The sequence below is a fragment of the Saccopteryx bilineata genome, chromosome 2 (assembly GCF_036850765.1).
Source record: "Saccopteryx bilineata isolate mSacBil1 chromosome 2, mSacBil1_pri_phased_curated, whole genome shotgun sequence".
NCBI lineage: Eukaryota > Metazoa > Chordata > Mammalia > Chiroptera > Emballonuridae > Saccopteryx > Saccopteryx bilineata.
In genome coordinates, this window is record NC_089491.1 from 371732832 (window position 1) to 371803358 (window position 70527).

Sequence of the window (70527 nt, forward strand, 5' to 3'; positions counted from 1 at the left end):
CCCCGACCAGGTCTTTGGCTAGAACTGAAATAAGTCCTGCCCTCAGATCATCAGATCCCTTGGGGCTTTTGTTTCTTAATACCCTGTGTTTGCTCTCAGGATAAGAGGAAAGACAGCTGAGAGGAACTGTGGTTCAGAGGTTCAAGCTGCGGCCTCTGCTGCAATCAATAGAAAGTGGGTCACAGAACTGCTCTGCAGAGCACAGACCCTTGAGGAAAAGCCTGGATTCCGTGCCAGCTTACATTTATTGAATGCCTACTGTGTATTAGTTGTCGTCACAAAGTTTTAATTCATTTAATTGTGGCCTCCAATGGCTGTTCGGGAGAACGTGGACGATTGGGAACTGTAAACCCCAACAGCTGACTGGCCTCAGCTAAGTCACCGCCCCTCTCTGAGTGTTCGTTTTCAATCCCTGTATTATAGAGACAATAGAGCCACTTCGCCACGTTATGGAAATGAAATGAGCGTGGAAGAGGAGCGCTTCATAAATGCTAGTTATTATTGTTCCTCTGGGCACACAAGTCCTACCGCCTCCCCCTCAGGGCGCGCACACAGACATGTTCACACTCCTACGTACATGCAGATGCACAGAGACGCGTGCAGACTCCAGCCTGAGGAGCTCGCTGAGCCTCAGACCTAGGCCACTGCTGAGCCTCGCCGAGAAGCCATCGAGTCCTCACTTCCCTCCTTTTCTCTCAGCTCTTTCTGAATGAACTCCGGCCGCGAGTTTATTTTTTTATGAATGAGAGCCCAAGCGCTGAATGAAGCCAAGAAGGAGCCTCTGCGTTCTGATTGGTCCCCTCGTCTGGGAAACTCCGCCCCCTGGCTTGGCCAAGCGAGTCTCCGGATTGGCGGGTGTGCACGGCCCTGGGGTTTCATTCACAAAAGTCAATGAAACAAAGGGAACAGGGTGGAGGGGAGGGGGAGAAAGCCTGGGCCGAAGCAAAGAAAATGCACCAATCAGCTGCTCCCCCGGGCTCACAACTGTCCAAGGCGCCCGGAAAACGAGCTGGTGCGCTGGGGACCCAGGTCCCGGGCCGCAACGATCCGGCCTAGCCCCGCGGCCCTCGCTGTGGCCCGAGGGCATGCTCGGAACCCCACCGCGGCTCCAGCACAGAAGCCCCGGCCTCAGGTGAAGCTGAGGGAGGGGACGGGCGGGGGAGAGTGTCGGTGATTCTCTGCCTCACCTCCAAGATACCCCACACTCTCTCACTGCCACCTCCGCAGATTCCAGGGCAGGGGGTGGGAGGCGCTGGGATTCAGGGTTGGAGGGGCGCGGGAGTTGTGGGCGTGCGAATGGTGCGCGCCTCGCCCGCTCCTCCGCGCGCGAGCACACACACACACACACACACACACACACACACACACGTCTTATGTAACCGAGCCTGGGCAGAGCAGGGCTGCAGAAAGCAGCCGAAACGGCGAGCCCGGCTCCCAGGAGCAGGTGGGATCTCCTTTGGCGGGAGGGGAGTGGTGGCGGCGCTCAGTTCAGCAAGCGGAAGCCCCCCCATCGCCTGAGTGAGTCGGAGAAGTTTTGCCGTCGGACCCAGAGCCTGGAGACGGTCCCCTCCCGGTCGCCCTTACCCACCCCGCTGCCTTCCCAGAACGGTGTGCGAACACAGCTCCCTCCACCTCCCAGGTCTCTGCCCCCGCGCGGGGCCTGGGCCTTGCGGCCGGAGGGAGCGGCCGGATGGAGCGGAGGATGAAAGGCGGATACTTGGACCAGCAAGTGCCCTACACCTTCTGCAGCGTGAGCGCGGCTCCTGCCTCCACGCCCGCCCCCGCCCTGCACCCCGCCCCAAAGCCCCTTCCCCGCGGCCCTAGTGGGGTTCAGGGTTGCCTGGCTTCTGAGTCACCGCGGGAACCCAGTCCCACTCCCGACCAACCAGCCTCAGGGTGACTCCGGAGCATTCTTCCCTTACCCACAGAAATCGCCCGGAAATGGGACCTTGCGCGAAGCGCTAATGGTCCCACAAGGGAAGCTCATGGACCCAGGCTCCCTGCCGCCCCCCGACTCTGAAGGTAAGGAGCCGGAGAGAGAAACTGCGACCCTCTCCACCACATACGCCCAGAGAACCGACCCTGGAGCCCCCCGCCCTTTTGCCAAAAAGACTAGCCCTTCTAGGGACTCTGATCGTTCCTGGCCCCTACTACCCCAAGACGGGTCATAGGGCTCGCCCTCTCTCTCATCATCACCTCCACCTCACCTTTTCCAATTCCATTATTCACCCCTCAGATCTCTTCCAGGACCTAAGTCACTTCCAGGAGACGTGGCTTGCTGAAGGTGAGTAGTTTTGTGACCTTTTCTATTACTGGGGTGAGGGGTGTTCTCCACCCTGATATTCCATCCTAGCTCACTTCTCTTCTCCCTGTCCTCAAGAAGCTCTCCAAGGCCCCCTCCCCAAATCCCCTGCCTTTCTGCTATCCCCAGCGCCCAGTGTGGACACTCATATTGATATTTATTTTCTCTACCCTGAGCCAGGCTTGTGTAACTAGGCCTGGGGATGAATCAGACCATTGTGTGGGGTATTTGCTTATTTGAATGGAACTTGGCCCTGGGCCCGTTTTCCTGGTTGAAATTTTCATTTGCAAAGTTTGTTTGGCAGCAGCCACCGGACTGAGGTGTGTGTTGGGGTGTTGGAGGGGAGGGGCACGAGGAACAGGAGGATGAGGAGAAAGAGCAATTAATTTGTTACCTACCTTCAGTAGTTGCCAGAACATTGATTTTTTTTTATTTATTTATTACCTAAACCCTTGGTTTCTTTTCTTCCCAACTCCCAGTGCCAAACAATTTTCTGTCTGAGCCAAAAGAACAACAAAAGTTTAAATAATTCTTTTTTACAGTACTTTGTTAAAGAGGACTTAGAGGTCCTCCTCCCCCCAGTAGCCTTGATTGTAATTCTGATGGCAACCGATAGTCCCTCTTTTCCTCATGAATTCCTCTACTCCAGGCAAATTTCCCCTCTTGTCTGCCAGAGAGTTAGCTAGCTGCAAGCTGGCTGAGGTGGGGTCAGTAGCTGGGCCTCGGCTCAGTGGGGAAGTGTGTTCTGGAGGTCTCCTGGTTGGAGTCATTGGTGTGATTTGGTGGAACCTGAGGGTGTCGCTGGTTGGACTGCAGGTAGGGGGCAGATGGTGTTTAGATAGTCTCTGAGAAGGAAGGGTTAACGCCCCCATCTTAGGGTTCTTTTATTTTAACACTCTGAAAACCAAGAAACCACCACCTTTTCAAAGGCTTTTCTCTTCCTTAGGATCTCCCCAGCCCTCCACCTGAGTGATTTCATTTTTTTTTTTTTTCACCTGAGTGATTTCTTAAAGCTCCAACCCAGCTCCGCCAGAACCCTCTATAAAAGCTTGGGGTAGAAGGGGAAGACCCCTGATTAGATCCTTGGAGTGAGAGTAGATGAGTAGATCTGACTTAACCACTGTGGTAGCTCCCAAAATATATATGTTAACAAAATGACTGTTTGGCACAGAGCAGGTGCTCAAGACATTTTGTGGAATTCATGGCTTACCAACTACTTTGGTTCTGGAGGGTTCTGGGCCTCTAGGGGTATTGTGCACATCTTCCTGACTCTGCAAGCCCTGGTGCCCAGCTCCAAGTTATAGGCAGAGCTATGCCCAGTCTGCCCATCCTCCTCCCGAGGTTCCGGAGCTGGGCTAGAGCTGAAGAACGCAGAGGTGTCAGTTTCCACAGTCACTCAAAGACTTCCTTTCCCAACGCCTGATTTCTGTCTGGCTTGCCAGGCACCTTGTCTGTCAGCTGAGGGTCCCTGCACTCCCCACAGTGGGCAGCTCCCAGGGCTGTGATCTAGGGGTAGGCTCAGAGGTTGGCATTTTGGCAGCAGCTGGTCCATTTGTGCCTGGGTTTGAGATGAGAAGGGGAGGAAAATGTTCTCATCTGCTCTCAACCTTGGAAGCCCCACCCCTTGTTGGTGGGGGTCTAGAGACTGTACGTGTGTCTATCTGCATGTGTCAGTGTGACAGCGAGTGTGTGTGTTTCATGCTGCTGTCCTGGGAGTCTCTGTACATTTAAATCCAGTGGGTGGGGAAGTGGGGGTGGGGATCGCAAGACGAGGGGGGGACGCTGGGATCTCCTTGGTTCCCTCTCCTTCCTTCTGAGGGAGCAGCTCAGGTTCCCAGCTGGCGATGGATGGCCAGGCCTGAGGGGGGGATGCTGAGGCCGCTCGCTCCTTCTCACTCTCTCTGCGGAGACAGATGCAGCTGCCGGGGCCCTGTCCCCCTGCACCATCCCAGCACCACCCCAGCCTCCTCTCCTGCCTCTTCCCACCAGGTCAGTGACCTCTGCAGCACAGGGGAAGCTTTGGGGTGGCAGGGAGGGGCTAGCTCCTTTGGAAACTTGCCAGTAATGGGGTGCGTCAGTAGAAATAGGGACCTGGGGGCTGGAGTCTAACCGCCCTCCCTCAGCTTGATTTTTCCTAAAGCCCCAATGTGGAGAGAAGCAGCAGGTCCTTTTTGTATATGTGTGTGGAGGGAGGGGTGGGGGGATTGTGAAAAATTCTGGGGATGCCCAGATTGGATCTGGGCCGATGTAGTTATGGATTTAGAGTCCGATGTCCGGGCATCATTGGGGGTGAGTGTGAGTGGGGCTCTGAAGGGGCAGGTGGTTCAGATATCTTTGGGGTTGAGAGTTTTCTAGACAGAGTGGAGGAGGATGAAGTGAGTCTAGGAGGGGGAGGGCATGTCTGGTTTCGGGGTGCCTGGGATCTGTTGAGTTGCTGGAGAAAGGATTGGGCTGCCGTGGGGCAACGCAGGCTCGGGCAGGCTGAACCCAAGCTGTGCCTGGTGGTGGTAAAAGGTGTGCTGCTTCTGGTCCAGGCTTGTGGGGAATCTTTCCCGGCTTGTGGGGAACGCTCAGGGACAATGACTTTGGTCTATTTGGTAGTAAGGAATGTTGACTTGGGGCTACGTATGTCTTTGTGTGAGGCTGGGGTCTGTGGAGTCCCAGAGCTCTGCAGATAGGTTGCAGAGGTCCTTGAGCTCTCGGACATTGTGAAATTGTTGGAGTGCACCATACACAAAGAAACGTGAATTTTCTAGGAAAGGATTGATCCATAGCTTTTATAACATTCTCAAAAGGATGGGTCTCTACTCCCCTTTTCATAAGAATCACTGCTCCCCAATCCTCCTCTGAGGTTTCCCTTGCCCTTTGGTTTCCCCTATTGTCTTTGTAAGTTCAAAGGAGACCCTATGTGTGAAGGGTGTGCATGGGGGATGTGTTTCGTGTGCTGCTGTGAAGTGAAAGGAATTAGGGTGTGTGTGAATCCGTGTGTAGCATGCCAGTGCCTCAGCATGTCCTGTGGGGAAAGATGAGGCTAATCCCCTCCCCCAGTCTTTCTTAGCTACACTACCTCCTTCTGCATATTTCTGTCTCCTTCCCTTCTAGAAGGCTCTTGGGGACAGATGTCTCTCCATAGATAGAGAACTGGTTCCTTCCAGTACAAAGGCTGCCAGGGTGGGGGTGGGGTACAGGTGATAGCCGAGGCTAGTGGTGACACAATGGAGCAGAAGCTCTGGGGAAAGGCTCCCTGCTTCTCCACTAGGACTCCCTTAGAGGCCCCTTCATCCTGCGATCGATCGGACCCTAGGAAGGGGACAAAGGGATGGGGCCTTGTGGAGTAAGTGCGTGGCTAACCTGGGGTGGGCCTAACTGCTTGGCTGGTTTAACCTTCCAGTTCTAGAGCCCGCTTGGGAGGTCACCAAGCCCCTCCTCTTCTACTGACACCCCTCCCCGCTAGGATGTTCCCTAAAATTCTCTCTCTTTGGGCAGTATGCTGGCTTGGCACTTTTCCCATTCTTTATCACCTGCCATGTCCTCAGGCAGATAAACTCGACCTTAGGGCCAGGATGGAGCTGGGGGAAGGCTGGCATACTGGCTTGGCAGCCAGAACTCAGCCAAGTCAACAAATAAATAAAGAGGATGGTGTACACTCAAACATGGTCATTAGAAATTCTCCTGCTCTCCAGGAACGTGAAGCAGAATGTCACTGTTCCTGTTTCTATCTTTGTTAATAGTTTCTCAGCAACTTGAGTCCTGCCCCTTTGGGAGAAGCCGGTGTTCTAGGGAAGGGCCAACCAGGGCCTGGGGTTCAGGCCACAGCTTATTTTTGCCTCTGCTGATTTCTCCTGGCCTGGAAAGAAGATGGCACCGCTCCTTCTAGGGTGTGGTCTGTGTGCTGGGGTGGCCTCCTCTGGGATTCTTTTTTTTTAATTTATTTTTTTAATTTTTATTTTTTTTTTATATATTCATTTAGAGAGGAGAGAGAGAGGGAGAGAGAGACAGAGACGGGGGGAGGAGCTGGAAGCATCAACTCCCGTATGTGCCTTGACCAGGCAAGCCCAGGGTTTCGAACCGGCGACCTTAGCGTTTCCAGGTCGACGCTTTATCCACTGCGCCACCACAGGTCAGGCTCCTCTGGGATTCTGATCAAACTTTCAGGCCTGAGGTGGGAGGGAAGGCAAGATGACCCCTAGGGCTCTCTAGCGTCATGTGAACTGGCCTGTGACGCCAGCAAGAGATGCCCCCAGCCCATTACCTCAGCAGAATGCAGCAGTTAATGAAGCCCCAGAGGGAGCCCAAGTTCATCAGCCTCCCTCGGGTCTATACCCCCACCCTACTGATGCTCCTTGCCTCAGTAGCAGGGACAGAAATGTTGCTCATCCTGCTCCCATTACCCTCATCCAGCCACCTGTGATTGGGCCAGAGGACACAGCATGGATGAAGGTGGGCCTTGCGCCCTGAGGAGTGTTTTCCCAAATCTGCCTCTTCTTAAGGACACTTGTTAAAAAAAATACAGATGCCTGGACCACCCCCAGGCCTATGAGACTTGGGGGTGACTGGGGATCCATGTTTTAACAATGTCCCCAGATTCTCGAGTCTGGCCACTTTGGGAGTGGCTGCCTTTGTGCCCACGTGGCACTCCTGAGAACATGTGTGCTGCCTGTGTGTTTTTGTTTGTTTTTGCAAAGGGAGTCCATGTCTTACTGATTTATTTGATCACTTTAGAATTGTTTCATGCTGATGTTTCATAAGTTCTTAAGCTGCTGGTGACTCGATTCACAAACGCTCTCCCCCAATCCCTCTGTCAAGAAATCAACTATCTATAAACATATATCTCTCTGTATATGGTTTTTAAGATTTTATTTATTGATTTTTAGAGAGAAGAGAGAGAGAGAGAGAGAGAGAGAAAGGGTGGGGGGAGCAGGAAGCATCAACTCGTAGTTGCTTCTCCTATGTGCCTTGACCAGGCTAGCCCAGGGTTTCGAACCAGCAACCTCAGCATTCCAGGTCAATGCTCTATCCACTGCGCCACCACAGGTCAGGCTATAAACATGTATCTTAAGAACACTTGGTACCTTTAAGGCAAGTTGGTGACAAATTTTCTTGCCACAGCCTAAAGTATCCCATGTGAGATAGGCTTTTCCCAGAGGACTGCCTGCACTGTTAGCTGGTGGTGAAGAGGGGAATCCCAGGGTGACGGAAGGGCTGGCTGGTTGGGATCTCTCCAGTCCTGTCTTCCGCCACACTGGCTCCCACCAGCCTGAGGACAGAGGTCACTGTATGTTTATTCAACAGAGTCAACAGATATTACATTGAGTGTTTACTCTGAACCAGACCCTGTTCCTGGGGTCCTGGGGAATCAGAGGAACAAGACAGATAAAGCCACTGCCCTCAGCAAGCTTAACTTTCTGGTAGAGGAGACAGACAATAAACATGTAAACATAAGTTAATAGGTTTAGGCAGCTGTATGTGCTGGGGAAAAATTAAATGGATGCAAGAAAGAGCTGGGAGGGACCACTTAGGTCTGGGTGCTCAGAGACTGGCCTCTGAAGAGGTGACAAAGTGAGCTAAGACTTCAATGGCCAGAAAAAAAGAGGCAGGCAAATATCTGGGGGAGAGGGATCAAGCTGATCAGCTTTGAGGACCCAAACAGAGAACAGAGCTCTAGAGAGTAAAGCCTGAAGAGGCAGATCAAAGAGGAAACAGCATCAGACCATGTGGGGCCTTGCAGGCTGAGGGGAGGGGAAGAGTTTGAGATTCATGCTTTAAGCAAGGGAGAGATGTGATTTGACTTCTGTTGTAAAAAAAGATCACTCTGACAGCTACACAGAGAACAACTGACTATAGGAGGTGAGAGTGGGAGTAGGGAGTTTTCATCAGAGGCTGTGGCTGAAATCTAAGGAAGAAACTGGAGCCTTTGCCCAGGAGCAAAGCAGTAGAGTCTGAGGTGTGTATCTGTGTAGGCTAGGATAAATGGGGGTGTTCTCCATCCGTTTCCTTAGACCCTCACCCTTACCAGCCATTTGGTCATTTTATCCATCAGCTTCCACATTGTCCAATCTGAGAGCAGTTCCCTTGGGTTTTGTCACCTCACTTTCTTTTTTTTTTTTTCTTTTTCTTTTTGAAGCTGGAAACGGGGAGAGACAGTCAGACAGACTCCCTCATGCGCCCCACCGGGATCCACCCAGCACGCCCACCAGGGGCGACGCTCTGCCCACCAGGGGGCGATGCTCTGCCCCTCCGGGGCATCGCTCTGCCGCGACCAGAGCCACTCTAGCGCCTGGGGCAGAGGCCGAGGAGCCATCCCCAGCGCCCGGGCCATCTTTGCTCCAATGGAGCCTTGGCTGCGGGAGGGGAAGAGAGAGACAGAGAGGAAGGAGGGGGAGGGGGTGGAGAAGCAAATGGGCACTTCCCCTATGTGCCCTGGCCGGGAATCGAACCCAGGTCCCCCGCACGCCAGGCCGACGCTCTACCGCTGAGCCAACCGGCCAGGGCTTATCACCTCACTTTCAAGCTATTCTCATTTGGACTATCAGCAAGTTCTTCTTGGTATCTACCCTTCCCCTTCCTGCTATAATCTAATTCTTATTTTTTAATTGATTTTTGAGAGAGAGAGAGAAACATTGATCTGTTGTTCCACTTATTTATGCATTCATTGGTTGATTCTTGTATGTGCTCTGACCAGAGATTAAACCCACTACCTTCATGTGTCAGGATGATGCTTGAACCAACTGAGTTACCCGGCCAGGGCTTTGTAATCTATTCTTTTTTTTTAAAAGGGGATCCTTATGGCTCCAGGTTTCCTTTTAATTTTCTTTTTTTAATTCTTTTTTTTTTTTTTTTTTTTTGCATTTTTCTGAAGCTGGAAACAGGGAGAGACAGTCAGACAGACTCCCGCATGCGCCCGACCAGGATCCATGCGGCACGCCCACCAGGGGCGACGCTCTGCCCACCAGAGGGCTACGCTCTGCCCACCAGGGGGCGATGCTCTGCCCATCCTGGGCGTCGCCATGTTGCGACCAGAGCCACTCTAGCACCTGAGGCAGAGGCCACAGAGCCATCCCCAGCACCCGGGCCATCTTTGCTCCAATGGAGCCTTGGCTGCAGGAGGGGAAGAGAGAGACAGAGAGGAAGGCATGGCGGAGGGATGGAGAAGCAAATGGGCGCTTCTCCTATGTGCCCTAGCCCGGAATCGAACCCGGGTCCTCCGCACGCTAGGCCGACGCTCTACCGCTGAGCCAACAGGCCAGGGCTTTTAATTCATTTTAGAGAGAGAAAGGGTAGGGGTGGGGAGCAAGAAGCATCAACTCCCATATGTGCCTTGACCAGGCAAGCCCAGGGTTTCAAACCGGCAACCTCAGCATTCCAGGTTGATGCTCTATATTCACTGCGCCACCACTGGCAGGCTGTAATCTATTCTTGAGAGAGTGGCAAAATGGGCAAAACCTCCAGGGTCAAGGGAGGTATATCCACCTGAAGGAGTTGGTGAGGCCAGGATAAGAACTCAAAATCAACTGGATATCCAGGTTGGAGGTCATGGATGAGCCGCTGTTCTATTTTAGTTTTGCTGCGTAATCCCCAAACCCAGCGCCACCCACACTGGCACCCTGAGAATGCTCTTCAGACTTCCCAGCTCGGGGAGCCCTCCTCTCTTCTAGCTGCACATTAAAGGGATGAGGCACCTGACCTCCCAGTGTCCCAAGTCTCTCAGCCTCGTCCTCTCCCATTCTCATCTCCCTCCATTTTTTTTTTAACTTTTCTTTCTTTTTTTACTGAGAGGAGAGGAGGCAGAGAGACAGACTCCTGCATGTGCCCCAACCAAGATCCACCCAGCAACCCCTGGCTAGGGCTGATGCTCTGCCCATCTGGGGCTGCTGCAGTGAGCTATTTTAGTGTCGAGGCAAGGTCATGGTGTGTAAAGCCAGTAGCCACGGCCACTATCACAGCAGCCTGGCCCATGCAGGTTCGCATTGGATTCGGACAGTCGGTAAAGAAACAATGGAGCCAAAAACTGGTGGGCCATTTTCTTTAATTCTAGCTTGCACCCGGCGGGCAAGTAAAAACACACACTGGGCTCCAAAACCCACTCACATTCAGTGCTCACAAAGCCACTGACTTATCCGAGTTTCCTAGAATCAAAGGTTTCTAGCTCACCAGCCTTATTCTCCTCAGTTCCCCATCTCCTCCCTTATCCCAGATACAAACTCTGCACAAACTGGCATCTCACTCAGCACTCCGCCATCTTGGCTGCTTCTCCTGGCCACATGGCCTCTTTCTGCTCTCTGCTCTGCTCCCTCTGCTCTCTCATGCTAATCATTCTAGGAACCAAGAGAGCAAGCTCTCGTTCTGCCCCCATTTTATAGTGTAGATTCCAAACCTTTAATCCAATATACAAAATAGGGAAGTCTCTAATACAAAGACACTTCTCTGAGGCATGATTGGATTGTACTGCCCCACATCAAAACGGGTGGGAAAGGCTTAATCCCAAAACCAAGCCCCAGGCTACAAGGATTCTACCTGCCCACAGAGACACACATTAATATCACCTGGGCGATGGCCTCCTCATGGGCAGCGCCGTCTTTAACGAAGTGAGCATAATACATTTTATCTGCCCAACATGGTGCCATCCTCAGTGCCCAGGCCAACTTGCTCAAACCATTCAAGCCATGGCTGAGGGAAGAGAAGAGAGAGAGAGAGAAGGGGGAGGGGTGGAGAAGCAGATGGTCGCTTCTCCTGTGTGCCCTGACCGAGAATTGAACACGGGATTTCCACACCGGGGCCAATGCTTTATCTCTGAGCCAACCGGCCAGGGCCTTTTTGAAACCTTTCTTGAACCACCCTCTTTTCTCTATTCCATCTCCTTTCCTAGGATCTAGATTTCTAGATTTCACCCTGGAGGTTGTATAAAATGCAGATTCCTGGGTCCAACCCAGTTCAGAATCTCCCCATGTGAATCAAAGTCCATAGGATCTCATTCCTTGTAATGTCTGCCCATCCCAAATGTGACTCTGCTGTCTCTTTGAGATCTCTGTAAACTCTAAGGGGCAGGGCTTCACTTCAGAAAGCTGGAAAGAATAAAGACAAAGCATCTAGGAAAAGACTGGAATCTGCTCCAACAGGTTCTGGGAATTTGCAGCCTCCCCTCCAGGGTCTTAATGGAGCCCAGAGATGGAGGGCACTAAGACCTGGTGTAGAGTTGCCTTTATTCTGATCAAGTCTGTTTTCTTTTTTGGGTGGGTGCTAGTCAGCAGGGCTGCCTTAATGGTATCTCCCAGGGGCTGCCATCCAGGGCCCCCTACCCCAGACTCACCTTTAACATCTCTCCGCAGCTCAGGTACCAGATAGTGATGAACAGTTTGTTCCTGACTTCCATTCAGAGAACTGTGAGTAGAGGGCTCTGGGTAGAGGGAATGGGGAGTGGGGGAGGGCGGGAAATGAGTCATGGGGACAGAAATTCACAAAAGATCAACTTGTTCTCTCCTAAAGAAAGGGCTGAAGGGCAAGGCTCCCCATTCTTGGGTTTGGACTCAAAGATCAACGCAGTAACTGGGTGATGAAGACCCTGGTTCAGATCGGGGCTTTCTCCATCTTAGCTATGTGACCATGGAGCAGACACTTCATCTCTCTGATCCTCCATGTCCTTATTTCTGAAATGAGGGGCTTGGACCAGTTCAACAGGATCCAGTTCTACCATTCTGTTACTTTCATGCAACTTGGGGGCTATGTTGCGCCCCCCCCCCTCCGATCCCCTGAGAGAGATGTGACAATGTCTGTAGACATTTTTGGTTGCCACTACTGGAGGTAGATGCTACTGGCATCTAGGGGGTAGTGGCCGGGGATGCTGCTAAACACCCTACAATGCTCAGAATAGCTCCCCTACAATGAAAATTAGCTGGCCCAAATGTCAGTAGTGCTGCTGTTGAGAAACCCTGCTTTAATGTCAGATACTTGGCTCTCAACTGTCTTCACCAATGCAATGAAACGGCACACAATCGAAAACAGCAGGTAACAGAACAGTTGATACAGGCGTTTGACCCAGCTGCAGTAAGACAGAATCTCACAGTTTGCCCACTTGGAACCAACTGTTCGATGCTTTGCCTGGTGCCTGGAGTTTGTGGACCCAGCAGGGGCCACAGGAAAGGCCAATGTTCTTCACAGATAATTAGAAGCATGTGTATAATTTTAGTCAGCTGACATGCAAGTGGGCTAATATCCAACGTTAACCAGATAAAGAAAGATTCTTTATAGCCCCCAAACATTTCTCTCCCTTGGAATTTTCCAGGGCACTCAGGAAAACCACAGGCCCTAGGTTGATGGTGCTCACCCCTACAAAGGTGGTTGGGGGGGGGGGGGTTTGCATTAAATGTTGAACTCTAGACTGTTTCTTTGGTTAATACTGGACATTCATTTGCCTGATGTATAAAACTAGATATAATGTAAATAGCCAAACTTCTTAAAAGTGTCTGACTACGAATCTCTGTAAACTGAAACCCAGAGAGGGGATAAGGCTGTACCCATCACCCAGCTGGTCCTCAGAGAGCAGAAGGTGAAGGTGTCGCAAGCTCTTACTGCCTCTTCTGTGACACTCTCTGGCCCTGCTCTGCCTTTCCCAACCCCTGCAGTAGCTTTCCACAGCCCTACCACCAGGATCAAGAAGGAGCCCCAGAGTCCCCGTGCAGACCCGGCCCTGTCCTGCAGCAGGAAGCCGCCACTCCCCTACCACCATGGCGAGCAGTGCCTTTATTCCAGGTGAGCCAGGCTGGCCCTGGTGAAGAGGGAGGGGCGGGGGAGGAGGGAAGGAGACACTCATGAGAAGAGGCAGCAGAAAGGATTCCTGGCTCCTGGCAGGGAGCAGTACAGCTCAGGATTTCCTCTGCATGGTTAGGATGAAAAACGCAGCAGGGGGCTCAGGGGATATGCGTGTTAAGGCCGGGCTGAGTTTGTTTCCACTGAAGAAGGCACTGTCCCACCCAACCCAGTGGCTCTGGGCTGGGGAGTGGTATTCTCAAGACTAAACCTAGTCTCAGCATTTATGAAATGAGAAAAAAGGAGTTCATTTGGGGCTGAATCTGGCCCATGCCATTCCTTTCCCGGCATCCTCTCCTCTTTCTTCTGTAAGTCCTGTGCCCTCACTTCCCTGGGGATGGATGAAGGGTTTAGTGATGCTCGCCCGGCTTCTCTGCGCCTTCACCCCTGTCTCCCCCTCGACACTAGTGTCTATGACCCCCCTAGACAAATCGCCATCAAGTCCCCCGCCCCTGGTGCCCCTGGACAGTCCCCCCTGCAGCCCTTTCCCCGGGCAGAACAACGGAGTTTCCTGAGAACCTCTGGCACCTCCCAGCCCCACCCTGGCCATGGGTACCTTGGGGAGCATAGGTAAGGAGACAAAGAGATCACCAGAATTGGGCCCAGAGCTCAGCAGTTTTTCTTCAATTCCCGAGTGTTCTCTACCTACTCTTAAAAGACCTCATGTTGGGGGAGGTGGGGAGGAAGGGGTATTGGTCCACAACCCCACACTGGAACCCCCTCTGCAAACTGGGAGTAGCAGGCATGAGGAGAGCTTAATCTGATATTTTCTTCCTTCTCCATCCAACCATATCCAGCTCCGTCTTCCAGCAGCCCTTGGATATTTGCCACTCCTTTACATCTTCTCAGGGAGGGGGCCGGGAACCCCTCCCAGCCCCCTACCAACACCAACTGTCCGAGCCCTGCCCACCCTACCCCCAGCAGAGCTTCAAGCAAGAATACCTTGACCCCCTATATGAACAGCTGGCCATGGGCCAGGGTGGAGTCAATGGGCACAGGTACCCAGGGGCGGGGGTGGTGATCAAACAAGAGCAGACGGACTTCGCCTACGACTCTGGTAAGAAACATTTCAGGTGGGAGGGGTTGGGGTGAGATTGCTGGGTGGGGTGGCATCTGATAACCACCAGAATGTTTTTCCATAAGGTTTTTACCTTTCTATCCTTATACTAGTTCATAAACTCAACCCATTCACTTTTTTCATAGATTCAAAAGAATTGCCATTTTCCTGTTATTTAAAAAATTTTTAAAGTTTTTATTTATTGATTTGAGAGAGATTTTGTTGTTTCACTTATTTATGCGTTCATTGGTTGATTCTTATGTGCCCTGACTGAGTATCATATCTGCAACCTTGGCATATCATTTTTCTTTTTTTGAGTGTTTGTGTAATTTTCCGAAGTGAAAAGCAGGGGTGGGGGGGCTGGGGAAGTAGGCAGACAGACCTACTACCACAGGCGCCCCACCGGGATCCATCTGGCATGCCCACCAGAGGGCGATGCTCAGCCCCTCTGGGGTGTTGCTCCGCTGCAATCAGAGCCATTCTAGCACCTGAGGCGGGGGCCAAGGAGCCATCCTCAGTGCCCTGGCCAACTTTGCTCCAGTAGAGTCTTGGCTGAGGGAGGAGAAGAGAGAGATAGAAAAAAGAGGGGGAAAGGTGGAGAAGCAGATGGGCGCTTCTCCTTTGTGACCTGACTGGGAATCGAACTGGGACTTCCACACACCGGGCCAACGCTCTACAGTTGAGCCAACGAGCCAGGGCAAGAATCGTCATTTTTCAATCAGTAAACTTATATTCAGATCAAAGAAAAATTGGACATAGGTCCTTGCCCTCAAGGCTGCATGTGACATAATAGGAAAGTTAAGGCACTTTTTCTATGTCTATTTAGCAGGTGTTTGGGGTTTTAATTACAGAGACTAAAGCACTGTTTGAGAAACATGAGTGTGTGGAATTGGAGGATACAAAGATGAATAAGATGAATAGGTTGTTCTCTGTCCCCACAGACTTAAAAATAAAAGGGATTTGAATGAAGGGAAAGATGAACTTGAAACTAGCCAGGCTCATAGTTCCCACGAGGGATTCAGGGTTAATATGTGGTTTCCACAACCTGTTCAAGCCTAAAGGTTGATGGATGACCCACAATCCTGGCCAGAGCTGAGTACTAGAAGTAAGAACTGCTGTAAATTCTAGTTCCACCTAGTGTTGACCTGAGTAAGGTGCACTCAGCCATATTCATAAATAGCTGGGATTTGAAGCCCCAGGCAGTGGAAGTGCAGTTCTCAGAAGGGCCCAGAGAAAACCTTGGCTTGTTACATTGTTACCATACCCACATTTGAGTTTCTATGCAAATTTGCATGAGAAAAATAAATTCAGTGATTAGAGTAGACTCAGCTGGCCAGAGCTTTAGAATTTCCCTTTTTCTGATGCCCAGTCTTTTAGGGGCAGGGGAATGAACCACAAACCCCCAGGCTGCCCAAGTGAGACAGAAGGGTGCGCCTCTCCTCAACCCTGGGGCAAAAGCCAGAGCCATGCCTGGCAGGGAGATACAGGAAAGAGGAGGGAGACGCTCTTGCCGCTGACCTTCAAAGGATGTAGACCGGAGGAGATCATGTTACACGCCCTTGAACTCCTGCCCCTCCCCCGTCAGTTTCCTCTGAATGGAGTCAGGAATTCCATTCACAAAATGGATGCATGAATGAGCCCACCCTCCCGCCTCCTCCCGGAGGTGTCAGGTTTCACCATCTCATTCATCGGTGGGAGTGGAGGGAGTAAAACAGAAGGGGCTGGAACTTGAACGGGTGGCTTCACACAACCAACTGCCTCCAGGTGGAGTTGGGAAGGTTTCAATCCTACGGAATGGAATGAAATGGAGTGGAATGTGCTCTGCTGTCAGACCTGGAAAAAAAGAGAGGGCCCAGTGCCCACTGCCTCTTCCCCAGATATAAATACATGCAGTCTCTCCCCCCCCCCACCCTCTTTCCTCCATTCATTCCTCCCTCTGTCTCACATGCACACTGGGCAGGGAATCTGACCTGCTGACAGGAGGTTAGTCCATTCCAAGGGAGTCTTAGACATGGACACTGTACCCTTTCCCCGGAGGTACATCTCAATCCCTCCCTCCACCCCCTGAACTCACAGGAAACAGCTGCTCTCTGGAATCCTGGGCCTTGTGGAACAGCTTTACCCAGCCCCAGCTGCTGCCATCCCTGCCCTCTGGCCCAGCCCTCAAGCTGAGGGATTCCAGCCTCACACCCCCTCTGGGTGAACTTCCCCCGGGGCTGGTGGTAGGCAGGCAGCTGGGAATAGAACCAACCGGAAAGCAGGCTGGCTGGAAGTTCTTAAATGTGTGTAGGCCTGCCGCCCCCACCTGCACCCCAGCCGCCTATAATGTCACCTTTCTTTCTCTACCCCCAGATGTCCCTGGGTGTGCATCAATGTACCTTCACACAGAGGGTTTCCCCGGACCCTCTCCAGGTGATGGGACCATGGGTAAGGCAGCCCCCTTCTCCCTGCCAAGCCCTCCAGGTTGGAAGAGGGAGTCTTGCTGAGGGAAGGGTCTCTTACCCAGGAGTCCCTTTGAACATTTCTGGGGTCTCATCAGTGATTCCCCAAATCTGAGTGACCCCCAACTTCCTCCTCAAGGCTATGGCTATGAGAAACCTGTGCGACCGTTCCCAGATGATGTCGGTGTCGTCCCTGAGAAATTTGAAGGTCAGAGAAGTGATTGTTAATGAGAGGATCAGGGTCTTATCCATGCCCTCTGACTGTGTCACCCTGGAATCACATGACATTTCACAAGAAAGGGCCTGGAATGACCTCTGGGAGAGAAGGTTGCTGGGAGGACCAGAAGGCACAAACCCTACAATCCTGTTTCCTGTGTTCCCCAGGAGACATCAAGCAGGAAGGGGTTGGAGCATTCCGAGAGGGACCTCCCTACCAGCGCCGGGGTGCCTTGCAGCTGTGGCAGTTTCTGGTGGCCCTGCTAGATGACCCAACGAATGCTCACTTCATTGCCTGGACAGGCCGGGGGATGGAGTTCAAACTAATTGAGCCTGAGGAGGTGGGCTTCTCAGCTGTCCCCACCTCTCCTCCACCAGCTTTGGGGACTGGAGATGAGAGGACCTGAGAACAGGTGGCATGTGTCTTCACCTAAATTCTTACCAAAGCTAGGTCTGGGGGCCGGTGCTTAGTCGCAGGACCAGCTTCACAGTTTGCACTAAGACTCTCAAGTGTACTTTCTGACCTACCCCCCACTTTTCCCCTGCTGAGCTAGCATCGCCATCCTAAACCTGTCTCCTCTTCCCCCAGGTCGCCAGGCTCTGGGGCATCCAGAAGAACCGGCCAGCCATGAATTATGACAAACTGAGCCGCTCTCTCCGATACTATTACGAGAAAGGCATCATGCAGAAGGTCAGGGATGAAGGGTCCAGGGACAAGAGGAAAGGGGCAGGGGACAGAAGAGCATTCTCAGCGAGTTTGTAGGAGCAGATAATGAACCAGTCAGAAGGGTTGAAAAATTGTGGACAATTCCAAGATTTTCCTCTCCCAAAAAAGTGCTAAACAGTAACTGAGAAGCCCAAAGCATGAAGAGATTGAGATTAGAGGTGAATAAGGGAGTTGGCTGCTTAGAGGACCAGTATGGGAGAGAGATGCACCCCACACATCTGCCTGGACCCATTCCTCATCCCTACATTGACCTGAGGAGAGAGTTAGACTGACCCAGCCCCTCTCTTCCCACAGGTGGCTGGCGAGCGTTATGTGTACAAGTTTGTGTGCGAGCCTGAGGCCCTCTTCTCTCTGGCCTTCCCGGACAATCAGCGTCCAGCTCTCAAGGCCGAGTTTGACAGGCCAGTCAGTGAGGAGGACACAGTCCCTTTGTCCCACTTGGACGAGAGCCCTGCCTACCTCCCAGAGCTGGCTGGCCCTACACAGCCCTTTGGCCCCAAGGGTGGCTACTCCTACTAGCCCCTAGCAGCTGCTCCCATGGCACCCAGGTGCTGCCCTGTGTACATATAGATGAATTTGGTGTTGGGGAAACCCTCACTTCGAAACCCACAGATGTCTTCGGAGCAGATCCCCACTGGCCTGTCAGTCGCCCTGGCCCAGACTCGGAGCTGCTCACCAGAGTCCACGGGAAGTAAGAGAGGAGACACTGCAAGTGCAAAGGCGGAGTCTTGGACTCCTGGGGGTCTCATCTCTGGCCTCTTCCTAGGTCCAGCTTCGAGGCCTGAGCCCTCTTCCTCTCCCCCATCACAGAGAACAAGTTTGTTCTGTTCTGGGGGACAAAGAAGGAGTGTCCCTCCTTTCTCCTGGTGGAGAGGGATGCATTGAGCTCCCCAGATCTCCCACTGTGGGAGGCAAAAGCCTGGATCCTGCACTCCACTCCAAGCTATGGCCCTGGAGGGTCCTGCTTGTCAATTCTTGGTGCTCTGTTCCCAGAAGCAGGGGGAAGCTGGTAGAAGGAACCCAGGATGGGGGCAGGGTCTCTGGTGGAGGCAGGGAGGGCTGGGTTCCTGCTCTGCGGGCCCTTTGCTCTGCATATTCCTAGGCCCAGGTCTAGGATATCACCTCCACCTCCACTACATCTTCCAGACCCTAATAAAAGCCCCTGCTTCTCCTGTTCTCCTTTGTCCTCTTTGCTGCCATGAGAGAAGTACCTGGGGTTGGAAAGAGCTGTACGTTGGGGCAGATGACCTGAGTTTGGGGCCTGACGCTGACACTTAACGTTACTAAGTGGGTTCTTAGGAAAAGACAGTTCACCTTGCTCAAGGATACCTGCTCTTATCCCCTCCCAGGATTATTGTGTAAGGGTCCTGAAGTAATGTCCATATGGTACTTTAATCTAGCCCTGTGCTGCTTTGCCACCTGCAACCTGGTTCCTACGGCTGTCTCCCTGTGTGGGTGAGGGTAGGGGTGGGGCCCATAGGGCTACTGAGCTTTGAGGCCTCCTGGGGCTTGCTCAGGCAGGGTTTGACTTATGGTTTCTGTGATCACAGTTGCTCCCATGAGCCATACTACTCACATGCACCGTGTGTGTGTCCCCACTCTCATGCCATGGCTCCAGGTTGCTGTGTCTGCTGATGTTGGGAACAAGTTTGGAGAGAATCTGGAGAATGGGAACAGGCACTCAGGCAAGAGGGTGAAGGGAGAGGCTAGAACAAGCCCTCCCTGGGTTCTGGCTGGTTTAGGAAAAGGACACTAGATCCTTGGAGGGAAGAGGAATGGGAAACAGCACAGATCACCCTTGCCCAAATCTGGGGGAGACCAGAACTCTGGGGTGAGTGTTCTGGAGGTAGGTGGGAAAGGCAAGGCTGAAAAGGTGTTGACGCATAGAAAAGGGAGTGTGACTGAGTAATTATGACGGGTAGAGTGCAGTTAGGACAGTTGTAGACCCAGTCCCAGTGCAAAAAGCTTCCCAGGAGCCGGGTGACTGGTTAATCAGAACCGTAACCACGCTGAGCCTGGGCGGCCCTACCCTTATAAATGCCTGCCCCACTTCCACCTGTATGTAGACCCTGCCCAGTATTAATGCTAAGTCCCAACAGCCCTCACAGGAGGGGATGCCTCTCAATCACTACCCACAAATAAAAAGCAACATTTTTCTCCCCTAGAAACGAAACTTTTTTTTTTTTTTTTTACAATTTGGAGCAAGGAAAAATTTAAATACAAGTTGTAACACACACACACACACACACATTATATATATGGGCCCTGGCCAGTGGATAGAGCATCAGCCCAGTGTACGGATGTCGTGGGTTTGATTCCTGGTCAGGGCACACAGGAAAAGCAATCATCTGCTTCTCCCTCTTCTGCAGCCAGGGGCTCAATTGGTTCAAACATTGATCCTGAGTGCTGAGGATAGCTCTGTTGGAGCTCATCAGCCTCAGGTGCTAAAAATAGCTCAGTACATGAACATTGGCCCTAGATGGGATTGCCAGGTAGATCCTGGTCAGGGTGCATGAAGGAGTCTGCTTCACTATCTCCCCTCCTCTCACTTATGTATTATAATATATATTAATACTATACACACATATATGTGCTTTAATTCCATATTAAAGCCAGGCTGTCATGGTGAAGTGTAAACTTTGAGTGGAAACAGATCCTGAGTACGCACACATGAAGGACAGATTTATATGAGAAACAGCATCATGGAAAAGGTCTCTACAGGCTGAGACATGCGACCTCTGCCCTCTGAAATGTTCATTAACAAGCTACTCCTCACAACTCTTTTTTTCAAAGTCTTAAACTTGGAGGGGCGCTGCTCAGAGGAGACAGTTCCAACAGCCACCAGAGGAAATTCTTCGGGCTGAAGGAGAGACAGCCCGAATCAAACCGTGCCCCGGATTGGATGAAGGTGAACTCAGGACCAAGAAGCCTGACCCAGCAGTAGAGCTTACATGTGTCCCCTGAGAACGGTCCCCCACATACACAAACAAGCACAGACTCAGCACATGTGCAGGGGCAGGAAACTCCTGAGCTAGGCTCCCGCAGGGGTGCAGTGAACAGTAGACTTTAATGGCCAAGAAGATTCCAGCTCCCTGCATGAGACCCACATCCTCTCCTGGGCTGTCACTCAACCTCGGGTAATACTGGTTCAGAGAAGAGAAACAAAGGCTCCATTGTGTGGAAGCAGCAGGCTGGTCATCCTTTCGAATCTGGCTGGAAGCCTCCTCCTGAGCAGGCTGGGCAACACGCCTGTATGCCGCTTCCCGGTGGACAGTGAGGTCAGACCCCACCTTGTTGTGATAGCAGAGAACCAACCCCAGTTCCTAGGGGAGATGTTCAAGGAACATCCACAGAACGAGGGTCCTTCTTTTTGAACACCAAACCAGAAAGATGACTGGCCCTGGCTTTCACCTTGGCCTGTTAAACATCCCCTTCTCAGCCTGAGCTTAAATCCCAAAACTCCATCTTCAGGAATTATGACCTCAGAGGTGCCAATGCCATCAGTGCTGGTCACTGAGCTGGGACAGATGGGCCACAAAGCCAAGTTTGTTCCGAACTGGAAAGACCTAGGCTGGAATAAAGATTGGGGAGCTGGATACCCAGCCCCCGCTGCCCTTTCGGATTCCTTTGTCAGCCCCCACACTGTCTTCTCCCCCTAAGGCCTTAACTGTTAGCACACATACATCCCCCTGCCTTTAATTGCAGGCCTGGGCTTCCTGAGGAGCAAACTCACACGGAGCCAGAGGCGCACAATCAGCTCAAAAAGGGGCAGGAACCTCAGTCAGCAGACTCCCTGGCCTGTATTCCTCTCCACTGCATTTTGTGAATTGTGTCTTCAGGGGGATTTGCCTGCCACCCAACGACAGCCTACATTCCTTCATTTCCTAGAATGTCGTACAGTCTCTTTTAGTGGCTGGTGCACAATTTTATGCTAGTTCTAGTATTTACATAATTTCAGAATTTACCAGAATGGGGATGGTGCAGGCTGTAACATACAATGGCCCAATTCCCCAGGGGCCTCTAAACAAGCTCCACATCCAGAGCAGCTTTCCAGACGCCCTGCAGCCTGCTCTGACAGCACCTGCCTCGTGTTCTTCCTAGTCAAGAGCTTCCAAAAATCTGGGAAGGGCATAGGGAGGTGGTTATTCCCCAACCGAATGCTGGGAGCAAACCACTCGGTGCGAGACCCAGAGTACAAATGCTGGGCAGCACAAACGGGCTCTGAGAAGTTTGTGTGGTTTTCTGTTTGGGACAGGGAAGGGAAGGCTTTGACCATAAAAATCCTTTGTTAAAGCCCATTAAGGACCTCAGGTGAAAGAAAATAAAGTAAAAGCTTTGTCATTATTAGCAAGTTTCAAAAGGAAATAGGACACACTACACATGGCAAGTGTAGTAAAGGTGGGAGAGCCTTCTCCATTCCAGTATGTGGCATCTGTAACCACTCAGGCGCCAGATCTGAGAGCCTGTGCATGGGCGTGGTTAATCACGGGGCGGTCCGATCATGACACGGCCAGCCTAGCACGGGTGCTAAGGTAAGACTGGAGGTCTGGGCTGTGCGTCACCTCTAAACCCAAGTAGGCCTGGGCTCTGGTTTCATGGGACTCCCCACCTTGTGCACCAAAGCCACAAATAATAAATCTCCTCACCCTGAGCCCAGGCCAATTTCCTAACCTTTCAACTAAAAGAAAACGTCACCGAAAACCATTTTTGTTTCTTTAAGAAAATAAATATTTTCAGGAGGTCAAATGAAAGTACAGGGGCTGGACAGGGGCAGGAAGTGGGGCCACCACTTTCAGGGAGCTTTGTGGCTCTCTCCTCCAGAGCACCAGCGCGGGCATCAGCCTCACTGCATCTATCAGTCTGCAGGTCCAGGTGTCAGATGCCCGTTTCCCATCCCAGGGATGCACAAGTTGCCCCTTTGCTGGAGATGACGCAGTGTACCCTCGTGTTGGCTGTGAGCCCCAGGTGGCCCCAGTGACTGGGGGAGTGGGGGCTGGAGGCTCTGGTCAAACCAGAAAAAAACCGTTGTTTCTATTTTACCACGAGGGAAGAAATGCAAATTAAGTTCAGAAAATGTCCAGTTAAGTATTCAGTCACTGGATCACCAAAAAGAGTGCACTCAAGCCCTGGGCCACTGCTGCAGGAGGAAAGCGAGTGTTGCTTTCAGCGACGCCGGAAGGCCCGGGATATTCTCCAGGCATTGGGCTCCTCGTAGCGGTTGTACAAGGGTTCAAGACGCTGCTGCTTCTTCTGCTTGCTTAGCTTGGTCGGGTCGGAGACCTTGAAGAAGGCAGGAGCAAACTCCACAAGCCACCGGGGGTCAATGGTGGTGACCTCACGCATGTACTCCTTCGTGGTCAGCACCAGCTCATGGTATACCACCCTGAGTGGGAGAGAGAGAAGCTCAGGCCTTGGACACAGGCCCCACTCCGGTCACCCTGTCCCTAATGGGCCACAGCTGAGCACGCATTTTACCCTCTTTGCTCTCCTGCCTGACCCCTCAGAAGACTGCAGTCTCTCTTTATGACAACCACACTCCAATACTGAGGAGGCTGCACACCTCCAACTACAAGAAAGATGTCAGGATAATGTGTTCTAGCCCTGGCTCTGGTTCCGACTAGTTAATTGACACAGAGCCAATCACATCCCTTCTCTGGACTCACTTTCCTCTCTGTGAAATGGGCAAGTATGTTTTCAGGCTGTCTCCACAGAACTCTAGGGCCCTGAAGAGGAGGCCCATGGGCTGCCACAGGAGATGGGGAAAGCCAAGCAGGCAGGGCTCTGTTACTCCAACCCTTCTACCATGGGGACACAGTGATTTTAAATCAGTTTTATATTACAGTAGGTAAGATTATCATTTTTTTTAAATGCAACTTTAAAATAATTTTCTTAAAAAATCACCTCTCTAAATGATCTCTAAGATCCTTCCTAGCTCTCAATCCCATGATTTTATTTCCCTCAAAGGGTCCGATGGTGCCTAATTCAGGCTTCTGCTCTCCTAGGAACATAAGCATGTTAGAACAGGAGGTGCTAGGGGTGAGTGAAGACAAACACAAAATACAAACTCATGTACAGGTTCTCTCTGCCGGGACAGCTCCCAGACCGGCGGCCTGCCACCTACCATTCCGGCTGCCTGTTAAAGAGAGCACTGGAAGGGTGGATGTAGACCACCTGCTGGTCGATCAGTGTTCGGTAACCCTCCTGCGGGTCTTTCTTGGCAGCGTTTCGGAAGAACCCGCTGCAGATGGCCTTCTGCACTCGGACTGTGGACTTACCACAAGAAACCACATCCAGCTTGTGTCTATCAGAATAAATCAGGAGAGGACAAAGATGTGAGACAACTGTTTTTAGAGGTTCTATCTTCCAGAATGATGATGCCCAACATCCTCATTCTGGGTCCCGAGAGAAGGCACCACGCCTTCTTCCAGTCCAAAGGATACTACAGGAGCAGCTCTGCCCAGTGGACATGATGGATGCACAGAGCCAGAGACTTTTAATTAATTTGACTAATAATGCTCCAGGTGCTTGTAAACAAAGAGACTTTTTCAACAAAAATAAATCATCTTCCTCTCGGGAACTTTCTGCAGCAATTCTCAGGTGCCCCCTTGCGTGGGGAGGAGTGTCACAAAGATGGAAAAGCTGAAGGAGAGGGGTCACGGGAGGAGTCCACAGCTCCACAGGTACAATCAGAGATGTACAGACATGACATTCAAGGAAGTTCACTCAAATGGAGGGGAAAGACACCAGATGTTACCTGTCCATTATGCCCAACATCTGCTTGCGAATGTCCTGGGCCCGGCGCAGAGAACGGGCCTGGATAAAGTTCTCATAGCACCACGGGTTGGAGAACTTGTTGTTCTTCCAAGAGTTGTACACGGCCAGCAGGGTCAGGTGGTCTCCTTCAGTCTGGTGGAATTTGGCCTTCTTCTGATCAGCGAGGGCTTGTTTATCCTGCCAAACCATGGGGAAAAAAGATCATTTTCCACCCAGCAGCTACTAATTGAATAACCAGAAGTTCCAAGAGCCCTACTTGGCTCTGTCAAGCGTCCACATTAAGCAGTGGAGTGGCAATAGCTGATCTCAGCAAACTTCACCACCACATCCCCATTTGAACATGGGTCTGAACTCCCTACCTTGGGCCTGTAGAAGACATTCTGCACAGACAGCATGGACACAATGGTCAGCATTTCCTCACTGCAGCCCAGATGCACAGACATGATCAGCATTTTGCACAGCATTGGTTCCAGAGGGAATTCTGCCATCTAGAGGGAGAAGAAGAAACTACAATTGCTTCCCCATGGAAAACCCAGCTGGACTTGCCAATGTGAGACACTCATCGAAGTGGTCAACAGACCGTAGGAGGTTTACCCAAGCATGATGAGGCTGGCTGCCAGTCTCTATCAGAAGATGTTATTCTTTTATTTCCCAAAGAAATCTCAATGAAATATATGTGACCAAGAACATAACTACTGTTGCAGTAGGAAGAAATCTTGCAGACAACTTTTAAAATTAAGGCTAGACTCAATAACATATCCCAAGATAAAACTGGGGATAAAATTTCTTTTTCTGTAAAGAAACAGTTCTAAGTGACAGTGGAAAATCCAGGTTAAAGAACAGGCATCTAGAATTGTACTCAAAGCTTATCCAGGGCCTCAGAGCTTGATTTTGCACAAAACGAAGAGTATGGTAGACTGGCTAGGGAATCTTCTCAAAAGCACCAGAAATATGTCCCTTACCCTGCGGCCTAGGCGAGTAAGCAGGCCCTCATCATCCAGGGCTCCCAGTGTGTATAGCTGCTCCATGGCTGTGATCAAGGTTTCCATTGGTGGAGCATCCATGAAATCAAAGGACAGCAGGTCATTGATGCCCATGGCCTAGAACAGAAGGAAAGAAAAGTGTGTGATGGGAGGGCCAGCCTGCTTTCTACCTGTCGCTTTCCTTTCTGTTTCTTCAACTGCAATTAGGAAGCCATCGCAAGATCAGCAGCAACCTCCAGGGCTGGGCCACACAAAACACAGACTAGTAGAAAGCATATACTTTCTTAGGAAACTTTAAAAGACATTCCCTCAGCCTGACATGTGGTGAAGCAGTTGATGAGGTGTCCACCTGGAACACTGAGGTTGCTGGTTCAAAGGCCTAGGTTTGCCTGGTCAAGGCACATACAATAAGCATTCAATGAACAACTCAAGTGAAGCAACTATGAGTTGATACTTCTTGCTCCCCCCACCCTCTGTGAAATAAATAAAAATTTTTAAAAAAGATACTTGTACACTAATGTTCACAGCAGCATTATTCATAATAGCCAAAAGATAAAAACCACCCAAATATCCATCAACAGATAGATGATGGATAAACAAAGTATGGTATATTATTCACCCTTAAAAAGGAATGAAATTCTAACACATGCTACATGAACCTTGAAACCATTATGCTAACTAAAATAAATCAGATACAAAAAGACAAATATTATTTGATTCCACTTATATGAGGGAAATTCATAGAGACAGAAAGTAGAATAATGATTACCAGGTGCTGGAGGGAGGGGAAAAGGGATAGTTTAGTTTAATGGGTAAAAAGTTTGTTTGGGATGATGAAAACCTTATGGAAATGGATAGTGGTGATGACTGCACAACATTGTGAATGTACTTAATGCCACTGAATTGTGTTTTTTTAAAAAGGTAACAATGGGCCTGACCAGGTGGGAGCACAGTGGACAGAGCGTCAACCTGGGACACTGAGGACCCAGGTTTGAAACCCCGAGGTGGCTTGCTTGAGCACAGGCTCATACACATGACCCAATGGTCGCTGGCTTGAGCCCAAGGGGTCACTAGCTTGACTAGAGCCCCCCACTCCCCTGGTCATGGCACATATGAGAAAGCAATCAATGAACAACTAAAGTGCCACAACCACGAGCTGATGCTTCTCATCTCTCTCCCTTTTTGTCTGTCCCCGTCTCTCACTCGCTAAAAAAAAAAAAGGTAACAATGGTAATGTGTTGTACATTTCACCATAATTTAAATAAGATAATATACCAGCTTGACCTGTCTCTTACACACATAATTTCTACTGTGCTTCTAGGAAGCATCATGTACCATTTCAATTGCTGGGACATAAAAATGACTAACATACTGCCCCTGGTGAGACACATGGACACAAAACTACGACAATGCAGTAGAATCTGCATGCCTGGCACAAAGTAGGCAACCAATACATTTGTTAGCTAATTTAATGAATAAGAGAAACAAATAAATGATGCATTATCCAAGTGTATAGGGTGATGTGGTAGGACCTAAGCTTTCTATATCTTTCCCATAAACTGATCGTGACCACAAACACAGCAGGTGCTCAATAAAATGTTTATTGAATGAATAATAACTACAAGAAATTATGTTAGCAATCAGTAAGCACTGTGCCAAGTGCCTTTATCTGCATTATCTCATTTATGTTTGCAACAGATACTAATAGCAGCCCCCTTTTGAGAGAATACAGAAAACAGGGCCAAGCAGGTAAATTTGCCAAGGACACACAACCTGGAGCAGAAGTTTGAGCCACAGATGCCTCTCTGTTCCTACTCCAGAGAGTGGAGCAAGTTTGTTACTGAAGCTCTGTTTTAGCCTCTCTTCCAGGGAATGAATAATAAATTACAACAGAGCAGTCTGCACCAGTAAAAGCGCCAGGGCTCCAGGGCAGCATCAGTGACGGGGGGAGGGGGAGCAGGAGAGTGTGCCATCATCTGGAAAATTACTCTTGTGGCTCCCTCTGCCAAAGGAGAATGAAGGTCCTCACTGGGGACCGAGAAAGGAAGAGCAATGATTCGGAATGAAAACCAAGCTCCCAGAGGGCCAGTCTGAAATCTCTGATAGTTCCCTTTGCAAAGTTTTTGGACTGGGAGTTTTGCTTCCGTTCTAAAAGAACAGAATTGGATCTGAAAGCCAAAGGGATGAAGAAAGTGTGTCCACTTCGGCACTGATTAGATTTTTCTAATATCTCTTTAGAAAATGCTTCTAGGCCCTGGCCGGTTGGCTCAGCGGTAGAGCGTCGGCCTAGCGTGCGGAGGACCCAGGTTCGATTCCCGGCCAGGGCACACAGGAGAAGCGCCCATTTGCTTCTCCACCCCTCCGCCGCGCTTTCCTCTCTGTCTCTCTCTTCCCCTCCCGCAGCCAAGGCTCCATTGGAGCAGAGATGGCCCGGGCGCTGGGCATGGCTCTGTGGCCTCTGCCTCAGGCGCTAGAGTGGCTCTGGTCGCAATATGGCGACGCCCAGGATGGGCAGAGCATCGCCCCCTGGGGGGCAGAGCACCGCCCCTGGTGGGCGTGCCGGGTGGATCCCGGTCGGGCGCATGCGGGAGTCTGTCTGACTGTCTCTCCCTGTTTCCAGCTTCAGAAAAATGAAAAAAAAAAAAAAAAAAAAAGAAAATGCTTCTAACCAAAATCTTTTATAACCAAACATTCTGTTGGTTATTCCGGTAAGGAAAAAATGTGTGTTCACAGCAGACATGCCAACTTAGCACCAGACCCACAGTGAATAGGCTGTTATCACAGTCATTTGCATTTCACTCAAAGGGACTAGCTAGTTCTTATGAGGTTACCAAAGTATCTCACAAGATTCATAAAACTGAGATCCATTTACTAAGGCCATAGAATCGGACTATTACTAAAGCCATAGAATCAGACTATTCACCAACCCATTCTAGCCAGACAGTGATTTCTACCTTGAGCGAGAGCACTGTGCTTGCTAAGTTGGTTCTCTGTATTTCCGGCACATTGGTGGTCAGCATCTCATCTCGGTAGGCACGTTCCGTGTACAGCCTGTAACACTTCCCTGGGCCTGTTCTCCCAGCTCTGCCAGCTCGTTGCTTTGCCTGAGCCTGGAAGGGCGCACATATAAAAGTAACACATCTGATAAACATCATTTAATAGCCTTATCCAGGAAATCTGTTAAAAGAGGGGCACTTGGCCCTGGCCACTTGGCTCAGTGGATAGAGCACTGGCCTAGTATGCAGACATCCCAGGTTCAATCCCTGGTCAGGGCATACATGAGAAGCAACCATCTACTTCTCTTCCCTTCTCTCTCCCCCTTCTCTTTCTCTTCTTCTCTTGCAGCCAGTGGCTTGATTGGTACAAGCGTCAGCCCCGGGTGCTGAAGATAGCTTGGTTGGTCAGAGCATCAGCCTCAGGTGCTCAGGATAGCTCTGTTGAGACGAGCATCGGCCCCAGACGGGGGTTGCTGGGTGGATCCTGGTGGGGGCACATGTAGAAAACTGTCTCTATATTTCCCTTCCTCTCACTTAAAAAAAAGGAGGGGCACTTGGCTACCACTGGCAAAATCCGAAATGGGGTTTATTTCACTTCATTTAGGATCCTTTCCAAGACTACCAATGATATTATCATCCTCTCTCCAACACTCAGAATTTCAGGAAAGTTTGTTCAAGTGAAGTAAATATATACAAACAAAGAAAATGGAAGAAATATTGTAAAGAGTACAGAAAGGCAGAAATGTACCTTTAAAATAGTGTGGCACAACATAAAAGCATAAAACAAGATAACAAAATGCTATCCCCACAGTTATGTAAGTGAACTAAATAAAGAATTAATATACCAATGATGACTGTAGACATCATTGGTTTGAGATGCTCAATGCCAGAAGGAAATATTCACTCACATAGGTGAAAAAGCAAAATACTCATTTTGTTAAAAAATATAAAATCTTGCCTGACCAGGCGGTGGCGCAGAGATAGAGCGTCGGACTGGGATGCAGAGGACCCAGGTTCGAGACCCCAAGGTCGCCAGCTTGAGCGCGGGCTCATCTGGTTTGAGCAAAAGCTCACCAGCTTGGACCCAAGGTCGCTGGCTCAAGCAAGGGGTTACTCGGTCTGCTGAAGGCCCACGGTCAAGGCACATATGAGAACGCAATCGATGAACAACTAAGGTGTCACAACAAAAAATTGATGATTGATGCTTCTCATCTCTCTCTGTTCCTGTCTGTCTGTCCCTATCTATCCCTCTCTCTCTCTCTCTCCCTCTCTCTCTCTCTCTGTAAAAAAATAATAAAATAAGAGCGTCGGCCTGGCGTGCAGGAGTCCCGGGTTCGATTCTCGGTCAGGGCACACAGGAAAAGCGCCCATCTGCTTCTCCACCCCTCCCCATCTCCTTCCTCTCTGTATCTCTCTTCCCCTCCCGCAACTTCAGAAAAATACCAAAAACATATATAATAATAATACAATAAAATCTTTGTGATACAGTATAGCTACCAGAAGGAAAAGCTAGAAAAAAATACCCTAAAATGTTAATAGCTAACTCTGACAGTAGGCTTACAGATGGGTTCTATATACAATACTTTATCGATATCCAATATTGGATTACCTAATCCAACATGTATTACCTTAATATTCAGGAAAATTAAATACTTAAACATAAAATATACAAAATATACTTATTAGACTATTAGAATTATAACCATGAAAGAAACAAACATGAAAAAAGATGGACAAGAAGAATATCAAAATGATGACAGTGGACTAGGGGTAATTTAAAATTTTTTCTACTCCTAGAAATAATATAGTATCATTTTTTTTTTTTTTATTTAGTTATTTATTTTGTGACAGAGAGTGAGAGAGAGGGACAGACAGGAAGAGAGAGAGATGAGAAGCATCAATTCTTCATTGTGGCACCTTAGTTATTCGTTGATTGCTTTCTCGTACGTATGTGCCTTGACCAGAGGCTACAGCAGACTGAATAAGCCAGCGACCTTGGGCCCAAGCTGGTAAGCCTTGCTCAAACCAGATGAGCCCATGCTCAAGCTGGCGACCTCGGGGTCTTGAACCTGGGTCCTTTGCATCCCAGTCCGACGCTCTATCCATTGCGCCACCTCCCAGTCAGGCTATATAGTATCATTTTTGTACATTTTTTGAAAAAAAAAAAATTTTTTTTGTACTTTTCTGAAGTTGAAAACGGGGAGGCAGTCAGACAGACTCCCTCATGCGCCCAACTAGGATCCACCCAGCATGCCCACCAGGGGGCGATGCTCTGCTCATCTGGGGCATTGCTCTGTTGCAACCAGAGCCATTCTAGCGCCTGAGGCAGAGGCCATGGAGCCATCCTCAGCGCCTGGGCCAACTTTGCTCCAATGGAGCCTTGGCTGCGGGAGGGGAAGAGAGAGACAGAGAGGAAGGAGAGGGGGAGGGGTGAAGAAGCAGATGGGCGCTTCTCCTGTGTGCCCTGGCTGGATATCGAACCCGGGACTCCTGCACGCCAGGCCAACGCTCTACCACTGAGCCAACCGGCCAGGGCTAATTTTTGAAATTAAAAAAAATATAGCCCTGGCCAGTTGGCTCAGCGGTAGAGCGTCGGCCTAGCGTGCGGAGGACCCGGGTTCGATTCCCGGCCAGGGCACACAGGAGAAGCGCCCATCTGCTTCTCCACCCCTCCGCCGCGCTTTCCTCTCTGTCTCTCTCTTCCCCTCCGGCAGCCAAGGCTCCATTGGAGCAAAGATGGCCCGGGCGCTGGGGATGGCTCTGTGGCCTCTGCCTCAGGCGCTAGAGTGGCTCTGGTCGCAACATGGCGACGCCCAGGATGGGCAGAGCATTGCCCCCTGGTGGGCAGAGCATCGCCCCTGGTGGGCGTGCCGGGTGGATCCCGGTCAGGCGCATGCGGGAATCTGTCTGACTGTCTCTCCCTGTTTCCAGCTTCAGAAAAATGGAAAAATATATATATATAATATATATATATAGCCCTGCCGGACAGCTCAGTTTATTAGAGTGTCATCCCAATACACCAAGATTGCAGGTTTAATCCCCAGTCAGGCACATATAAGAATCAACCAACAAATGCACTGTTTCTCTCTCTCTAAAATCAATAAATAAAAATTTTAAATATATATATAGGCCCTGGCAGCAGAGTGCTGACCTGGCATGTAGAAGTCCTGGGTTTGATTCCTGGTCAGGGCACAGAGGAGAGGCGACTATCTCCTTCTCCCCACTCTCCATCCCTCTTCTTTCTCGCTCTCTTCCCCTTCCACAGCTACAGCTCAGCTCAAATAGTTTGAGTCCATCACTGAGGATGGCTCCATGGAGCCTCCGCCTCAGGCACTAAAAATAGTTCAATTACAAGCATGGCTCCAGATGGACAAGAGCATCGGCCCCAGATGGACAAGAGCATCATCCCCAGATGCAGGTTGCCAGGTGAATTCCAGTCAGGGTGCATGCGGGAGTCTGTCTCTGTATCTCCCCTACTCTCACTAAAATAATAATAATAATGATGATAATAATAATTTAATATATATATATATATATATATATATATATATATATATATATATATATATGTAGTTTAACCATTTTTTGACAAAATTACCTGCCTTACAGTTTCAGGATTTATAAATTCCTATTCCAGCTCCAAACAAAGGATGTAGTATGAAAGGTGACTAACCACACAAAGGCACACAACAATCACACATGGTGGTAGACTGCACAGCATTCTACAGATATCTTTCCAAATCTGAGAGGGCAAGTGTAACTAATTTCTGATCACTGTGAGTTGCCTGCACCACCCCAAGTGATACAGAGCACACACACTGGGGCCAGACTACCCAGTTCAAATCCTGGCTCCCCCAGCTGTGTGACCTTAATTTCTCTGTGCCTCAGTCTCATCTGTGAAATGAGGATAATAATAATGTCCAACACAAAGTATCAACACAAGAACATGAGTGCATGTAAGTAAAAGTACCTAGGACAGTGCCTGGTAAGGCAATTACTAAGTACCCTGCAAGTGTTGGCTACAATTAAGTTTCAAAACGAAAATAGCCTGGTAGTTTTATAAATTATGAAAGTAATCTATGCCTCTTATTCTAAAACAATAGATAGAAGTATAAAGAAAAAAATGCACTTTGCCCATGAGCACAGTAACCAGCAGCACCACCGAGAAATAACCTCAACTAACATTTCAACTACGTTTTCAAGTCTCCAGTGGATTCATACACTGTGCAGAAGTACACAACATCTATTTTTAAACAAAAATTGGATTATATTATTCCTGCTATTTTGTAGCTCATTTTTTTCAAATAATTTATCACAGTTTTATGTTTATGTCATTAAATATAGATACACACCAGCACGTTAATGCCACATAATATTGTATGGCATGGAAGTATCATGTTTTATTAAATTACTTTCCTTTTGAGGGAACTTTTCCATGTTTCCTCTAAAAAACAGTGCTTCAGAGAACATCCTTTTCCATTATCTTTATTTTATTTTAATTTATTGATTTCAGCGAGAGAGGAAGGGAGAGACAGAGACAGGAACCTCGATTTGTTCCTGTATGTGCCCTGACCAAGGATCAAACCAGCAACCTCTGTGCTTCAGGACAAAGCTGTAACCAACCAAGCTATCCGGCCTGGGCTTGCATTACTTTTAGCTATGTATTCAATCATTTTTAACTTTAGATATATTGGAACTGTTAAGAGATGATCTTTTAAATTTTGGATACATTGTGGCCACTTCACTCAAAAAGGATAATCAGCCTGACCAGGCGGTGGCGCAGTGGATAGAGCGTCGGACTGGGATGCGGAAGACCCAGGTTTGAGACCCCGAGGTAGCCAGCTTGAGTGTGGGCTCATCTGGTTTGAGCAAATATTCACCAGCTTGGACCCAAGGTCGCTGGCTCAAGCAAGGGGTTACTCGGTCCACTGAAGGCCCATGGTCAAGGCACATATGAGAAAGCAATCAATGAACAACTAAGGTGTCGCAATGCACAACGAAAAACTAATAATTGATGCTTCTCATCTCTCTGTTCCTGTCTGTCTGTCCCTGTCTATCCCTCACTCTGACTCTCTCTGTCTCTGTAAAAAAATAAAATAAAATAAAGAGTTTAAAAAAAAGGATAATCAAGTTAATGATTTTTAAATATTATTTAGGCCAGAAATTATTCCATAATTACCAAAGAAACACACTATCATCTCTTGACCTGTTACTATATCAGATATCCCTGGCTAATACAGTACTTAAAAACATATATATATATATATATATAGTCTTACTACCTATCATTAGCTCATTTATGGTGCTAGAATTCAAACTTTTTTTTTTAAGTTCAAACTTGATGGGGCGTTTTAATGTTCAAACACTATTCTAAAGATTAAAAACAAACACCACAGAATCTTCCTTATCTCATGAAAGCACCCAGTATCTTAAAAGTTCATCTTTGAAAACAATAAAGTTCAAAACCATAAAAAATTTCAGAAAGGCCCTAACTGGGATTTTCAGGAAATCTGTTGGCAGCTGTCATACCTGAGAAATGGGAGTCACCACAAGCTGATCGATTCCTGTCTTGGAATTGTACACTTTCTGCTTCACAAATCCAGGGTCCACCACATAGTAGATGCCGTCGATAGTCAGTGATGTCTCTGCAATGTTGGTGGCAATCACGACCTGCAGAGGAGAGGAACACGGCTAGACTGAGCTAACCAGGTTCAGCCCTGAGGTATGAGACAGGATATCCAAACTCAAATATCTTCCCAAAAGAGTGTGCAGTTATCTCCCTCTCTAGAGGATTGGATAGCACTTAATCTCAGTTTGGCTTCAAAAGAGCAGGAAGAGGAGGTGCCTTCCTCTTAAGGGTTAGCTTGGGGGAAAGGGGACTCGTACCTGAGAGGAAAAGTGGAATGGGAAAAAGCAAAGGCCAATCAAAGCCAATTTCATTTGGTGCAAATGGCTACATATCTCATTTTCTAGATCCAGTGTTGATTACTACAATTTTAATTTTCTAGCACCCTGGGAAAGCAGAGACTTCCTGGCATCACATGTGCCAGTGCAAAATGAGATTTTTCTTGCCCCACAGGGACATCTGGACTAAAAAATGGGCTGTTTGTGTATGTGAAACAAGAGGGAGTTTTTCTTCTTCTAATCATAAAATGAAGCATGAGGCAGCAGAGGAATTTCACAGTCTGTGTGTATGCAGCAGTGTATGTGATCTAGAAGATTATTGGTCTCAGCTTGGCACTGCCACTGCTCTTTTACCCAGAGGTTCAGCTAATAAAACACAATTGCCTGGAAAAAAATCATTGCTAGGAGGCACCAGAACATCCCGCATTATGCCAGCACCTTACCGGCCCTTAAAGGCTTCTACCTGCCACTGAGCTGCAAAAACCCTCTCAAGAAGAAGTCTAATCATCAGGAACTGAACAGAAGGAATCACCATCCTTCCCTCCAAACCTGCCCCTCCTCCCTGTTTTCCTCCTCAGCACCATCTTCCATCCAGCCGCTCAAGCCAGAAACCTGGGAGTCATTCTTGATTTCTCCCCTGCCCTTCTCTCCTACATTTCCAGGCACCCACTATGTCTTGTCCAGTCTAACTCTTTAATGTTACTCAAATCCATCTGTCTTCCATTCCTACAGAAATGAAAACATATGTCCACACAAAAACTTGTACATAGGCCCTGGCCGGTTGGCTCAGCGGTAGAGCGTCAGCCTAGCGTGCGGAGGACCCGGGTTCGATTCCGGCCAGGGCACACAGGAGAAGCGCCCATTTGCTTCTCCACCCCTCCGCCGCGCTTTCCCTCTCTGTCTCTCTCCTCCCCTCCTGCAGCCAAGGCTCCGTTGGAGCAAAGATGGCCCGGGCGCTGGGGATGGCTCTGTGGCCTCTGCCTCAGGCGCTAGAGTGGCTCTGGTCGCAACATGGCGACGCCCAGGATGGGCAGAGCATCGCCCCCTGGTGGGCAGAGCATCGCCCCTGGTGGGCGTGCCGGGTGGATCCCAGTTGGGCGCATGCGGGAGTCTGTCTGGCTGTCTCTCCCTGTTTCCAGCTTCAGAAAAATGAAAAAAAAAACAAAAAACTTGTACATAAATGTTCATAGCAGCATTCTTAATAACTAAAATGAAAAAACCCAAATGTTCATCATTGAAAGGATAAACAAAATGGGTATATCTGTATTTTGGATGTAGATAAATAATCTACAATAAAATATTATTTGGCAATAATAGGAAATGAAGTACTTATAGACACTAGAACATGTATGAACCTTGAAAACATGCTGTCAAAAGTAGTTACCAAGAATCACATATTATATGACCCCACTTATATGAAACATTCAGAATAGGCAAATTCATAGAGATAGTTGATTAGTGGTCCCAGAGGCTGAGTAGAGGGGTGAATGGGGAGTGACTGCTAAAGGGTAACAGGGTTTCTTTTGGGGGTGATGAAATTGTTCTAAAATTGTAGCAATTAATGGTTAACAATTCTGTGAATCCCTGTACACTAAAATCACTGAATTGTAAACTTTAAAAGGGTATATTGCATGGTATGTAAATTATACCCCAATAAAGCTGTTACTTAAAAAAATCCATCTGTCTCCCTTCCCATCATCTCATATATACACTCAGTCAGTTCCAGCTACTGGAACTACACAGTTCCCTGATATGACTACACTCTCACCTCTAGGTTATTCTGTCTACTAGAATGCGTGTCCTCCTGCCCTTCTGTCTTAGCTGAACACCCACGCGTTCTCCCCTCTGGAGATTCAGAGCACCACCAGCACTTTAGCACTATACATTAAAGGCCTATCCACTGGTGGATGCCTCAATGCAGAAAGAGGCCCGTCCTCAGACTGCCATTCTGGTGTCTACCCCAAAACCTGAAAGATGCTGAAAAAATATTTGTCAAATGAAGAAAAGGACAGGAGGAGGAGCAGGGGTCAAATACAAAACCCTCCTTCATTAACTGGCTGAACCAGTCTCTAAAACATAATAAATAAGACTTACACTGCCCTGCTGCGCCTGTGACCTCAGGGCAAAGAGGAAGTGGCTATTTCTACGCTCAGTGCTCAGAACAGTGGGCACTAAGAATGGTTTGTAGCCTGACAGTCCTTACAGAAAAAAAAAAAAAAGACTTACATACATCTAAGCGATCCCATTAGGGCCAGCTGCACGGACCACACAGTTTCAGAACACAAGGGAGCTTCTCTTCTGCCCAGAGTTACCTTTCTGCTGCCGGGCGGAGCGGGGTCAAAGATTCGGGTCTGCATCTCACTGGGAAGAGCTGAGTACACTGGGAGGATAATCAACTCTGGAACGTCAGGTCCCAGAGATTTCATTCTTTCATACAGGATCTCACAGGCAGTGTCAATCTCTTCCTGACCAGTCAGGAAGACTAGGATGTCACCTAAGAAGAGAAAAGAAGCCTGACCTGTGATGGTGCAGAGTCGACCTAGAACACTGAGGTCGCTGAATCAAAACCCTGAACTTGCCCAGTTAAGGCATATATGGAAGCAACTACTATGTGTTGATGCTTCCTGCTCCTCCCTACTCCCCTTTCTTTCTCTCTCTCTCTCTCGCAATCCTTTCTTTAAATCAATACATAAATAAATAACAGGAGCATTAATTTACTTTCTGTGTGTGTTCCATCCAAAGGCCATAGTGACATTAATAGAACTCCAAATGACAGAAAACACACTAAGGGGTTCGGGGTGGGGAGTAAAGAGGGACAAATATACGGTAATGGAAAATAATTTGACTTTGGGTGATGGGCACACAACACAATCGACAGCTCAAATGCTACAGAAATGTTTACTTGAAACTTTATTGATCAATGTCACCCCACTGATCAATAATCACTCTTACTGATCAATGTTACCCCATTAAATTTAATTTCTAAATTAAAAAAAAGAAAAACACACTCAAATCCCAACCTCCAATAAATCAAGAGGTTTTCATCTGTCCATGTTTACTGTTTATCTATTTATAATTTGTGTCTATGTTTAAATTTTTTTAATTGATTTTACAGAAAGAGGAAGGGAAAGAGGAAGGGAAGGAGAGAGAGAGAGAAAGAGTAAGAGAGAGAGAAAGAGTAAGAGAGAGAGAAAGAGGGACAAAGAAAGAGAGAGAGAGAGAAACAACAATTTGTTGTCCCACTTAACTCATGCATTCATTGGTTGATTCCTGTATGTGCCCTGACCGAAGATCAAACCCACAACCTTGGCATTTTTAAAAAGCTGAGTGAAAAAGAAATCCACATCAAGACTTTTGGCCTAAGAGGGAAAATGCTCATTCTTCTACCTGGTGGTTCTGTTAAATGGATCTGCATGACAGTGATCAAGCTGGCATCCAGATAATCTGTCTCAGGTTCCTTTGTGTACAGTATTTCCACAGGATAGGTTCGACCGGGGATGGTGAAGATGGGCGCTTCATAGAAGTACTGAGAAAACTTCACTGCATCCAAGGTAGCTGAGGTGACAATCAGCTTCATATCCTGTCTTTTCTGAACTGTCTAAAGGGAAATGCAATGCAGCTTACTAAAAAGGACTATCCAAAAGGCAAAGGTACTCAAATCCAATTCCCAGAATTCAGTTCCCAACAGCTAGAAGAGTCACCAAAGTTACCTTCTTCAACAATCCAAAGAGCACATCAGTGTGAATTGTTCTCTCGTGTGCCTCATCCAACATGATGATCGCATACTGAGTGAGGTCAGGGTCAATCAAGCACTCCCGGAGCAACATCCCGTCTGTCATATACTTGATGACTGTTTCGGGACTGGTACAGTCCTCAAACCGAATGGTATAGCCCACCTAAAGCAGAACAGAAGTTGAAAACCTTAAACACAAACCTCTTCCATTCAATCACCAGGCAAGATTTCACCCAGTGATTGTTACCTGTAATCTTAATAGGTAAGAATTTAACTAATATGTACAGTGTTTCCCTCATAGAAAATCAATCTTAGACTTGACTCTAAACAGATAAATGATTACAATGCGAACCTTCCCTCCCTTTACCCTTTCTTCAGGCATTTACAGAACAGCTTTGTTACCCACTCACCTCTTGGCCTAAGCAACAACCAAACTCCTCTGACACTCTTTTGGCCACCGACATTGCTGCCACTCTTCTGGGCTGTGTACATCCAATCTTGCCCCTGGAAGTGTAGCCCGCCTCTGCCAGGTACTGGGTGATCTGTGTTGTCTTCCCAGATCCTGTCTCTCCGATAACAATCAGGATCTGATTATCATGGACAGCCTGCAAGCAAAAGAATACAAATACGGTCATTAAAGTATGCCACACATTATTCTGGAGTAAAAGAATTAATGCTTACATTCTAACACTAAACAGGATGCAGTAGTATACACAGGGTAAAATTACATCCAGGGTTTATATTATTTTTAATCATGCATAGAAAAAATATTAATGATTTTTCTATGGGTGATGCTTTTTTAATTGTATGTATAACCAGTTGAAAACGTTAAACTTTACAGGTATTCTTTTTCTGACTCAAATTTATTTATTTAAATTTATTGGTTTTCTTAAGTTCATAAAAACATAAAGAGGATGCTAAAGCATAAACTATCACCAGATCTCCTTAACATATACATATTACTTTTTAAAATTTATTTATTGTTTTTAAAGAGAGAGGAAGAGATGGAGGGGGAGGGAAGATGAGGAGAGAGGAAAAGAGAGAGGGAGTGGGAGAGAGAAACATTGATTTGTTGTTCCACTTACTTATGCATTCATTGGTTGATTCTTGTTTGTGCCTTGATCGGGGATCAAACCTGCAACCTTGGCATCTTGGGACGATGCTCTAAACAACTAAGCTACCCAACCAGGGCCTATGTATAACTTTTTAAAGTTTTACATGCATATAGTTGAAGAGTTCAACACTAAATAAAAAGGTATATACACACTATTCCTTTTACTGTCACTCCCAAATCTCCAAGGCCTCACCCCCAATAGTCATCTTCTTCCTACGCTGTTCATAACAGCAAAGGATTGCCATCAACCTACACATCTACTAACACAGGACTCGAAGGCACTGCTGGCCGAGCATCCCCATTCTTTGTAATGACCAAAGCTGTTGTCTGTGCAACACAATACTCTGTCCACTTGGAACTGCTCTAGGGTCCCCAGTTCAAAAGATTTATTTTCTCATAGGAAAAATATGTGTAGGCTAATATGTATTTTAAGTACTTGAAAATGTTTTGTTTTTATCCCTATCGCCTTTGGGAAAGCCACTTCACATGTACACATACCTGTCTAGCTAATTTCAATTAAAACAAGTCATCCTGCTCTTAAAAAATACCCCTATTCACCCACTAATACATCATACATCATAAAAAGGCTTCTCACCTGGACCAGCTGCTCCTTCAGTTTGTAGATGGGAAGGCTCTCTCTCTGCTCAATGATTGACATTTGGGTCTTTTTTCCATAAGAAGCTTTATTGCCCCCAAAGGCATGCTTCTTCCACTCAGGAATGTCATTGGGCATCATCCCAATACCCCTCATGTTAGCAGCAATCTGCCTGCCTTCCGCTGCAAAGGAAACAAGCAACTTAGTATTGTCCTCAAGCTTGCCCACCGCCCCCTCCTCCACATGCAACAAATCAGATTTCTCCAACACATCCCTCCTCTCTCTAGCTCCATGTTCAAAACACCATCCTCTCCCCTCTGAACTACTATTATAAAAGCATCCTAATTCATCTCACATGTCTACTCCTGCCACCTCCAATCCATTCTGCAGGGCACCATCAAAATGCTTTGGAAATGCCACTCTGATCATGCCACACCTGGCTTAGAATTTTGCAACATTTCCCACTGAATTTCAGAATGGAGCCCTAATTCCTAATACCATCTACAAAGTCCTGGCTTTCCACCCTCACCCCCTTTCACTCCCCATCACTCTGTACTCCACCCACACAGGTCTTCTTTCCCACACAGGTTACTCCTCAGCCTAGAACACACTCCCTAACTCCCACCTGTCCCCTTTAACAGACTAGGTCATATTTGTCCTCCAGTCCTCAACTTTCCCAGGGAAGTGACCCACCACATCCAACTATGCTTTCTGTACTTCTTCATATAGCACTGACCATGATTTAGTTAGTTATTTGGTAATTATTTGACAAATATAATCTTCCCCAATAAATTGTAAGCCTTATAAAGGCAGGGGAGGCGTCTAATTCACAGCCGTATCCCCAACTGCCTAACAAATTAATAAAATACTTGTTATGATTGTATCCGCCAGTAGTTAGTTAATATTTACTATTCAAAAAATTATCTGAAAAGGGAAGGTTCAAAGCTGTATTATTTTTAAGATATTGAGAAGAAACACTCAGCCAGTCTAATATGACCAGGGTTAATAAAACATTTTTGATTTTAAACATTTGTTTGAAAAACAAAACAAAAACATGCTTTAAGTGAAAGGGAAAAGCAGATCACCAAAGCCAAGGTTAAATCTTTAGTACATGCTGGCAGTGCCCTCTCCCTGTGTACCTGAAGAGTCAGGTTTTTTTGTGTTTTTTTGTTGTTGTTGTTGTTTTGTTTTTTGGGTTTTTTTCTGTATTTTTCTGAAGCCGGAAACGGGGAGAGACAGTCAGACAGACTCCCGCATGCGCCCGACCGGGATCCACCCGGCAGCCCACCAGGGGGCGACGCTCTGCCCCTCCGGGGCGTCACTCTGTTGCGACCAGAGCCACTCTAGCGCCTGGGGCAGAGGCCGAGGAGCCATCCCCAGCGCCAGGGTCATCTTTGCTCCAGTGGAGCCTCGGCTGCGGGAGGGGAAGAGAGAGACAGAGAGGAAGGAGAGGGGGAGGGGTGGAGAAGCAGATGGGCGCTTCTCCTGTGTGCCCTGGCCGGGAATCGAACCTGGGACTTCTGCATGCCAGGCCGACGCTCTACCACTGAACCAACCGGCCAGGGCCTGTTTGTTTGTTTTTTGTATTTTTCTGAAGTTGGAAATGGGGAGGCAGTCTGGCAGACTCCCACATGCACCCGACCGGGATCCACCCGGCATGCCCACCAGGGGGCGATGCTCTGCCCATCTGGGGCGTAGCTCCATTGCAACCAGAGCCATTCTAGCGCCTGAGACAGAGGCCATAGAGCCATCTTCAGCGCCCAGGCCAACCTTGCTCCAATGGATCCTTGGCTGCAGGAGGGGAAGAGAGAGACAGAGAGGAAGGAGAGGGGGGGCGGTGCAGAAGCAGACGGGCGCTTCTCCTGTGTGCCCTGGCCAGGAATCAAACCCGGGACTCCTGCACGCCAGGCCAACGCTCTACCACTGAGCCAACCGGCCAGGGCCAAGTCAGGTTTTTTTTTGTGTTTGTTTGTTTTTTGTTTTTTTTTCTTTTTTCATTTTTCTGAAGCTGGAAACAGGGAGAGACAGTCAGACAGACTCCCACATGCGCCCGACCGGGATCCACCTGGCACGCCCACCAGGGGCGATGCTCTGCCCATCCTGGGCGTCGCCATGTTGCGACCAGAGCCACTGTAGCGCCTGGGGCAGAGGCCACAGAGCCATCCCCAGCGCCCGGGCCATCTTTGCTCCAATGGAGCCTTGGCTGCGGGAGGGGAAGAGAGAGACAGAGAGGAGAGCGCGGCGGAGGGGTGGAGAAGCAAATGGGCGCTTCTCCTGTGTGCCCTGGCCGGGAATCGAGCCCGGGTCCTCCGCACGCTAGGCCGACGCTCTACCGCTGAGCCAACCCGGCCAGGAAGTCAGGTTTTTTTTAATGTCCACATCCCCCCTCCTAGAGTCCTACCATCAGGAAGAGGATCAACCCAATGTTTGTTGAGTCCCATGGGAATAGAATCCATCTCGGCTTCCCTTTGGGCCTGCTTGAGTTCCCGTCTTTCTTTGGCCAAGGCACTCTGCATCATAGCTGCTTGGGAGAGGGAGCCATCTGGGTTCTAGTGCAACAGAAGACAAAGCAGCAACATCAGAATGGGATCTCAGAATGCATTCAATGTCCAAGAAATAAAACGCAGATGTTAAACCACTTGAATCTAAAAAATGAGACCCACCTAGAAGAAAGTTCATATCAATGTACCAGAATACAAGAAAGAAATTGTAGCAAATTCAGAGAAAATGAATGGCAATGATAAATCACTGAAGGAAATGGAGATGTTGGCTTAAAGATAAGAACCCTAAGAGAGATAGGACATATAAGGGATAAAAATTCTTCTGTATGGACCCAAGAACTAAAATAAAGACCAATGTAGACACTTCAGTAAGACAGATTTCAGTTCTGCCTAAAGAACTAATGCTCAGATCCACCTGAAGGTGGAATGAGTCTCCTTAAGGGCTGGTAACTTCCCCATCACCAACAATGTCAAGCAGACTTGAGAAGACCACATAGAGGAACATTGTAGAAAGATAGATAGGTGGATTACAAGCACTGAATGAGTGCCGGGCTGAGAGACTTTTAAGACAACCCTTTTCTAAACCTAAAATTTTATCTTAACTGTTCCATGAATTCTTCTCACAGCTCTGCCCTCCACGTCACCTGGTGCTATAGATTTCTATTAGCAGCAATTGGTCAAGTGAACCTTTCCAAATTCCCTTCATTTTTTTTTTTATTTAGTGAGAGGACAGAAGGCAGAGAGTGACTCCCGCATGTGCCCCAATCGGGATCCACCTGGCAAGTACACTAGTGGGCGATGCTCTACCCATCTGGGGTGTTGCTCCATTACATAGCAACCAAGCTCTTCTTAGCACCTGAGGCAGAGGCCATGGAGCCATCACAGTGCCCAGGGCCAACTTGCTTCAATCGAGCCATGGCTGAAGGAGGGGAAACGAGAGAGGAAGAGAGAGAAAGAAGCAAGAGGGGGAAGGGTGGAGAAGCACAGTTCTCTTGTGTGCCCTGACTCGGAATTGAACCAAGGATATCCATATGCCAGGTTGACACTCTACCACTGAGCCAATCAGCGATAGCCTCCAAATTTCCTTTAAACATGCAAAGTAGCCTGGCCTGTGGTGACACAGTGGATAGATGGTCAACCTGGAACACTGAGGTCGCTGATTCAAAACCCTGAGCTTGCCTAGTCAAGCAGATATGACAAGTAACCAATGAACAATTAAAGTGAAGCAACTATGAGTTGATACCTCTCACTCACCCCCTCTGTAAAATCAATAAATAAAATTTTTTAAAATTATTTATTCATTTTAGAGAGGAGAAGGAGTGAGAGAGAGAGAAAGGAGGGAGGAGCAGGAAGCATCAACTCCCATATGTGCCTTGACCAGACAAGTGCAGGGTTTTGAACCAGTGACTTCAGCATTCCAGGTTGATGCTTTATCCACTGCGCCACCACAGGTCGGGCAAATAAAAAATTTTTTCTTAAAATATGCAAGGTAATGATTCAAGCCCTAAGGCCTCGGCCAAAGCAGTGATGGTAGCTCAAGCTCACATATTTATCTCTGCTTCCTCCCAAAAAACACTAAAATGAGAGCAAAAGAATTAAAAAGGTAAAAGCAACAAAGCATGGTCAAAATCCCTTTAAGACAAAAATATTCTAGGCCCTGATCAACAGTCAATACTGCCTCCTGCGGCCTGAGTTCTACTTACTGAAATCTAAGAACCTCCTCTGAAAAATGGAACTGATACATTAAGAAAAGAAGTTAAAAAAAAAAGAAAAAAGAAAAGAAGTTCACTTGACAAGTTCAGATAGAGTCTAAGCATTTCTCACCTTAACGATTTTAATAGGGCTCATGTCCATGCTTTGCTTGGTGTGCCCTCTCAGGAATGGAGGCTCTTCTTCAACCAGTTCGATCTCAAGGTCCTCATCTAAAAGTCCCCCCGAAAAATAAAAAATTAGCCAAAAACAAAAGAGACGTGGCCAATCATTTTCACCAAAATAATTCATTTCCACAGGCAACAGTAATCTTTATCAAAGTTGGCTCCTAAGGTCAAAAGGACAGCAATGTAAGTAAAACCATAACCCAGACGTCTGTGCCCCTGCTCTCCAGCCATTTCTAGGAAATTTGTGCTCCAACCCAAGAACTAATCAGAGCAACTTTCAGAAGAAGTTAAGTCTCTGGGAAAATGCTGTGCTGACATTCCAGACGGTACTAAGGCACTTGCCATCCAATGTCACTGTAGAATGTACTCTTAACCCACAGTAGAGTGGCAAAAAAAGGAAAGAAAAAATTAAGTTGGACAATGGGACAATACCAAATGAGGCCAAGTGGAGCAACAGGAGCATGAGTGGAGCAACAGGAACTCACTCATGTCGACGGTCAAAATGTAAATTGGTACAAAAACACTAGAAAACAATTTGGACTGCCTGGTAAAACAGCCCATATGCCCACCAAAAGTAAAATAGATTACACTCGATTTATACAGAGCAACACTCTAAGACAAACAAAAATAAAATGTAACTAAAAATCAACATGGATAAATATCAAAACAATGATAATGAATCAAAACACTAAGTTAAAAAAACAGACTAATGTTTTGGGATACGTATATAGATGATAAAACACTAAAAACTGTTAAAAGAAAAAAGTGAAAAAAAAAAGAGAAAGTGAGGAAATAAGTAACAAAATATAGGATGGTGGTTACCCAGAAGAGGAAGGAGAAAGACCTCAACAGAGGGGGCTTGTGGGGCTTCAAAAGTGCTGGTCAAGCTCTAATTAAGCTTTGCTTTACTGTAGGTGTGTAGATGTTCATTTAGTAGGTGCTCATTTACTGTTATATAAATTATATATGTTCCATTGCAGGATTCATTTCACAATTTTAAAAAATTGTTAATGGACTGAGTTAAAAGTTGTTTCCAGGGCAACTCAGAGGTAATGTAGGTGGATCCAGTTTTGAGAACAATTACTAAGAATATAAAATCAAATTTAATTCCCAAAATACAAGTATAACTTTTTATATCCTGAAAACTTATTATAAGCAGCAACAAGCAAAATGATATAAAAATGTTTGCCAGAAAAATTAGTTTTTTGCTTCCATCATGGAAGGACCCTTGTTCTTTGAGAGATGAATAGTGAGACCCAAGGAACGAATAATTCAGAACCACTAAACTACATATAAACCACCTTGTCCAATGGCTCAACTTGCCTACTGTCCTCCTGATCCAGTATCCTGTTCAATCCCACTAGTTACCTTCCTCATCATCGACTTTAGGGAGAATGCCAGTCTCTTCATCAAAGTCTGGAAACTCTTCTTTGGAAAGAACATTGGCAGCAATCATCTAGCCAAAGACAGAAGGCAGCATTTTTAACTTGCTAGGATCAAAACTTTTCTTTTGTAGGAGTTAATACAGAAGTTCCATGTAGGAAGCCAAGATTTTTTTCTCCTCTGACTCAGGGTTGTAGGGCCTCAAAAATCCTAAATCCCATCCCTGGGGGGCAATACAACATGGTGCCCAAAAGCACAGCTCAAGTGTCTCTTCCCCGGGAAGAGTTATCTGCGAACTCTGCTCCTTCCCTTGGTTCCATAGCATTCTGCACATTCCTTATTATGTAATCTGTAAACCTCACAATTCTTTTTTTAATAATTTATTTCCTTTATTGATTGATTTGAGAGGGAGAAAAACAGAGACCTGCTGCCCCACCCATTCATGCGCTCACTGGCTACCTCCTGCACATGCCCCAACCAACCAGGGATCAAGCTCACAACCGCAGTGCATCAGGACGACGCTCCAACCAACCCAGCTACCCCGCCAGGGCTCTTCACAATTTTTTGTTTCAATTTGTCTCCTCCATTGGACTTGGGAGTTCCTCAAAGGCAGGAACCATGCTACTTTCATCTTTGTAGCCCTAGCATCTACACTGTACCTGAGACACCGTGATTCTGAGGTTTACTGACAAATAATAAAGACAAGAATAAAAATTTACATAGCATTACCATATGCAGGCACTAACCTGAGAGCTTTACTTCTATTAGCTTAATCCCCACAAGGCTACCACCAGCTGTTTTTACAGAAAAGCACACTGATGCACAGAGGGAGAGAAACTTGGCTCAGAATCACACAGCTAGTAGGTGGCCAGAAGTCACCCCAGGCCATCACGCTTCAGGGCCCACATTCTTTATTTATTTATTTTTATTTTTTTACAGAGACAGAGAGAGAGTCAGATAGAGACAGACAGACAGGAATGGAGAGAGATGAGAAGCATCAATCATCAGTCTTTCGTTGCGACACCTTAGTTGTTCATTGATTGCTTTCTCATATGTGCCTTGACTGTGGGGCTACAGCAGACTGAGCAACCGTCCCCCCCCCCCCCCCCCCCCCCCCCGCTCCATCCAGAGACCCTGGGTCCAAGCTGGTGAGCTCTTGCTCAAACCAGATGAGCCCGCACTTAATCTGGCAAGCTCGGGGTCTCGAACCTGGGTCCTCCGCATCCCAGTCCAACGCTCTATCCACTGCGCCACCGCCTGGTCAGGCAGGGCCCACATTCTTAACTGCTATGCTACATGCTGAACGGCTTTATGGACGTAAAAGCAAGCGGTCCCAACCTGTTTGATCTCCCACTTCTCCGGGTCAGAGATGCGCGTAAGGCGCTTGCGCTCCAGCGAGTCATCCTCTACTTCAGGGGCACTGACGAGGGAGAGGTGAGTGGGTCTGTCTGGATTCCTCATTGAGGTCTCCTCATTGGTCTCCCCGACAAGATTTCTTCGTCGATTTGGGTTTAGATCTTCTCCGGTCTCTTGATCCACATCCTAAGGCACAAAAGCCATGAAGCTAACTCACCTACTGTAATCTTATGTCTCCTGGGCCATCAGATGTGGTAACAGACTGGATATCTCACCTACCTTCATGCTCAGGCTGGTCTTGGTTCCAGTGAAGGACAACACCTTGACCTTGACTCTCTGGCCTTTGCTCACCACATCAGCCACATTAGCCACACGACCCTCCCGCCGGAGCTCAGAGATGTGCACCAGGCCTTCCCACCGCTTCCTGAGGGAGAGGCAGACTCATATGAAGCATGCCTAAAATACCTCCTCCCAATAGATTTCCACCCTTGTTGGAATTGGACAAATGGAAATGATCTTGAACTCAAAAGGAAAGTACCAACAAGATGGTCAAACAACATTATAGTATGGGCGGGGTGGCATGGCTAACAACAAATTCTCATCTGTCTCAACCAGCACAAGGGCAGATCTCCCAAAGGTAGAGGAAAGAATAAATGGCTCTATGCCATTTCAACTATAAAGTCAATTTCTAGTAACCTGATATGGCTAATTCAATTAGTGTCAGTCATAATGTGAAAATCCCCAGTGATAAAGGAAATTGCCCATCACTGGCGTGGGAGAAGAGCACCAGCCATTACCTTAGTCCCTCCAGCTGCACAAAGCATCCGAACTGCATGATGCTGGTAACTTTGCCATTGTAAATGTCCCCAATGGCGGGCTCTTCTGGGGGAGGACGGTCCACATGCTTATCCCGCCATCTGTCCAGGTTCCTCTCCCAATACTTGTCTCGGTCCTTCCGGTCTTTGAGGGGACTCGGACTCCTGCTCCGGGACCGATACCTAGACTTCCCTTTGTTCCTCTCCCAGGTCCTGGAACGTGACCGAGAGCGGGAGCGGTGTCTCCGCTTATGGTCTCGATCACGCTCTCGCTCTCTATCACGGTGGTCACGCTCTCGTTCTCGTTCTCGGTCCCGGCTCCGGCTCCGCTTCTTCTTCTTTGTCTTGTCCCTAACAAATCAACAAAGACCTGCTTAAAAAAGAACCCACCCAACTTCATCTTTGTATCCCCATGCACACAGCACAGCAACATGCACATGGTTAAGTGTCTTCTAAGAGTTAAACTGAATTACAGTTTCAATAACTATGACATCCTTGCTGGTCAACAAAGAATGAGGCCATAAACACATTCAGCTTCTTTCAGTCCAGAATTTTATCTTCTAAACGTCTTAGTGTTTGCTGCATAAACTCTTGACAGGAGCAATAAAAATAGATCTAACAGCCCTGGTCGGATAGCTCAGTTGGATGAACCAACATCTCAATACACAAAAGGTTGAGGGTTCCATCCCTAGTCAGGGAACGTATAGGAACAGATTGATGTTTCTGTCTCTCTCCCTCATACCTCTCTCTTAAATCAACAAACAAATAAATAAAAGATCCAATAATATGGTAATGGCTAGTCTACATTCTGTAAACTAGCCCAAAATTTTGCTTCGCTGGTGTGCAAAATTCAACTGTCATAGCATGCTAAACTTTCAAAGGACAGGACACCAAGGACAAACCGGTGCTCAGCGTCTCTCGGCTTCTCCTGGCCTGCTGCGCTGGGCATTAGAGCCTCCAGCTCCTTCAGGACATCCACAGCGACTTTCACATCTTCCTCGTCCAGCATGGTCTAGAGGCAGAGGCCAGCAAAGTTAGAAGGGACAAAAGTCACTCAAGATACTGTGCTTCAGGAGTATCTGATATATTGCTGCTTCCCAACACTGTCCTCAGTTTGGTTCAAATTAACACTTATAAGAATTCAAAATTAAAATATAAATACTTCAGGTACTACAAACCTGACAGACCCTACACATCACTGACTGCTTATGTGAAGAAGGCAAAAAGTGGACAGAGATTTCCAACACAATTTGAGATAGAGGCAGAAGAACACGCAAAGGCTCTTGGAAGTCATTTCTACATTTGGCAAATCCCCTTTGTCATTCAGCATAGATATCACCCCTTCTATGAAAGCATGTAAGTAATGATTATAAATAGAAAATAGGTGCTAAAATTTTTAAAAAGCAGCGTGCGGAGGACCCGGGTTCGATTCCCGGCCAGGGCACACAGGAGAAGCGCCCATTTGCTTCTCCACCCCTCCGCCACGCTTTCCTCTCTGTCTCTCTCTTCCCCTCCCGCAGCCAAGGCTCCATTGGAGCGGGGATGGCCGGGGCGCTGGGGATGGCTCTGTGGCCTCTGCCCCAGGCGCTAGAGTGGTTCTGGTCGCGACATGGCGACGCCCAGGATGGGCAGAGCATCGCCCCATGGTGGGCGTGCCGGGTGGATCCCGGTCGGGCGCATGCGGGAGTCTGTCTGACTGTCTCTCCCTGTTTCCAGCTTCAGAAAAATGGAAAAATAAAAATAAAATAAAATAAATAAAAATAAAAATAAAAATCAACTCTCCCTCTGCACTTCCCTCTCTCCTTTCACTTTCTTATCCCTTTCAGCTGTATTATATACTTAGTTATTACTTGTTTATTTACTGTCTCCTCTCAACTACAAAAGTTTATACATTTATTTCCTGCCCCTGTCCCAATGCTAAAATGTAATAATCTCCAAGAAGGCAGAAAATCTAATCTATTTTGTTCACTGCTGTCTCCCTAGTCTTACAACAATGCTCGGCACATAGAAGATACTCAATAAATACTTGCTAAGATGAAACTTAAAAACCAAACCATTTCACCTGACTAGGCGATGGCACAGTGGATAAAGTATTGGCCTGGGACACAGAGAAGCCATGTTCAAAACCCCAAGGTTGCTGGCTTGAGCCCAAAGGTCGCTGGCTTGAGCCCAAGATCACTGGCTCAAGCAAGGGATCACTGGCTCAGCTGGAGCCCCCCAGCCAAGGCACATATGAAAAAGCAATCAATGAACAACTAAGGTGCCACAATGAAGAACTGATGCTTCTCATCTCTCTCCCTTCCTGTCTTTCCCTATCTGTCCCTCTCTCTTGTCTTTCTCTGTGTCTCTATCTCTCTCACTAAAAAATAAATTAACTAAATAAAAATAAAAACTAAAACATTTCAAAAATGAGACATTCTAACAAGTACTGGAGAAAAAAAATAATCTAATTTCATACATCAGGCATCTGTTCTAGAACCTTAAATTATTTCATTCCTATTTCATATCTCTAATCACAGTTTTCCACAATTCCTAATCTCATCTCCCTCAAATACCACTGTCTGAACTCTTTAACACTATTCTATACATAGTACATGCTCAGGGAGTGATCAAACACTCAACTTTGAAAAACATGTTGCAATAAAGGTAAACTTAAAATTTGTAATACGGAGGGAGTTAGAAGGAGAGGGGCAAAGGTGGGTAATGGGGGACAAAAGGGTGGGGGTGAGGGAGTTATACTGAGTGGGACACTTGAATCCATGTTAACACAATAAATTAAAATTTAAAAAAAATTTTTTTAAATTTATAATAAAAAAGTCAGTAACTAATGAGACAAAGAAAAGGGGCAGGGGTGGGGGGAACATGCAGTTATAGACATTCTCAAAATGGTATCAATACCCGAACAGAAGGGTTGTCTGGCTGGCAAAGGACTGGGAAGAGTTCCTTCAGCTTTTCTTTTTCAGTTTTGGGTTTAACAACTGGATCTTGTTTCATTAAAAAGGCATGAAAGAATTAAAAAAAAAGATATATTTAATATTCTTAATGGTTATCAAAAGAAATTCAACACTAGATTTGCGTCAAACTAAAAACAGAATGCTGACAATTGAAATCATTCTGGAGGCTAAGTTCAGCTAGAAGCTCTGCTCACCTTTACTAGTAGAAGGCTTTGCTGGAGGCCGCATGGTTTGTATGAGACGCAGCAAGTTACTAATAAGAGAATCCTTTGAAAAGAAACACCGAAAATTGTCAGCTCCTGGGTCAGTGCTTAAAAACACTAAGGAAAGGGATGTCCTTTAGAGAAGGGCAGCTATTCCCACCTGCCCCATTTTCCTAGAAAGGTGTCACAGGATATCCAGTTACATCACCACTGCTTAGTGGCATGAAAACATTACACACTTGACTGTCTAGTCCAGTGGTTCTCAAAGTGCACTCCAGGGAGCCCTGGTGCAGGCCCTAGAAGATTTCCAGGTGCGCCCTATGGTATTCCAGAGGATACCTGTTGGAATCCTGATGGAGACCAAAAAACCAACAGGGTTTTTGAAATTTAGATTTTGGGGGGACAAAGGTGTGGCTATAAGCTGACAGTCTGCCCAACCCCCCACCTCACTTCCCTGATTAGGCTGCAAAAGGCTGTTAAGCTGTGGTGCTGGATTGTTTACACTACCCCCCATGTTCCCTGGAAAGACTGGAGGCAAGTTTCTTCTATCCTTTGTTTGGTGTAAAGTTAAGATGATATGTATGGTGAGGGTTTTCTGCACAACACAATTAAGAGTAAAAAGAGGAATTCTTCAATGTATTGACAAGGAAGTGAGAGTTTGCCTTTCAAATATATGCCCAAATATTGAAGAAATTGTTAGAACACATCAGGCTCATGTTTCTCATAAACACAAGAAAGAAAAAACTTAACGCATTTGTGCTGGGACCTGCTGAATTTACTAAATCTTACTAAGAATGTATCTATACATATAGAAAGATAACTTTTTTGTCATTTTTTTTATTTAACCCCTCTTTCTTATGAATTCTAAAAAGCGTAACTCAAAAAATATAACATTAAAATGTATTTTAATATCAGAATAAATTTAACTTTGTTGTATTTATTTCATTTAATTACCATAATAGCATGCTTGGACTATTTTTTCTTTAATGTTTGACTTAATTATTATAACCTATTTCTCAGAAATTTGTATATAGTGCACCTACAATTACTTGTAAGATTTTAAATGCTCCCCGACTTCAAAAAGTTTGAGAACCACTGGTCTAGTCACTACGCTATACAACTGAAACTGATATAGAGTAATACTGACTGTAAACTGTAATTGAAAAATAAAAAAATTAAAAATATTACAGACTTACTGTTATTTTTTAATATTATGTTTGGTTGGTATGTACAAATTATAAATTATCTCCTTTCTCTATCAAAACCCTAATTAAATCCTGTCAAAACTAAAATTCAGTAGAGACATTAAAATAAACAGGGGTGCCCTGGCCAGATAGTTCAGTTGGCTAGCATCATTCCAATATACTAAGATTGCAGGTTTGATCCACAGTCAGGGTACAAACAACAACATATCAATGTTTCTGTCTCCCCCCTCTCTAAAAATCAATACATTTTAAAATTTTTAAATAAATAAATAAATAAAACAGGGGCTGCCCTGGCTGGGTAGCTCAGTTGGTTGAACATCTTCCTGACAGCCCAAGGTTGTGGGTTTGATCCCCAATCAGAGCACATACAAGAATCAACCAATAAATGCATAAATAAGTGAAACAACAAATTGATGTCCCTCTCTCTCTAAAATCAATAAAAGTTTAAAATAAATAAATTAAAATAAAATAAAACAGGGGTCTCCAGACACACATACCGTGAATTCTGCACCATTTTTGACCAGAGAACCCTTGAAAGTATCAAAGGTGGTATTTTTCTCAGCAAGACTAATCACAAATTCAGCTGCAAATGAGAAAAGGGATTAAAAGAAGAATGAAAGCTTGAACAAAAAAAATCAGTTTCATGTGTGTTGTAAACAAAACTAATGAGACTATCCAAGGTCAGAAAAACCAAAGACCACCATCCAGTAAGGGTAAAGAAAGAGAGTTTAGACTACTAAGATTACCCACATATGTTATGTTCTATTTTTAAAGATCTAATTGGCTTTATTGAATGATTCATGAACCAGGCAGCATCCCGTCTAGTAAACAGATATTCTTGTTCCAGGTACTTTTTATAAATAAAAAGACAACTACAAAATGGCTCACTAGGCCTCTGAGTGAATTTAAAAGATGAAGACCTCATTATTCCATATCATTGTAATCTCTTCTCATGAAACCACTAACTAGAGGTTATAATGTCCAAAACAACAACATAGAAGACCTGAATAACAAACATAAAGGAGTATGCCTTTACCTTTTTGATGACAATAAATGAAAGCCAAATGCCATTAGGCTACATGGACACAAGTTAACAGCAATAGTGCCAATGGTTAAGACTCTGGCTATCTACTACCTGCCAGGCATTATGCTAACTACGTCACATGGATTATTCCTCACATCTCTCACAGGTAGGTACTGTCGGGGGGCCCAAGGCAGGCCTCCCCAAGATATCCCACAATGGCATATTGATTACTTTGAATTAAAGTTACTCAACAAGCAAGAAAAATAATGTCTGTCATCATCATCATCATCATCATCATTGTCATTATCTTGCCGCTACTGTTGTTGCCATGTTAACACTGTTTAATTATGTGGAGCTGGAAGGAAGCAGCGATGGCCGCTCTAGGCTGACAGCTCTGAAAAATGGGTTCTAACAGCTCGGCCTGGAGGGCTCTCACGCGGAGGCCACAGCCACAGGTTCCCTGGGCTCAAGTCTCTGTGACAGACTCACACGGACACACACACTCAGCCCCTCAACCCCATTTCTCCTTCCGCTTCTCTCCAAACCCAGAGGCCGCAGAACTTCCCCGAACTCACCCAGATCCTTGTCGTTGATCCCCAAGTGATTGTCCAGCTCGGTGCAAACCTTCGACACTAAAGACAGATACTCGAGTTTAGCGAGTTCTTCCGCGGGGCCTAGCTCCGTTGCGGTTACCGGTCCCGCCAGGGCCACAGCCACCGCCATGGCTACGGCTCCCCGGCCCCTACTCACTGGCAGCCTTCGGAGCTACTGCGACTCCTCTCCAATTTCCACTTCCGGGTCGGCGTGTAAACGTCTTGTTTACAGTGAATTGAAAACTCAAGTAACTTCTTGTGACGTAACCGGATAGATCATAGAGATCAGACAGGAAGTGTTACAGAAGGGACATCCAAGTGGCTTACTCTGCATACCACATGGCGCCCTCTATAGGCCAGGGAGCTTCTTGGCGGGTTCTCAGGCCCAGAAATGTTTGTTCTCAGTGTCCTCTCTCCCTACGTCGGCAGAGGGCGACCGTGGCCTGCGCAAAGGGCGCCCAGAGGGGTCGTGACTAAGCCTTTCTTTAGAAGCCTTGAAGAAAGGAACTCGAAATTCAAGGGGAAAAGACAACGCTTGCTTTACAAGTTGATCCTTATATTCCCAGGGCTTTCCCTCTTCGTTACTCATGACTATCTCAAGCGACTCTGTAACAAACCAGCAAACAATGGAGTCCGACTCTGTAACAAACCAGCAAACAATGGAGTCTAATTCTGTTATTAACTCATTTTACAGATGAGGAAACTGACCCTTTCCACTATCTAGCTGAGTGACCTTGGGCAAATTAATCTCTGGGACCTTAGTTTGCTCTTCTCTAAACTGTGACAGTGTTGCTGTAACTGGATTTAGGTGATGACTAAATGAGATAGTTATGCAAGGAGCCTGACCCATCATAAACACTATGAATGACAGTTACTACCATCCCAAGGCCAAGACAGTGGTCACTGTAAAGTTTGTCAACCATAGGTCCCCTCAGTCTGAGTCTCCAGAATGCCACCTGGCTCCTTTCTTGTGAAAATCACTTCTCAATCCATAATTTACCTTCATGCTAATGATGCTAATACCCTCAGTCCTTTCAGAACTTGTCCCCCAAAATATCTGCTATGTTGTAAACCCAATGTCAAAAACTCAGGTATACCGGCCCTGGCCGGTTGGCTCAGCGGTAGAGTATCAGCCTGGCGTGCGGGGGACCCGGGTTCGATTCCCGGCCAGGGCACATAGGAGAAGCGCCCATTTGCTTCTCCACCCACCCCCACCCCCTCCTTCCTCTCTGTCTCTCTCTTCCCCTCCCGAAGCCAAGGCTCCATTGGAGCAAAGATGGCCCAGGCGCTGGGGATTGGAGCAAAGATGGCCCAGGCGCTGGGGATGGCTCCTTGGCCTCTGCCCCAGGCGCTAGAGTGGCTCTGGTCACGGCAAAGCGACCCCCCGGAGGGGCAGAGCATCGCCCCCTGGTGGGCAGAGCGTCACCACTGGTGGGCGTGCCAGGTGGATCCCGGTCGGGCGCATGCGGGAGTCTGTCTGACTGTCTCGCCCCGTTTCCAGCTTCAGAAAAAAATAAAAATAAAAATAAAAATAATAAAAATAAATTAAAAAAAAATTCAGGTATACCAAGTTTTTTGTTTTGTTATGTTTTTAGCGTGCATGCGAGGGCAGGGAGGGGAGGAGGGAAAAGGGTTGGGAGGGGTGAGGGAGAGATGAGAAGCATCAACTTGTAGTTGTGTTGCTTCAGTAGTTCATTGATTGCTTCTTGATGGGGGGAGGGGGGACTCAAGCTGATACAGTGACCCCTTGCTCAAGCCAGTCACCTTGGGCTCAAGCCAGCTACCATGGGATCATGTTGATGATCCCACACTCAAACTGGCAACCCCACACTCAAGCTGGCAAGCCCATCCTCAAACCTGGGAACCTCAGGGTTTTGAACCTGGGACCTCAGCATCCCAGGTTGACACTCTATCCACTGCGCCACTAGTCAGGTTCAGGTCTCTCAACTTTCTCTGTGTGATGAATAAGGAAAGGGAGGCCCCCCCAAATAAATGGCCCTGTAATCAACCAAAAGGGAGGAAATCAGACTCTTTTGCTTTTAACTTCAGGCTACATTATACTGCTGCACTTTTGAACTCTTTTTTTTTTTTTTTTTTTTTTTACAGAAATAGAGAGTCAGAGAGAGGGATGGATAGGGACAGACAGAGAGGAACGGAGAGAGATGAGAAGCATCAATAATCAGTTTTTCATTGTAACACTTTAGTTGTTCGTTGCTTTCTCATATGTGCCTTGACCGTGGGCCTTCAGCAGACCGAGTAACCCCTTGCTGGAGCCAGCGACCTTGGGTCCAAGCTGGTGAGCTTTGCTCAAACCAGATGAACCCACGCTCAAGCTGGTGACCTCGGGGTCTCGAACCTGGGTCCTCCACATCCCAGTCCAACACTCTATCCACCGCGCTACCACCTGGTCAGGCACTTTTGAACTTTTCATACAACATCTCATTATACGCAGAAGGAGAAAACCCTGGAGCCATAGTCCTCACCACCTCCAAGAGCTCCACACTTCCTTCCAGGTTCCGAAGAAGTCAGTACTGTACCCTCTGACTTCTTCCTACTCCTCCCCTTTCCCTTCCTCCTTTCCTTCATGAATAGAATGGAAAATTCTGCACTTGATTACATGTGCTTAACTTGCTAGTTTGGAGTTAGGACACCAGGGGTTTATTCCATCTGACTTCCTTTCTTTGTGCTTCTTTGCCTTTAAAAAAAATCATATTTATATTCTGCTTTCCTCCAATATTTAACTGAAAGGAGGAAAAAAAACCTGGAGTTTGTTTTGTTTTCTGTGGGGAAAAAGGACTATAGAACCATAACATGTAGTAGGAGTCATACTATAAGACTATAAAAACTTTTCTAATTATTTGGAAATAATTGAACATTTATCTCAATAGTAAATATTAACAGCAAAACTTATTAAATTTTTTTACATATGCCATTAACTGCACGTTTTCCAAAGTGAAAGTTTTTTTATGCAACACACATATTTCTTGTAACACCATGGAATTTGTTTTCTTTTTAGGGAGAGAGGGAGACATTAATTTGATGTTTCACTTATTTATGCATTCATTGCTTGATTCTTATATGTGCCCTGACTGGAGATCGAACATACAACCTTAGCATATTGGATGATACTCTAACCCACTGAGCTACCCAGTCAGGGCCATGGAATTATTTTTTGAAGCTGAAGGAAGACAAGTAAATACATAGGTACTAATAACTTGACACCCCAAACAGAGATGCACATAGAATCCTACTGTGGATTAAAAAGAGGTGCTGTAATAAATCATAAATTTCTAACTGGGCAGATCATCGTGGGTAGTCATGTCCCAAGCCTATAACTTCTCTAATGAAAGGTTTTTAAGCCAACTCTCTCCATTGTTCTTGTACATCTTCGACTTTGAAATTCCAGATTAATACCCCACAAAGGGGTACCTACCCTCAAGAGAACACATAATTTTTTAACCTAGTCCCTGCCTTGATTTCTTCTACCTTCATGTAATCTTTTTATGTGACTCCTCCTTAATTTCAAATGCATTAAAAAAACTGTGAAACTGTCATCCTTTAGAGCATTTGAGATCTTGCTTTTTGGCAACTGTCAGTTTGGGCTCAAATAAACCCATAAAAATTCTCTACAGGTCTGTTTTTTACATCAACTCTATTCTCTCTCCTCATAAAAGATGCCGGACCAAAGGAAGGTCAAATGCATTTTAATTGTCCTATGGATATTATATTTTTTAAACTATACCAGATTAGCCTGACCTGTGGTGGCACAGTGGATAACGCGTCGACCTAGAAATGCTGAGGTCGCCGGTTCGAAACCCTGGGCTTGCCTGGTCAAGGCACATATGGGAGTTGATGCTTCCAGCTCCTCCCCCCTTCTCTCTCTCTGTCTCTCTCTCTCCTTCTCTCTCTCCTCTCTAAAAATGAATAAAGAAAAAAAATAAAAAATAAAAAATAAACTATACCAGATTAGTTACTTGCCCATTATTATTATATTGCCTTCTTTGGACAACTTCCATGTTGCCCTTTAAACACAGCCATTAGTAGTTCCCAGTAATTTATTTATTTATTTATAAAGATTTTATTTATTAATTTTAGAGGAGAAAGAGGTGGGGGAGCAGAAAGCATCAACACCTAGTAGTTGCTTCTTGTCTGTGCTTTGATCAGAAAAGTTTGGGGCCTTGAACCAGTGATTTCAGCATTGCAGGTCAATGCTCTCTCTATCCACTGTGCCACCATAAGTCAGGCCCCAGTAAATAATTTACCTTCACAAAAAAATATTAAAACAAATAGTCTATGTTTAATCGTTACACACACCACCACCCATCCTTGTAATAACCAGGACTTTGTTTTTATGCTTATTCCCAAACTGATAGATGTGTTCAACCCTAACCACAATTCCCACATTTTTTCTGCTCTGTCCTGGAGACAGCTTCCAGGTGTGGGCAGTTGTGTAAGAACTTAGAGATAGAAAGCAGAGAAGTACTGAACCTCTTAGCACCTTAGATTGGGTGGGGGAGGCAGAAATAATCTAAGCATGTATAGCTAAAAGGTGGCATCTTCAGGGAAATTAGTGAGAAAAATCACAGGACTCCCTGTCACCAAACAAAATGGTGTTGCTGCAGGCAAGATGGCCCTGGCTTTATCTGCTAGCATAAAACTGAGATCTGAGGGAAAATACTTCTGCTCCGGAAGGCAAAATCAGAATGGTTTCTTCTAAGCGTGTAACTGCCACTCAACTCTGCTTGTTATTAACGAAGAAAGACTTCAGGAAAAATGGCTCCTTTTTCACTATTCCACGAGGCCCTGACTCAAGCAGAGAGCCTGGAAACCAACCTGAAAACATCAATGAGTCGGCCTGAGCCCTTTCATCTGTGACCCTCGCGGGTAGGGTCAGGACCCCGGAGCAAGTGAAGTAGTAAAACACCCTTCATTTTTCATACTTTGACTTTACTCCCAAATTCTTCTTCAAATTTGGATCAATTCATCAAATACTTATTGAACATCTACTTAGTGCCCAGGCACTGTGGTAAGTTCTGGAAAAGCTCATTAGGGGTTTGAAAGGTGATGGAGGCCCTGGCCCATTGGCTCAGCAGTAGAACATTGGCCTGGAGTGTGGAAGTCCTTGGTTTGATTCCTGGCAAGGGCACACAGGAGAAGCGCCCATCTGCTTCTCTGCCCTTCCCCCTCTCCTTTTTCTCTGTCTCTCTCTCTTCCCCTCCCTCAACCGGGGTCCATTGGAGCAGAGTTGGCCCGGCGCTGAGGATGGCTCCATGGCAGGTGCTAGAATGGCTCCAATTGCAGTGGAGCAGCGCCCAGATGGGCCGAGCATCGCCCCGTGGTGGGCATGCCGGGTGGATCCTGGTCAGGCACATACAGGAGTCTGTCTGTCTGACTCCACCCCTCACCCTCCTACCCCACCCCCACTTCTTACTTCATTCAGAAAAATACAAAAAAAAAAAAAAAGTGATGGAAAACCATCAAGGAAGAACTAGAATACTCTGGATGCCACACTCCTGGCAAGTGGCAGAACTGTGTTTATAACTGGCCACTCTGCTGCCCTAACATGAGGGTAGGTGCTTGGACGACAAAAAAAAACAAATCAAGTCTGCTCCCTGAGCAGAGGAGGGAGGAGAGGAGGGGGTCAGGGTCATTTCACAGGGCAGTTCCTCCTGTTGCAATCCATTATTTGCCTGCCTTATCTTCTAATGCCCAAGCACAGCCTCAATTTTGCGCAAAAAGTCCCTGACCTAAAATTCTAAAATTTCCTTTATTCTTAGGCCACGAACCTGCCATTGGTAATGACGGATGCTTTGGGCTCTAAATTCTCTAAAGCTTTTCAGTATTGGCAAAAATGTTCTGCTTCAACTAGTTTTTTCATTCTTTTTCTTTTCTTTCTTTTTTTTTTTCCTCACAGTCAAGTTCCTCCTTTCTCATTTTAAAGACTGTCTTTAAAATGTCAGAAATAAAGAAAAAAATCAGGTACTCTATGGTGTGAACTTGTTAAGAAAATGTATTGCCCCATCTCTGCCTTCTCACCTTCCGTGGGAATGGTCACATATTTATTTATGAGTTAATCATCCTTTAGCATCTAGTTAATATTTCTTAGGCTTAGTTTAGATTGGTTTTCTTTTTCTTTTTCTTTTTTTTTTTAGGTTGGTTTTCTTTTTTTTTTTTTTTTTTTTTTAATTAATCACTCTGGCCAGATGGCTCAGTTGGTTGGAGCATCAGCCCGAAATGTGGAGGCTGCCAGTTCCATCTCAGGTCAGGGCACATACAGGGGCAGATTGGTGTTCTCGTCTCTCTCTCTCTCTCTCTCTCTCTCTCTCCCTTCCTCTCTGGCTAAAATCAATAAATAAACATTTTAATCCAGCCTGATCAGCTGGTGGCACAGTGGATAGAGCATCGCCCTGGGATGTAGAGGACCCAGGTTTGAAACCTGGAGATTGCAGGGTTGAACACGGGCTCACCACTGGCTTGACTGGAGCCCCCAGTCAAAGCACGTACGAGAAAGCAATCAGTGAATAACTAAACTGCCGCAACTACAAGTTGATGCTTCTCATTACTCTCCCTTCCTGTCTGTCTGTCTCTGTCTCTCACGTGCTAAAAAAACAAACAAACAAAAAAGAAAAACGATTCCCGGCCAGGGCACATAGGAGAAGCGCCCATTTGCTTCTCCACCCCCTCACCTCATTCCTCTCTGTCTCTCTCTTCCCCTCCCGCAGCCAAGGCTCCATTGGAGCAAAGATGGCCTGGGCGCTGGGGATGGCTCCTTGGCCTCTGCCCCAGGCGCTAGAGTGGCTCTGGTCACGGCAGAGCGACCCCCCGGAGGAGCAGAGCATCGCCCCCTGGTGGGCAGAGTGTCGCCCCTGGTGGGCGTGCCGGGTGGATCCCGGTCGGGCGCATGCGGGAGTCTGTCTGTCTCTCCCCGTTTCCAGCTTCGGAAAAATGCAAAAAAAAAAAAAAAAAAAGATAATTAATTAATATTGCCAGTATGGGTGACAAAGGGACAAATTACATTGGTTTTCTTTTTTCTCTAGTGATATTTAGCCCTCACCTCTGGGGATGAGTTGTTTGTGTAGCTCCTGTTTCCTATTTGAGGTCATTCTTTAGGAACTTTTTTCTTTTTGAAGTTTAAAGTGAAAGAGTTCACTAGTGAAGCAGAGAGACACAGAGTGGCCCCTCCACAGGCCAAGCAGCCCTGTAAGAACTTTGAAGGCTTTCCTCACGAAAGATGCAAAGAACAAGCCGAACCAGGAAATGTGTTGATGGAAAGAGACCAGAGAAAAGAGGGATTGACATTCTATTTGCAAGCCAAGCATGTAAACAGCTGTCCAGTTAGCCTGGGGCCAAAGGTCTGTGTTAATCTGCACACTCTTGTCACTAACTCAAAAGAAATTGCTCTTCCAGGAACTCCATCTCTTCCCTCAAGTGAAGAAGAGTCAGTTCCCAGCAGGCCCTCCATTCAAACCTGAGATTGCAGAGCAGAGCAGCTAGCTCAGTGGGACTCCTTCCTGGCTCTCCAGGCTCTGAGCCTCACATAGAAGAGCTTTGGTGGTAGCCATAGCTGCTGCCCTGGTGGTGAAATAGCTGCCTCTCCACCAGGGGATTACAGTAATTATGGTGATTTATGCTTCCAGAGTGAAAATTAGCAATCTGGTGAGGTAACTAAAAATGAATGCATCGCTTCCTAGAGTTCACTCCACCCAGCTGAGCCACTAAACAAAACCAGCACATGGGGCAATTAGAGAGCTGAGCTCCCGTCTTCAGAGCCCAGCAGAAAGGGACAGAGATCAGAGGCCCTGATTCTCCAGCTTCGTTCAGTAAAGATGAAAAGCATCCCCTAATAAGCGTCTCCTTTGCCTCTCAATAGCGCCCCAGTTTGCATCCTCCCATAAACACCAGTGTGTGGTTTTGCCTTTCAAACAAAGTCAGTTTTTCCACGACATCACCATTTTACTCTTTTTTTTCTTCTTTCTTCCATTTTACCCTCTTTTATTGCTAATCGGCTGAGGGAGAGAAAAAGGGAAGTGAGAATAAACCTCTGTCACATGGGTATGTGTGAAGATACTTTTTCTTCTTAGTCATATATTTGCTAAGCCAGAAGGACTCTGACCTTCCCTAACTCCCAAGCTACTCCTAATTATTGATGTGAATAGAATTTATACAAAATTTCTTGAAAGATTTAGAGATCCAATATTGATTGGTCATCCTTACCACTGAGCATGGGCAAAAATCCCATTGTTTTATTTTTTTTTTTATTTTTTTTTAAAGGAATTTTTTTTTTAATTTTATTTATTCATTAGAGAGAGAGAGAGAGAGAGAAGGGGGGAGGAGCAGGAAGCATCAACTCCCATATGTGCCTTGACCAGGCAAGCCCAGGGTTTCGAACCGGCGACCTCAGCGTTCCCAGGTTGACGCTTTATCCACTACGCCACCACAGGTCAGGCCCATTCTGTTTTATACCCATATACTTGGACCTATGGGACTTCATATGAAACATGGTGGCGGTAATGTTGTCAGCTATTTGGAAATTTGGATTTAAATGCAGTATTCAATCATTCATATTTCTCATAAGGTTTTAGAGTTGGAAGAGGTTTAAGAGATAATGAAATCAAACTCACACTGAGATATTCTTTTTATTGATTGATTTTTAATTTTTTTATTTTTTTTATTTTTTTTAAGAGAGGAGGAGAGAAGGGGGGCAAGGAACGGAGCATAACACGTAGTTGCTTCTCATATGTGCCTTGACCAGGGAAACCCAGGGTTTTGAACTGGTGACCTCAGCATTCCAGGTTGGCACTTTCTCCACTGCGCCACCACAGGTCAGATTTTACCTTTGTGTGTGTGTGTGTGTGTGTGTGTGTGTGTGTGTGTATTTTTCTGAAGCTGGAAACGGGGAGGCAGTCAGACAGACTCCCACATGCGCCCAACCAGGATCCACCCGGCATGCCCACCAGGGGGCGATGCTCTGCCCATCTGGGGCGTCCAACCAGAGCCACTCTAACGCCTGGGGCAGAGGCCATGGAGCCATCCCCAGCGCCCGGGCCACCTTTTGCTCCAATGTAGCCTCGGCTGCAGGAGGGGAAGAGAGAGACAGAGAGGAAGGAGAGAGGGAGAGGTGGAGAAGCAGATGGGCGCCTCTCCTGTGTGCCCTGGCCAGGAATCGAACCTGGGACTCCTGCACACCAAGCCGATGCTCTACCACTGATCCAACAGGCCAGGGCTGTATTTATTGATTTTTAGAGAGAAAAAGAGAGAGAGAGAAAGAGAAAGAGGGGAAGAAGTGGGAAGCATCAACACATAGTAGTTGCTTCTCATATATGTGCCTTGACCAGGCAAGCCCAGGGTTTCAAACCAGCAACCTCAGAGTTCCAGGCCGATGCTTTATCCACTGCGCCACCGCAGGTCAGGTAACTTTGAGATATTCGGAATTAATTGGTCTGTGTGTGACCTGGGTATCAGGATTTTTTTTTAATTTATTTATTGATTTTAGAGAGAGACAGAAACATCAATTTCTTTCTGTATTTGCCCTGATTGGGGATCAAACCGCAACCCTTGTATATCGCATATCAGAATGATGCTCTAACCAACCAAGCTATCTGGCCAAGGCTGGACATCAGGATTTTTAAAAGCTCCCTGGGTGATTCTAATGTGTAGCAAAGTTTGGGAAACACTGCCTTAATCCCCTAATGTGGTGATTTTCAACCTTTTTTATCTCATAGCACATATAAACTAATTACTAAAATTCTGTGGCACTCAGAAAACATATTTTTTGTTGATCTGACCAAAAAATAAGTATAATTTTGATTATATAAGTATATTATTATTATTATTATAAAATAGCAATAATAATAATAATAGTAATTACTTACCCTTTTTTGCTCCAAAGGGACATTTTTAAAAATCAGGTGCAGGGAGCATTTGAGACCTTGCTTCTCAGCAATGTTGTCAGTTCAGCTAAAATAAACTCATGAAAATTCTCAAAAAAAAAAAAATCAGGTGCCTTCCTAGGCTACATTATTTCTAAGATTTTTTTTCAACTCTGAGATTCTACAATAATGTAAATTTTAAAAAATCATGTGCCTATGCCCATGATAGCTAGATAGCTCGGTTGGTTAGCACTTCATCCTGAAGCACAGAGGTAGCCCATTAGATCCCTGGTCAGCGCACATACAGGAACAGCTCAATGTTCCTGTCTCTCTCAAATCAATAAAATAAACATTTTAAAACCTCATGCGCCTACTTGGCCCTGGCTGGTTGGCTCAGCAGTAGAGCTTCGGCCCAGCGTGTGAAAGTCCCGGGTTTGATTCCAGGCCAGGACACACAGTAGAAGCGCCCATCTGCTTCTCCACCCTTCCCCCTCCCCTTTCTCTCTAACTCTCTCTTCCCCTCCCGCAGCAAAGGCTGCTTTCCATTGGAGCAAAGCTGGCCCCGGGCGCTGAGGAAGGCTCCATGGCCTCTGCCTCAGGTGCTAGAGTGACTCTGGTTGCAACAGAGCAACGGCCCAGATGGGCAGAGCATCGTCCCCTAGTGGGCATGCCAGGTGGATCCGGGTCGGGCGCATGTCTCTCTGCCTCCCTACTTCTCACTTCAGAAAAATAAATAAATAAATCATGTCCCTACTTATCTAAAGTAATCAAATTCACAGAAACAGAAAGTAGAATGATAGTTACCAGTAGCTGGTAGAAGGAGGAAAAGGGAGTTACTATTTATTTATTTTCTTCTTCTTTTCCAAGTGAGAGGAGGGGAGATAGAGAAACAGACAGACTCCCACATGTGCCCCGAATGGGATCCACTGAGCAACTCTTGTTTGGAGCTGATGCTCTGCCCACCTGGGGCCATGCTTGCAACAGAGCTATTTTTAGCATCTGAGGCAGAGACTCCACGGAGCCATCCTCAGTGTCCAGGACTGATGTGCTCAAACCAATTGAACCATGGCTTCGGGAGAGGAAGAGAGAAAGAGAGAGAGAGAGAGAAGGGGAAGGTGGAGGGGTGGAGAAATAGATGGCCACTTCTCCTGTGTGCCCTGACCAGGAAACAAACCCGGACATCCACATGCTGGGCCAGCATTCTACCACTGAACAAACAGGCTAGGGCCGGGAGTTGTTATTTAATGGTTATAGAATTTTAGCTTGATCCTGAAGATTGCTGGCTTGAAGCCCAAGGTCGCTGGCTTGAGCAAGGGATCACTGGCTCAGCTGGAGTCCCTTGGTCAAGGCACATATGAGAAAGCCATAAATAAACAACTAAGGAGCCACAACAAAGAATTGATGCTTCTCATCTCCCTTCATGTCTGGCTGTCCCTGTCTGTCTGTCTCTTTCTCCCTCTCCCTCTCACAAAAGGAAGGGAAGAAGGAAGGAAGGAAGGAAGGAAGGAAGGAAGGAAGGAAGGAAGGAAGGAAGGAAGGAAGGAAGGAAGGAAAGAAGGAAAGAAGGAAAGAAGGAAGGAAGGGAGAGAAGGAGGGAGGGAGGGAGGGAGGGAGGAAGGAAGGAAAAAAAATCAGGTGCCAAACAAACAAAAAACTCACACATGTGCGCGCGCACACAAATGCACACACACACCCACAAATCAGGTATGTATGTTTGCATATAAGGATGTCTAGTACCAAGAATTAACAAATCAGATGCAATCTTATTATGTGACATGACCAGTAAGATGCAACTCTGTTATATGACCTATACATTTATGGTTCAAGACAGGGCATTCACACCAGAAGGCTGTTGTTGTGTTAGCTATTGTAACTTTTTTCTTTGACAATCTAAGGGAAAAGAGGTCTGTGCCCTAACTAAATAGTCAGGTATTGCATGTTTTAAAAATTCTACGGCACATGGATTGAAAGTTGCTGCCCTAATACATGGTTTCTCAACCAGCATATTGACATTTTGGAGCTGGATTATTCTTTGTTGTTGAGGGGTTTTCCTAATGCACAGTAGGGCGTTTAACAGCATCCCTGGCCTCTACCTACTAGATACCAATAGCATGCCCTCCTGCCAGTTGTCACAAATGTCAAAAATGTCTTGAAAAGTTGCCAAATGTCCCCTGGGAAACAAAATCATCCCGGCTGAGGGTCACTGTTTTAAGGTCTTTAGCTGGCACCCTCCTAGACCTGTCAGTAGCATTGTGAAATCCCTCCTTCAGAAGAGTGTCTCCGCTTATTTAGACTTCACAATACTGCACTCTCTGACATATTGATATTCAAAACATGTTTATAAAGTGAACCTAGAAGTTGCTCACATGTCTTTTGCTCACTTCCCATTAGACACTTATCTGCAAGGGAAACGAGAAATGCAACCTTTATTTAGGGCAGCCATGAATCTAGTTATAGACTAGGTTTCTGGTCCTATATTTTCAGTTCATGTCTTTTTTTCTCATTTTTCCCCACTTCCCATCAGCTGGAGATACACATGTTGTCATGTTGAATAATCTTGGACCAGATCGACAAGGTCATGACCCTGGGGTTGGTAGAGCAAAAAGAAGGAGCCTAAGTCTCTGACCTCCCAGAGCTACCATACCAGCACTAGACTGTTTACTCCTGAATTATAATGTGAGAGAGAAAGGAATGCACTTCTAGCTGGTTTATGCTACCATTATTAGGATGCCACTCTTCTATCAGCCAAACCTAGTCCTAATCAATACAGAGCCAATCAAGTTCAACTATCACTTCCGGCTCCTCTCAGGTCTCTATCTCCAGCCCCTGAAACTTTCCCCAGCTCTGATCCCACATTTCAGTTATCTATTGGAAGCTCCAGCTGGATATCCAACTGGGATCTTAAACTTACTATATTTAAAACCAAAATCATCATTCTTTTTCCCACACTAACTCTTCCAGCTATATTCCCTAGTGCTGCTTAAAAGATATCTCCAAGTCACCCAGGCTCCAAATCTGTGACAGCTGTCTCCCTTCTGACACCTGTATCCAATTAATAGCTCCCCAACAACCTTAGCTCCCCTGACTTCCCTACATGTCCCATACACTTAAACCAAACTGCTTGGTAGTCCACCCTCCTAAATGTGTCCGGAGCTTTCAGAACTATTGCAGATTCTGTACTTAACTTCTTCTGGAAGTCCCTACTCAGCATGTCCTTTTCCCTCAAGGCATATTTGAGTCATCTCACAGAAGGCCATCCCACAAAGCCTTGCATGTGGTAGGTACGAAAATATATTCAAATTGAAGAAATCAAGCTGCTAGCCAAAGCCACATGTCTAGTTAGAAATGTTCGGCTGTACAATGAAGACAGCACATACAGATGATAAACTATATTTCCTGATTTTTTTTTTTAATTGGGCGGACAATGTCATGAGGACATGGACTTTTTAGGAAAGGTAGTGATTTGAGAAATCCTAAACTACAATTTAAATCAGTGTCCTGCTATTTATGGCCTTTGGCATACCCTGCACTGTAATTATATCCATATGTCTGTGTAATGCAAAATAAAATATAAGCATTTTATGTATTTTCATGGACTAGATATGAATCTTCACCCAAACATGCTCTAGCCTGCCTGGTTCCTTATGGGCCAGGAAGCATTTAGAATACCAAGATATTTGTCAAAATGAAAATCACTGTGGGATCCTCTGGGCCAATTTTAAACAAATTAGTGGGTACCATGGTCAATATTTGAGCTAAGTGGCCTGCTCTTACAGTTGAATGTCTATAGCTAACTTTATGTGCCCATGATTTTTTTTTTTAACTATTCTTTTTTTTTTAATTTTTTATTTATTCATTTTAGAGAGGAAGGGAGAGAGAGAGAGAGAGAGAGAGAGAGAGAGAGAGAGAGAAGGGGGAGGAGCAGGAAGCATCAACTCCCATATGTGCCTTGACCAGGCAAGCCAGGGTTTTGAACCGGCAACCTCAGTGTTTCCAGGTTGACGCTTTATCCACTGCGCCACCACAGGTCAGGCCATGATTTTTTTTTTTTAAGAGAGAGAGAGACAGAAGGGGAGAGAGATGAGAAGCATCAACTTGTAGTTGTGTCACTTTAGTTGTTCATTGATTGTTTTCTCATATGTGCCTTGACCGGGGGGCTCAGCTGAACCAGTGACCCCTTGCTCAAGCAAGCAACCTTTGGGCTCAAGCCAACAATCATGGGATCATTTTTGATGATTCCACACTCAAGCTGGCAACCTCAGGGTTTCAAACCTGGGACCTTAACATCCTAGGTTGACGCTCTATCTACTGTGCCGCCATCGGTCAGGCTAAAGGTTTTATTTAATTAGACACTGAATTCCAGAATTTAGGTCTTGCCTAGGAAATAATTTAGGTTTAAAAGTAGCTGCTTTAGTCTGACCAGGCGGTGGCGCAGTGGGTAGAGCATCATACTGAGATGCGGAGGACCCAGGTTCAAGACCCCGAGGTTGCCAGCTTGAGCACAGGCTCATCGGGGTTGAGCAAGGCTCACCAGCTTGAGCCCAAGGTCGCTGGCTCGAGCAAGGGGTCACTTAGTCTGCTGTAGCCCCCCAGTCAAGGCACATATGAGAAATCAATCAATGAACAACTAAGTAACTGCAACGAAGAATTGATGTTTCTCATCTCTCTCCCTTCCTGTCTGTCTGTCCCTCTCTCTGACTCTCTCTTTGTCTCTGCCACACACACACACACACACACACACACACAAACACACACAAAGTAGCTGCTTTATACACTACTATGTGAAAATAGATACTGTGTGTCACCAAATTTCTTTGGGTTAATAAGTTAAAAGTTTTTCTGGTTTATTTCATTATTTCTTTTTTTTTTTTTTTTTTGTATTTTTCTGAAGCTGGAAAGGGGGAGAGACAGTCAGACAGACTCCCGCATGCACCCGACTGGGATCCACCCCGCACGCCCACCAGGGGCGACGCTCTGCCCACCAGGGGGCGATGCTCTGCCCCTCTGGGGGGTCGCTCTGCCGCGACCAGAGCCACTCTAGCACCTGGGGCAGAGGCCAAGGAGCCATCCCCAGCGCCCAGGCCATCTTTGCTCCAATGGAGCCCCGGCTGCGGGAGGGGAAGAGAGAGACAGAGAGGAAGGAGGGGGGGGTGGAGAAGCAAATGGGCGCTTCTCCTATGTGCCCTGGTCGGGAATCGAACCCGGGTCCCCCGCATGCCAGGCCGACGCTCTACCGCTGAGCCAACCGGCCAGGGCCATTTCATTATTTCTTAACCTCCAGTACTAGCTAAATCTAAGGGCAAGATGAAAGTGTCAAAATGTGAGAGCTGGCCCTGGCCGGTTGGCTCAGCGGTAGAGCACCAGTAGGTCGGTGTGTGGGAGTCCCAGGTTCAATTCCCGGCCAGGGCCCACAGGAGAAGCACCCATCTGCTTTTCTGCCCTTCCCTTTCTCCTTTCTCTCTATCTCTCTCTTCCCCTCCTGCAGCAAAAGCTCCATGGGAGCAAAGTTGGCCAGGGCACTGAGGATGGCTCCATGGCCTCCGCTTCAGGTGCTAGAATGGCTCTGATTGCAGCAAAGCATTGCCCTAAATGGGCAGAGCATCGCCCCCTGGTGGGCATACCAGGTGGATCCCAGTCGGGCACATGCAGGAGTCTGTCTGCTGCACCCCACCCCCACCCCCACTTCTCACTTCGGAAAAATAAAAAATAAAAATAAATAAAAAATGTGAGAGCTGTATACTTTATTGTGGTGTTGGATGGTATTAGTCCCATTTTACATATGAGAAAACTGAGGCTTAGAGAGGCAAACTAACTTTCTAAGTGGGTTAGCTTCCAGACTCCCAGTGAATTCCCCAATCTCTGGGAATGTTTTGTCTCTGTGATGTGAAACCCCTTGCTGCAGCTGAGTGGTCCAGGACCAGACATCTGACCCAAACCAAGCCAATCAGACTTCTGCTCCAAGGATTTTTGAAACTGGAATTGAGGGAAGAGATCAGGACTTCTCTAATCGTAAAATTAGGATCTATGAGATACAAGAGCTACCAGAAGCTATGATCCCCTCTGGGAAGAAAATCCAACTGAATGAATAAAGCCAACACATGGAGTGGGGGTGGGGAAAGAGGAGAGAGTGTCCTGGCGGGCCTTAGGGTCCCTGAATTCAATTACCCCTGATTCTAGATGCCCTAGGATCCTTCCACTAGATTCCTCTTTTTGCCTAAACTGGGCCAAGCATCTTTATACAAAAAGCAAAAAGGTCTGGATGGAGGGTCTAACTCCTGAGCCCAGGGTCTTTTTGCTGCAGGAAATCAAGTTCACCTGATTGCTCAGATCTTGTCTCTGACACCGTGGAAATGAACAGCACAAAGGCACCAAACCCTGCCCTTCAACTTCATGTGATTCACACACATATTCAGCCTCAATCTAATCACAGCATGTGGGAAACTGGTATTCTCACTGATGTTGTACATTTCAAGATGACACGTGCCCCTAAGGGCATGGATTTGGAAGGAAATGCTACACTCCCAGCTATGTGTCCACACTGGATTTGGCTGACATGGTGAATAATCAGCCCCGTGAAACCACACCTAGGCAAACTCATACAGAGTTGCAAGGATGGGAAAGGAAAACAGAGAGAGCGGAAAATCTGAATTAAAGGCAAAGGTAACAGGCTTCCACATAATGATATTATTTGCAGCTTCCAAAGTACTTTCCCACACATTATCTTGGTGTGAGTCTCATGAAATCCCTGGAGGGTTAGACAGCAGGTACAGCATTACCTACATTTTACAGGAAAGAAAACTATGAAAAGACACATACCACATTTCCAGGAGCATAGCAGGTGCTCAATAAACCCGTTCATTCACTCATTTCATGTGCTGCCAATGCTCACTGACCATTTGATGAATGAGCATATGTAGCTCAGGGGCATGAAGTGACTTGTCCAATGTGACACAGCTAATAAGGGGCAGAGGAAGAATTTAAACATGAGTTGTCTTGCTCTGCACTTCACTACACAAGCTGCATCTGAAACTGTGAGCAAATCTAACCGCTTTATGAATTCCTACACTGCATGTCCAGATACCTTAATCCCCCACTGCAAGAG

At 46.8% G+C, this 70527-nt stretch overlaps 2 protein-coding genes and 1 non-coding gene across 6 annotated transcripts; 2 read left to right on the top strand and 1 right to left on the bottom strand.

The window, feature by feature from the left end:
• Window positions 1–919: 919 nt before the first annotated feature.
• On the top strand, window positions 920–18712 carry ETV4 (ETS variant transcription factor 4). 4 transcript variants are annotated; one of them, XM_066263517.1, is made up of 13 exons: window positions 920–1132; window positions 1640–1750; window positions 1929–2022; window positions 2237–2284; window positions 11629–11682; window positions 12922–13048; window positions 13532–13675; window positions 13903–14162; window positions 16515–16589; window positions 16743–16811; window positions 16988–17160; window positions 17409–17510; window positions 17841–18712. In XM_066263517.1, the coding sequence occupies exons 2-13, from the start codon at window positions 1691–1693 to the stop codon at window positions 18063–18065; spliced, it is 1431 nt and encodes a 476-aa protein (XP_066119614.1). In that variant the 5' UTR covers window positions 920–1132; window positions 1640–1690; the 3' UTR covers window positions 18066–18712. The 4 variants fall into 4 exon arrangements, with proteins under 4 accessions (XP_066119614.1, XP_066119616.1, XP_066119615.1 ...); XM_066263519.1 differs by having other exon boundaries at window positions 16515–16574; XM_066263518.1 differs by lacking the exon at window positions 920–1132 and adding an exon at window positions 1384–1518.
• A 3519-nt stretch (window positions 18713–22231) lies between these two features.
• DHX8 (DEAH-box helicase 8) lies at window positions 22232–53749 on the bottom strand. Its single transcript, XM_066263516.1, has 23 exons — window positions 53539–53749; window positions 52437–52522; window positions 50726–50798; window positions 50476–50561; window positions 48480–48589; window positions 47560–47928; window positions 47042–47186; window positions 46745–46948; window positions 45392–45479; window positions 43971–44068; window positions 42047–42194; window positions 39646–39827; window positions 38347–38541; window positions 37914–38099; window positions 37591–37801; window positions 36516–36697; window positions 33829–33969; window positions 28258–28413; window positions 25283–25420; window positions 24680–24808; window positions 24301–24497; window positions 23668–23847; window positions 22232–22929 (listed from the first exon to the last, which is right to left on the bottom strand). The coding sequence occupies exons 1-23, from the start codon at window positions 53684–53686 to the stop codon at window positions 22710–22712; spliced, it is 3672 nt and encodes a 1223-aa protein (XP_066119613.1). The 5' UTR covers window positions 53687–53749; the 3' UTR covers window positions 22232–22709.
• On the top strand, window positions 36266–36401 carry LOC136327523 (small nucleolar RNA SNORA43). Its single transcript, XR_010729722.1, has one exon. It is a non-coding gene; the product is annotated as a small nucleolar RNA SNORA43 (small nucleolar RNA).
• Window positions 53750–70527: the final 16778 nt, after the last annotated feature.

Bases quoted from the DNA above. Each gene is read 5' to 3' on its own strand.
- DHX8 (XM_066263516.1), bottom strand. From the start codon at position 53,686: ATGGCGGTGGCTGTGGCCCTGGCGGGACCGGTAACCGCAACGGAGCTA. The intron at 37,802-37,913 runs GTAACTTTGGTG...ATTTCCCTTTAG, and splicing joins TCTTTGGATTGTTGAAGAAG to ACAGTTCAGAAAAGACAGGA. The intron at 25,421-28,257 runs GTAGAAATCACT...CTTCTGTTCTAG, and splicing joins GCACAGTGCTCTCGCTCAAG to GCCATGGGCATCAATGACCT.
- ETV4 (XM_066263517.1), top strand. From the start codon at position 1,691: ATGGAGCGGAGGATGAAAGGCGGATACTTGGACCAGCAAGTGCCCTAC. The intron at 11,683-12,921 runs GTGAGTAGAGGG...CAACCCCTGCAG, and splicing joins TGACTTCCATTCAGAGAACT to TAGCTTTCCACAGCCCTACC. The intron at 14,163-16,514 runs GTAAGAAACATT...CTCTACCCCCAG, and splicing joins GGACTTCGCCTACGACTCTG to ATGTCCCTGGGTGTGCATCA.